This window comes from Terrapene carolina, unplaced genomic scaffold (assembly GCF_002925995.2).
Source record: "Terrapene carolina triunguis isolate 2854851 unplaced genomic scaffold, T_m_triunguis-2.0 Scaffold23, whole genome shotgun sequence".
Lineage (NCBI taxonomy): Eukaryota > Metazoa > Chordata > Testudines > Emydidae > Terrapene > Terrapene triunguis.
Genome location: NW_020664374.1, coordinates 5,928,581 through 6,000,669, shown reverse-complemented (window position 1 = coordinate 6,000,669; position 72,089 = coordinate 5,928,581). Strand labels below are relative to the sequence as shown.

The window sequence follows — 72,089 nt, the reverse complement described above, 5'->3', positions numbered from 1 at the left end:
TTTGCATTTCAAGTCAGGCAATATTTGTAACGACATGGCATGATTTTGAGATTAACATTACAATGACAGTCTTGAATAATCTATTTTCAAGTCTGCATATCTCAGCAGACCATGCAGTGTTCCTATAGCATGAAATGACATATGCAGATGGGGCACCAACACTGGGTTCTTTATTACCCAACCCAAGTGTTTTTTCATGCACAGGAAATACATTCTGTCCAATGAAGCAATGGGGAGTCAAAGACTGTTCCAAAGTTTGGTTTCTATGAAATAGGAGGAGATGTACAGTAGCTGTTGTAGACAACCCAGTGTGAGAATGAAGGTATTAGTTTAAAACAAAAGAGATTTCTCCATACTCCTGCTCCATTTGCCATCACAGAAAATATGAAACATTGTTTTCTTGGCCTTGAATATATTATCTATGACTTGTGCATGAAAGCTACAGACTACTAGCTCACTGTCTTCTGGGATTTTCAGACATGTTTTTACCAAATGAACATATGGCAATGGCATAAAAGAGAGAGTGTGAATTCTGGAGTTGCTGTAAAACCAATTGATGCACTTGGATAGTTTGGAAATGTACCAAATTAGATGGATTCCAAAACTACAACTTCTAATTTCATTAATTAGATCCTATTTTTTCCTCGCTATTCAAGTTCATTTCTCGATTTCCTTACCACAATCTGCTTTGACATTAATGAAGCAGATTCTGATCTCAGTTACACCAATGCAACTGATAGAAGAATCTGGCAAGCTACATCTAAACCACAGTGGCTTTGTTGTGATGGTAAAATATATTCATTGTTCATACACTGAAACATGAATTGTATTGGAAAACAGAGTTATTTTTTACAACTAAGCAAAACCCTATGTATAGAAATGTGTCACATAAAAGTTATTTTTAATTCCAAAGATTCTGGCAAATACTCTTTGGAATTTCTGGGCACATATGTAGAAAATTCTGCATAATTCAATTTGCGGAACCTGCCAATGTCACTCCTAGCCAGCCTGTTTCTAATATATTTTAAAATATATTGTTGTCAGTACTGTTGCTTGCAAACAGGAATGGATACAATAAGCAACTATTATTTGGCAGATAAGAATGGATGTGAAAGAGAGACATGATCATTTAGAGATACTGATGGATATGAAGCTCTTGAAGTGATCACATCTATTTAATAATCTGCCCTAAAAACCGAATCTCTGCCTAGCCAAGATATGCCCTCAATAAAACTGTGCCTATAAAGTTACTTTAAATACTATTTTTTTCTCTTTGCTTTTATTCCAGTCTACCTATGCCATCCCAGCTTCACTATAGCTAGAATGGTTAGATCTAAATGCCTGTTTCCTTGGTGATAAGGATACTGTACCAAAGAAAACATTTGGCTTGCTGCCCATCCTACTCTCCACCACCAAGTGAACATACACATCAGCAATTAATCATAATAATTAAATACAAGCACCACAAATGTTAGCTGATCTCTTCCTTGGAATTTAGGTGTGACTTCAATGAGGACATCTCACCATATATAAAGTGAAGCAAGTCTGTAACACCTTTTCAGGACTGGGATTTTTAGGGTCCAAACATGCAATCTTTAACTGACATCCGGGTCTGGAAATCAAACCCCTCAAGCCTTCACCAATCTCAGTGGTACTCCTGATCTGAATATGGACTGCTCTCCTGAGTAAGCATGTGCAGGGTGGGTCCCTTACATGTATTTAATCTAGACATAAAAGGCAAAATGTAGTATAGTTGTTGTCCCTCATAAATTAAAATGCTTGGAATTTCTGTCTCAGGTTTATAATTAAGACCTTATGGACAATTCAGCTACTTGGAAGATAATTAATATTAACTGGTGTTGCTGTTATTACCTACATGTCATCACAAGCCAAGAGTAAAGTATCAGGGGGTAGCCATGTTAGTCTGTATCTACAAAAACAACAAGGAGTCTGGTGGCATCTTAAAGACTAACCGATTTATTTGGGCATAAGCTTTCGTGGGTAAAAACCTCACTTCTTCAGATGCATAGGAAGCCAAGAGTAAATTACTGTGGAAGAAAGATGGCTGTTATGGAATAATATGGTTGATGTTTGAAAAATTTTACTGTGGGATTTGACTGCTAGGATTCTTTAATTTAATAACATATCTGAATAGTCCTCATTTGGAAAATAGTGACAAACTATGTACTATTGTAAATAGATAAAATAATTACAGCTATAGGAGCCTTAGCAAGGGATACTAAGGAGGTCTGAGTTATGATTGCCTCAACTGTCTTGGTTTATCTATATTTACTTTAAAAGCTGGGAAAACTGCCTGCCAGCCCCCAAACTGGAGGGAATTAATTTTCATTTGATGTGTTTGCTTGCTATTGTAATGTGTATGAATAATGGAAGACTGCACAATAATAGGAGTGGGTAAAATTTTGAAAAATGCCTAAGTCACTTAGGTGCCTAAGTCTCAATGGTGCTTAGACAGGTTTTCAAAATGGGAATTAGGTGCCTTAGTGACCGAGGTGCTTTTGAAAATTGTATTCAGTATCTTTACCTACTTCCTTATTATATCAGAAGCAGAGGCTAGGGTAAATTGCTTTGTTCTTGACTGTAGAAGGTATGTTTTAATTTTCCTAATAAATAGGTTCAATTCATCCCTGGTAGAAGCATGTGGAGATACAATTCAGTTAATCCCAACCAGTACAAGACCTGATGAAGAATTTGATTAAAAAGAGAGAAATCTGTTCAGTTATGTGCATTCTCTCTCCAAGATACGATTATGCCTTGAGTGTTTGGGATTTTATCTCCTGTGTCCATTCGTCATTGTCCAGTCCTGATTTGATGGCAGGTTGCAATGTAGCATGAGGCTCTCTCTCCCATGGCTGTCCTTTCTCCCAGGATTATTTACAATATGGTCTGCCGATACCAGGAAGAACTCAGCCCTGGCCTTTTTGTAAAAAATATTGTTTGGATTGCACATTTATATGAAAGTTTTATTGTGATCTGAGTATAGTGTGATGTTTTTGAAAATGAGTAGAGATGGAATGAGCCAGGGATGATTGCTTTTGCAAACCCTCAGCCATTATGTTTTGGTTTTGCAAATGTAAAACGACCCTTTGTTTCAGTTTCAGTTTTGAATTCGTGGTCTACAGTCAGAAAGTACTGAACGAGGAGAATGGTAATTTTAGATCTTCAGCCAATTTTTTTTGGATTAAACCCCATACCCTCAGTTGTGTAGGTCAGGAAAGGATTTGGCCTTTTGTGCTTATGTTAAAGGAACTCTCTTCTGGTAAAAAGCTATAGAGAAACACAGGAAAAGCATACTTGAATTTTGTACTTGGAAAAAAAGACCCCAGAAAAGCCTTAAAATGCAATTTAATAGTGAAATGAATTGGCAAAAGTGCTTCCATCTCCTGGACTGATAATAGTGCTGCAGAAGTGCTTGCTTGTTGATTGTTCACACAAACATGGAGGTGATTGTGCCTAAAATATAATATAGACATGCTTTTGTGCTGGTATAGGCAGACGCCAGGTTAAGGTACCTTTGAAAATTTGGCCTAAAATATTTGAGAACTGAGTTTGAAAAAATTGTGGGGTAAAAGTCATTTTTCTGTTGAAATTTGATTGCTGAAAATAGTAAAAGAAAACAGAATTCATAGTTAATCAACTGCCTCCCTTCTGGGTATCATAAATGAAAGTGTTGCCATCAGAAGAAGCAGATCAAAACTTGTTTCACAGCTTCACAGCTGGAGGTCATGAATATGAAGGAAAGAGTCATCACAGTTAATAATAATCTTGTGGATAAGAAACCTTTTGGTGAGAGTGACTAAGTTTGGAAGTTCATTATTTCAGAACTGAACTAGGTAAAAGGAGTGAGGAAAGTATGGAATACAATGGTGTTTTAGTATCCTCCTTTCTTTTAAAATATCTGCACATATTCATGCTTGGTGCAGGTGAAAAGGGTGAGAAGTTAAAGCCACTGTTTCATCTCCCCTAATCCTGAGGTGGCTAGAGGCCATAACAGCCCCAACACAAGTTAGAGCAGGAATAAATCCCTGGGGAATGTTCTCCTGGCTGACTCAGGACTGCCAGAGCACATCCAACACACTCTAACTCCACCCCCTCTCTCCTTGACATGTCTTCTTAATGCCTTTTTTCTAGCCTTGATGTTCAGTTTATGCTGGAGATGGGAAGAATGGGTGGCATAAGGCCATCTGAGGATTCCCTCATGCTAGGGCAATCCTTTTAAGGCTGGTTTAAGGTCACTGCTCCAGTGACACACAGGAATTGGGGGTGGGCAAGGATCTGACCCATAATTTTTAAAGAACTTCTTCCACATTTGTTTCAGTTTACTTACTGGTAAAGCTGTTGGTGACTCACCACTGTTCAGAATCCTCTCCAAAGCAAACAGATTAAATTATACTAGGTTTCTTCATTTCTCCCTCCTTCACTCAACTCATCTTTCTATAAGTAACCAGTTTAACTAAAATCTACCTACTAGGCTCAGCCTAGGTGCTGCTATCCTCTTTGAAGTGGGAGTAGATTAAAGCACACTAACTGTTAATGCACATCAGCAGGGTCCACATGGACAATGAGTGCACTGCAGGCTAGCATGAGGTGGCTACACTCCCCAGATTGCCGGGGCTACATTTCCAAAGGTATTTAGGTGCCTAAAGATGGAGGTAGACACTTAGCAGGATTTCAAAAGCAGCTAAGCCATGCTAGCATGAGCATATCTACTCATACTGGAAATCACGCCCCCAACTCCATGTGTAGAGGTACACTATGAGACTTAGGCTTCTAAGCACTGGAATAGGGTGGTAAAGCACTGGAATGGGTTACCTAGGGAGGTGGTGGAATCTCCGTCCTTAGAGGTTTTTAAGGTCAGGCTTGACAAAGCCCTGGCTGGGATGATTTAGTTGGGGATTGGTCCTGCTTTGAGCAGGGGGTTGGACTAGATGACCTCCTCAGGTCCCTTCTAACCCTGATATTCTATGATTCTAAGTGCAAAATCATTTTTGGGAAAATGCGATTTAGTCCCTGCCTGGAAGAGTTACAGGCTAGCTGAGAAGATGCAACAAGAGGTTGTGACAAACCATTTGAAGGAGCAGGGAAGAAAGGGTGAGGGAAACACAGGCAAAATACATACACATCTAGATGGTTTGAGGTTGGGTAACTAAAAAAATGATATACATAAACAAAAAATAAAATATATATTAGATGTCTGTATAGGCCAATTACCTAGCTGTTACCAGGTGGTAATTTCCTGTATGTGTCACATTAGAAGTTAATCTTGAAGAGGGATTTGGAGGGGGACAGAGTATAGTGGCTTTGTGAACTGGTTCAGAGAAGGTATTCCATACACGTGGGTGATTAAAAGAGCAAAGATGCTTGTGATAGTAGTGTAGGTAGAGAGTAAAGAATGCATTTTAAAGATATTATGTAAGAAAAAGTGGCAAGATTCAGACAGTCTGGATGTGCAGGTCTAGAGATGGGCAGAATCAATGACGAAGTTAAGGTTACAGGCCAGAGTGACTTAGAGTATGGTGTACTATGAACAGTGACAGTGAAAGAGGGGAATATGGAAAACAACAGTACAGTTTTGGCCATATTAAGTTTAAATCAATTAAAAGAGATTCATGAAGAGATGCTAAAGTGAAAGGCCAATATATAGGCTTGGATATAGGGAGTCTAGCCAGAAGTGGAAAAGAAGATTTGTGAGTCATAAGCTGAGAGATGTTATCTAAGGACACGTCCCTGTGAGACACCTATGAAAAGTGAGGGAGAAGAAAGGCAGGAGTGACTGAAAAGAGATGCTGAGGGCACAACCAGAGAGGCAGGAGGAGAGCTAGGAAAAGATGGAGTGATGGAAGTCAAGGAAGGACAAGATTTCAAGAGGGAGAATATAATCAACATTGCCAAAGGCAGCAGAAAGGTTAGGAAGGAGGAGGATGTAGAAAAGACCTTGAGAATAAGTCACTAGATACTTCAATGAGAGCAGTTTCAGTAGAGTGGAGAGGGAAGAAACCAGATTGGATGAGATCAAGGAAGGAGGTGGAGGAGAGGAACTTGAAGCAAAAGTTTTAGATGGCAAGTTCAATGAATTTAGCATTGAAGTAATGAAGGACCATGGCATTAGAGTTAGAAAGAGAAGTGAGCTCAGGACTTTCTTTTAAGGGTGGGAAGGATTAAATTATGAGGGGAAGGAACTTAATGAGAGTGTGAGATATAGGGGAGGGAAGAAGAGAGGAAGCTTAAGGGCAAGAGAGGTCATGAGGCAGAAATGGATTGCTGCAATAGATGGAAAGGTAAGAGGAGGAAAGCAGGACAGAAACCGCAGCATGACTGACAAGGAAGGTAGGAGAAAGAGATGATGGGGAAAAGGGGGAGAGTGGAGTGGTCACATCAGATCTTGTCACTTTATCTGAAAGATTCAGAAATAACCTTTGCAGAGAAGGAACAGAAGATAGGTAGAGGTGGTTTTAGAAAGAAGTCAAAGGCATTGAACAGGTGCCTAGGACTTCAGGTGTGGGATGCAGTGGGGGAGAGGGGCAGAGGCGGAGAAGAAGAGCTGCTTGGAAGGTGGCAGAACTGAACAATGAAAGAATGAATTTGTAGTGTAGGAATTCCATGTGGTTATGAGCTTTTCTCTAGAGGTAATCGGCAGCCCAGGAACAGGAGTAGAAGAAGCCAAGGTTGGGAGTTGGTGGGCCATGCACTGCAATGGAAAATAGGGGCAAAGAAGCCCAAGGTGGTGGCAAAGTGGAGCAAATGGAAAGAAGAGGCATAGAGGCATCTATGGCAAAGAGTGGCATAGAAGTCCTTGATATTGTCCTACCATTTTACCTCAACACTCTTCCAGAGGAATGACCTCTAAGGCAAGTTCATTCTCCCTTCTCATTCAATCCTCTGCTAAGTCTGGCAAGAAAGATATATGTTTAGTGCTGAGAATTTTGGGGGGGTATTTACAGCAGACAGTGCACTGAAACTACCACCTCCTTTCACATAAACCACTCAAAGTCATTTCCCTGGGCTGGCTATGTACTGTTAATCTAGAGACACTCTGTAGCCTATTACCAATCTTTTGAGGCATACCATCCCTCAAAGAATTAATGTATAATAAATCTCAGAAAGTCCCAAAAACAGTTTAAAAGAACTCTTGATTTTCATTATATTGTCCGTATCTTAAATACTGGTCACAAAAGTAAACCACTTGAGCTCATCCACACTCTGATTTATCTAACATTTGGTTACTGGAACAAGCTTTTCTTCTTCTCTTCATTTACAGGAAACCAAAAGTGGGATTCAAGCACTTACACTTACAGAAAATGACAACTTTGACTCAAAAATTAACTTTTAACAGTTCACAACCACAAATTCCGAGATGGTAAGCAGTTGGAAATGGGGCGGGGAGGGGGAGGACTTGCAAGGCATGGAAAAAATGCTTTTCCGGCTGATCTTAAAACAAATTATAGGAATTGGCTTGCTTTTGTTATACTTATTCCAAGTTGTGAAAACAATCCAATGAATGGCCGCTTGCCATGTTATAATAAATTTCAAACATACCTCATAATTCCATTTTCTTCCACCCACCTTCTTTTTATTTTAACCCACGAACTTATTTAAAATAAGAATTTTGATTATTACAAAATGACTGCTATTCTCAAAGGATTTTCCAGTTGTTAAGGCTTCACTTGGATGCTAAAAGCCTGCGCCCAATTGCACTCTTTTATATGAGACCAACTCCCACTGATGTAAATAGGAGTTGCGTCACACAACTGAAGGCTGAATTGGGCCATTTGACTCTGATTTTCAGAAGGGCTGAGCACCTATCAGGTTATGTGAAAAATCCACACCCCTGACAGATGTAGTAGCTATGCTGACCTAACTCCCAATGTAGGCAGTAGGTCGATGGGAAAAATTTTCCATTGACCTAGCAAGCATTTCTTGGGGAGGTGGATTAACTACAGCAAAGGGAGAACCCCTCCTGTTCCTGTAGTGAGTGTCTATACTGAAGCAATACAACAGTGCAGCAGCAGCTGTGCCGCTGTAGCGTTTTAAGAGTAGACATACCCTCAGTTTCTCTAAAAATCAAGACACCTTTGCTTAGGTGCTTATATATGGATTTAAATTTCCAATTTTAGGCACTCAAATTTGAAAAACAAAATGGCTAGTATATATTTACACATAATAGTGCAAATGTGTATCTCCTAACCATTCCTTTGTCTGAAAGTCAGTCTTGAAAATGCCAGTGTTCCAAGGCAAAATCTTAGAAACTGGTATGTATATTGCTCATCAGAGGTTATATATTTATTGTCACAATCAATTGACTTCAAATTATAACTCATATGTGTTGTATCTACATTAACAAATACTATAAAATAAAATAATCCTCTTGAAGTGGTAAAATGTACCTTATTAGGTCTAGTCATATAGTTTCCAATGTCCTTCTTGATAAGTTTAACTCTTCCCCCAGATCTCTTTTAATATTGCCCTTCTTGGTGTTTATTGACCTCTCTCTCTCTCTCTCTCTCTCTCTGTCTCTCTGTGTGTGTGTGTGGTGTGTGTGTGTGTGCTTGTGCCACAAATATTTGCTGGACAGATATTTGCTGTAGTGTTCACACAGCTTGTACTCCTTAGTTGATGGGCTGAAGAAAACTGATCATTAGAGGTGATTTATGGAGATTGTTCTTTAATTCAAGTGCTGTAGACCTATATTTTTGGAGCAGGAAGTCATGATTGCTATTTCTGCTACATTTATGCTATTAGCTGGTAATGTTAGATGGTGTCTACTTGGCCTATGGATCATTACATACAATGTGTTTAGCAAGAGCAGCAAAAATCAGATTAACAAGAGAGGTGAAAATACTGCACTGATTGCCATAGGACAAATAATCTAAGCATATATAAAACCTTTCAACCACATTTTTTTGTTGCTGTACTGCAATTTGCCCTCAAGAATAACAGATGTGGATTTTATTTGCAACACCCTTTGCTAAAGAGGTAAATTAAGTTACAAATAGTTGTTTCTTAAAATTTTGTGGCAATGCTAATGGTACCTTAATCATGACAAAGGCGAGACAATGTGGGTGAGGTATCATCAAACAACTATAACCCATATTTGATGGGGACCCTATCCTGAAATAAATCTTTCCTGACTCCCTCTTCTGGCCTTCAAACAACTTCCCCCCACCTCCATTCACCAAGTTAATCAGAAGCAAGCTCCCCACAGACCAGGATGCACCAACTCAAAGCAGCACCAGACTCTGCCAGAACCAGTACATACAAAACCTTCGGACATATCTCCATTGGTACAATGATTAACACCCCCCACAACACACCTTTCAAGATCCATAGATCCTACACATGCCTATCACGATATGTGGTGTAACTCATCCAGTGCACTAAATGCCCCAATAGCAACTATGCAGGTGAAACCAGACAGACAATCACTACACTCTCGAATGGACTCACACAGGAAGATGATAAAAGACAAAAACACCCTATCACCTGTGGGTGAACACTTTTCACAAAGTGATCACTCAGTTCTCATCCTCAAAGGAAACCTGTACAACACTTTCAAAAGACGAGCCTGGAAGCTTAAATTCATAACTTTGCTTGACACTAAAAAGCATGGTCTTAATAAAGACACTGGATTTATGGTTTATTGCAACAATCTGTAACCCCCTTTTTGTCCTATGATTATAGGGGTGTTAATGGGCCACTTAACCTTGAATGGTCCCTTATAATATGTGCTAACTACTTATGCTAAACTACCTGTTCAACTTTGAATTTAACTGTGACACTCTGAATACCTTTTCTAGACCTGAAGGAAAGCTTTGTGTAAGTTTGAAAGCTTGTCTCTCTCACCAACAGAAGTTGGTCCAATAAAAGATATTATCTCACCCATTTAGTCTCTCTAATATCCTCGATTGACATGACTACAACAACACTGCATACATCATAACAAAGGTGGGATTTTGCAATTGAAGAGGAAAAGTAATTGCAATAAATAAACACGCTGAAAGAAATCAAATGGATGAAGGGAGAGAGAAGGAGGATATGGATGCACAGTACTTCAGAACAAACAATACTGACACTTGGCATGTAAGGAGTCTTATTTGCTTTCTCTTTGGAATTGATTTGCAATGTTGCAAAACGCTATCAAACAATTGGATGCCACAAAGAATTTTTGCCCTTTACAATACCTAGAACACTGATTTGATTTTAATTTAGCAATGAATTCCCAAATAGAAATATTAGCTAATAACAAAGCCTCCTTTAAGCTATCCACACTGAGATTTTCCTAAAGCAAATTCAGTGGATTCATTTTCATTTGATAGACTTTGGCTGTTAGGCACCAACACACTTTTCTTAGTAGAGAAACTATTTGCTACCAAAAATGGCCCATTAAGAGTCAATGGAAGTGATTCCCCTTGTCCCTCATCCAGCACAATTATTGACTTCTCACAGTCTTGAAAGACTTCCCTAAGAAATTCCTTCCTTTCTGCAATACCATGAACTGCAACAGATTCCTTTTGAGCTCTAGTGATGTTTAGAACCGACTTTGGTATAAAAGACAAATTAACAAACTCCTTCTGATTTTCACTCAAATTCAGAACTACCTCCGGCCCTTCAGGAAGATTTTCATATAACTTCCTTTTAGGCAAACTGCTAGACTCCACAGTCAAAAGGTTAGAGGCATTCCCTTCCTCTTTGCAGCTCTTCTTGCTGACAACATGCAGGTTACCAGGCTCAACACACACAAGTTTACGGACTATTCCAGCGGGAAGCGGCGGCCAGCACATCCCTCGGCCTACGCCGCTTCCCGCAGCCCCCATTGGCCTGGAGCGGCGAACAGCAGCCAGTCGGAGCCGCGATCGGCCGAACCTGCAGACGCAGCAGGTAAACAAACCGGCCCGGCCCGCCAGGGGGCTTACCCTGGTGGGCCGCGTGCCAAACGTTGCCAATCCCTGTACTATTCCCTCCTTATTATAAGTTTCCACTCTCTCAGTGGGTAACACAGTCAAATCACCTTTATGCGTTCCTTGTGCCCTGGTCAAGATATAAATCTAACCAGACAAGGTTGTCATATCTTTACCCCACAACACACAAAATAGAAGCACCAGAATCTCCTGGTCCCTGGGAGCTAGTTATGACATCACCTGGATGCAACCTGATTACAATGTCATTCTCCCTAGCAGATACAAACTTAGGGACATTTCCTTCCTGGGCTTCAGTTGTGTTCAGAATCAACTCTGAGACAAGTGATAAATTTTTACCCATCTTAGGCTGACAGGCTTCTTCTGTCTGCTTCACAGACAAAGAACTAGAGAAACATTCTCCTTTAGCAAACACACTGCTATTCTCAACAGACAAACAATTTGAGATATCCTTTCTTTTGTCCCAGCACTTCTGGCTGTCTACAGACAAATACTTGAAAAGTGGGACAGCTTCCTTAACAGGCAAGTTGCCAGAGCCACTCCCAACAGACAAACTGTTGCTTTCCACAGACAGTGGTTCATCATACTGAACTACCTTAAGCAAATCACTTTTATATTGTCTAGGCTCACTTTCATAAGCTTCACTTGCCAACAATTCAGTATCCACACAAAATTTACCCTCTTCTTCCAAAGTTAGGGTATTAACCTGACCATCAACTTTAATTTGCTCCAGAGAAACATTTTCCTGAGCAATGAGTTCTTTCTGTGCCTTATCTAGCGCCAGATTCACTTCTGAGATATTAGACAGTCATTCAGAAATTTCTTCCACATATAAACTGTTTTTCTGGACAGTCAAATAGCTACTTTCCTCAGACAAACATTTGGAGAAACCCTCCATAGGCAAGTCATTGCCCCAATAGACACAGGCTTAGGATCATTTCTTTCCTATGACTGGTTCATGATATTAACTTGACTGAGCAAAGCTTTAAGATAATTCTCTAAAAAAAGTTCTGAAGGAATTGTATTTTTCGCTCCCACAATCAAGGTGCCATCAAATCCCTTCCACTTAAGGGCGATTTTAGCCAAAGGCATTCTTACAAAATATTCAGATAATGCTACAACAGTTACTTTCACCTGGCAAATAATCTTCCTCCCTGACAAGACTTGCTTCAACGAAAGTAATATCTGCTGCAGGGTCCCTCCATGCCATACACCTTATTCCATTAACTTCTGCACGGCTAATAAACTCTGTATCATTGTTCCCATATTTATAATTTATGATGTAGATAACCTTCTTAAAGAATATGTGTAGTATATATGTGCACATATTATATGTACAGTATATGTGTGTATATATAGGATGTATGCAGTATTAATAATCAATATCAACTTCTACAACATTTTCTGTTTGTAGGAAAATATTTTACAGTGAAGTCTAAATAGACATCTTCTCTCCGATGTTAATAAATGAGGCCCTGATCTATTTAGCTGTTCTGTATGCCTATGCAGAGACCTAATAGGTTATCAAATATTAAAATATTTCATAAAAATAAATGAGATAGAAGAACACATTGGATGGTTGTCTCCTGTGCTGTTCTTTGGAAGTGTAAGTATTTTGCAAACATCCATGCTACAATCAAGTTTATTTTGTATTCTGCATAATTTTTATCTACTGCTCATGCCTTAAATGTTTCTCTGAGCAAGAGGTTACTTCTGATTCAAGTCTATACTCCATTATTGGGGCTACACTTACAGTAATTGAACTTTTATATATTTGTATTTTTCATAAACCATAAAACATGTAGTTAATTTATTTCTTTAGAAGCATATTTGTATTGAGTACCTTAGAAAAGTATTCAACTGAAAAATATAATATAATTGACTCTCCTTGTGGCCCTGAACCTGACCCTCTGAAAAGAATAGGAGCTTCAATTTCAATAAGTGCATGATCAGAACCATATTTAATGTACATGTTTTATCACACAATCTATATGCTTAAAGTAAACTAGTTACTGTCCATAAATTTGTTTAAGGAAGCATTTTAGGATGATGTGTTGCTCTCTTTTTAAGTTTGTGCTAAAAGTTCTGATGTAAAATTGATCTTAATCATTTAAATGTAATGGAATAATAGTAATTTGCATCTAACAAAATCCAGATTGCATACTGCTCTGTTTTTCTTAGGAGTAGTCTTTCCTCACTACCAACTGAAAAAAACAAAGTGACCTAAAAGCCACACAGAAGTGATAACATATGGGGTAAATATATCTTGGAAAAAGCTGTATGTAATCTCACATTCCTCTGTATCCAACTTAGATATTTTAACTCTCCAGCTAATGTTCAAAGAATGACTTCATAAACCTCTCAGATGATTCTTTTCTTTGAAAGTAATTGATTTATGTTCTCTTCCCTCTTGATATTTCTGCAAAGAAATTCTCCTTCTGAAACCTGTCTTAAACAAGTACTCTTTCTGTTCTGTCAAATTTCCCTATTCCACTCACTGATATAAATGCCTCTGCTTTATTTAAATCTGCTACAGAAAGTTTTACTTAATTAACACCTAACCCCAGGAAATGCAGAGATTCAGCTCATTTGCTTAAATGCTTCTGAAACAGAGCATTCTGTTTTGATATTATTACCTTTAGCGCTGATCTTGCATATAGATGCACCAGTGTGGACTCTTAAACCATGTGGTATTTCACTGCAGCCAATGGTATTCCAAGTGGTGTAAAGGTCTGCCGTGTCACATTTGTTTGCAGGACTGGGAGCTATGGGAGGAAGAGTGCAAGATTTCAACTTCACATTGACTAAGGCAGGTGGAGGGCTCTTCATCAGCCACCTGAAAGCAGTCATGAAGCAGCTGGCTGGTATGTGTCAAAAACTGATTAAACCCCTTCACTGACCTGAACAAGAACAGGTTGGTAAATACTGACACTCTCAAATGCCACATGGATTCATGCTATGGTTTTCATAAAATTAACAGGAGTATGGATTATTCATCCCTTTTGAGATGTGACTGCGTTGACAAAAAGAACAAATTATTTATAACACAGGTCTACCATTAGTCATTTTTCTTTTCAAATAAATGTGCTATAAAGTAGTTTCCATGAAAAAACACCCAGAAAGCTTTCCTCCTGCCACCGCACCAGATTGCACATAATTTCTAGAGGCACTAATTCTGTCAAAGTACAAAAATTAGTTAAGGTGAAACTGGCTGGCTGGCCTGAATCCATCCAACCAAGACTTTTAGAAGGCTATGTCATAAACTGCTGAGTTTAATCAGTTGAGTACTGTAGTCTTAAATAACTGTAATCATACTGGAATAAATCCACAGTGAAAGTATCAGCAGGCAGATACATCACAAAACATGGATCTGTTGATAGACTTAAACTTATCTAGCATATCTGATCTGTGCTCCTTCTTGACAGAACAAGGTGACACAAAGCAGAATCCCAAAGCTACTCTGACTGCTAATCAAATTGTACTGGAAGTACAGAGACCACGGGTGAAATCATAGACTCACTGTAATCTATGGCAAAACTCCCTTTGATTTCAGTGGGGCCAGGATTCTATCCCAAATATTTAGAGCTCTGGACATTTTGCAACAAAATTGAATACATTCAAGTCTCATATCCTCTAAGCAATAACAGCAAGCAGTGATACTGGGTATGTCTGTCCCTTTAAAATGTTGTGCTTCTAGGGATTATCTGGTAAAGATTGTTTGGTCTTCAGTAGCCATATGAAGCACACCATCACAATGAAATTTGGTATTCCCCAGAAACATCTCTACCAGTGAGGGCCCAGATAGCACATAGTAACAGCAGTGGGCCCAGGTGCCACTATTAAATGATGAAAGGGTGGAGGTGGGGAAGATTTCAGTGAACTTTTCCAAATCACAAAAAGGTTCTGGTTTCACAGAAGGACAAAGGAAGGTTTAGGTTGTTTCTTGTTTTAATTAACTTAACTTAGTTGAACCACATCCCATAAATAGGAAGTTTTAGTCTTAAGTCATAACTAAGGCCCAGTAGTAGGGGACACAACACTCTTAGCCAATGACTTAAAGAAGTTCTACATAAAGTTACTAGCAGCTGCAAACAGCAGTTGCGAATGGTGGTGCCTGCCATTTGTGTAAAGTAAAATATTCCTATCCTAATGTTCTGATACAAAGGCTACATTGACATGCATACTACTGGGCTGTGTATATGCTTGGGCATGTACCCCAAATCCATGCCAAGTGTCAAAATATGCTGTGCTGGACACAAATGTACCCAAGTATACCTGCGTTCACACTGCCTTGTTCTTGTACACAAGTTAGTGCTAATATTTCAGGGGCGGTATCATGGGAGACGCTCTAGGATCTGCCTTGCTGTGTGTTGATGGTACTGTAAATACTTCACACATCTGTCAGTGGCAGCTCCTGCTCACCCCTCTCTTCTGCACAACGTGATGGAAGACATGGAACAAGTGACTGACAGTGTGGTTCTGCTCTTGCTCCTTGATGGAGGACAAATATATGTGTGTTGTGGTACTCAGCTGGTAAGAATCTTGGGTGAATGGGCTCAGACCTTTCTTATGAGACAAGGAAAGGTGACTGGGGTGGTGACTCATTACTGTTGCCCATGACACAGACACGCAGGAGACTGCCAGTGTTGTGACTGTATGTCCATGTGTAGACCATTGTTTCTGGGCCCAAAGAATCAGCACAGTGTGATGGGATCACAGCATCTTGGAAACCTGGGATGATGAGCTCTGGTTACCAAACTTCATAATGAGGAAGCAGAGGTTCCAGAAGCTCTAGAGGAGCTGGCCCCAATCCTCCTGTGGCAAAATCCTCAATTCCGGACACTTGTACAGGTGCAGAAGTGGTGGCTATTGCCCTCTGGAAGCTGGCAATGCCAGACTGCTACGGGTCAGTAGCAAATCACTTTGAGGTGGGGAAGCACACTGTCGGGGTCATGGTGGTGCAGGTTTGTGAAGCTATCAACACTTTTATCTTCCCACAAGTGGTCGCCATTACCAAAATTCCAGAAATGATAGCTGGGTTCCAGAGAATGGGGTTTCTGAACCATGCAGAGACCACTGATGGCATACTCATTTCCATACTTTGCCCACAGAAAGAAGCAAGTGAGTACGTTGATCAGAAAGTTTACTATTCACTCATTCTTCAATGCCTAGTGGACTACAAAGGCAGGTTCATGAACACTAACATTGGACACACAGGAAGGGTTCATGTTGCCAGGGTGCTGAGGAGATTAGAACTATACTTAAAGAGGGAGGAAGGGACATTATTCCCCAGAAATGACATCATTCTGTACAGTATCTCCATGCCAACAGTTATTCTGGGGAACCCCACCTACCTGATGCTACCTCCTCCAACCTCAACGACCCAGCAAAATGGGAATTTATCTTCAAACTAAGCAGCTGCAGGATGGATTTGAAAATTTTGGCCCAATTATTTAACTATGAATAGATATTTCACCATGAATGATTTATCATACGTCTGGCAATATTTGAGAAGAGTATGGTGTGTGTGTGTGTGTGTGTGTGTGAGTGTGAAAGAGAGAGAGAAAACCTTCACTGTATACTACCTGGATTTTGTGGAGTTAGTCATATTATGTTATTTCAACATAGTTTGGTGGGGGATGGGTGTGTTTCAATCTCTATTTTTCCCACCCATAAGAGTTAAAAATCAGTGTAGGTGTGTGATGGGGCAGATGGGCCCGACACTGGCAATAAGAGGGTAATATGAGCCTCTGGACCCAACTTACCTCGCCTCGCTACACCTGCTGCCAATGTCAGGCATAAAGAGGGGAGTTAAAAGGAGGAGACTGAGCTCAGTTTAGGGCTTCCAAAGAATGAGAGTAGAGCTCTACTGCATCTTATGTGAGTGAAGCCTGGTTGTGGTCTAGAGATTGAGGTTTACTGGCTGGACGAGCCTCATATTAAAAGGGATAACCAGATCCTGAGGGATCAACTGAAGTATGGATTGTGTGAAGAAAAGCCCTGAATAGAAGGGTGAAGCCCACTGAGGGTTCATCATATGACCTTGTTTTGAATATTTTTTCGGGGGGGAGGTTGTTCCTGATTTCTTTTGGATCATAGCACCCTGGAAGGGGTAGGATAGAAGATTCTGGCCAAGACACTGATACCTTGGACCTCACAGAGACAATGACCTACCAGCTGGGTGAGTTGTGACCTGATGGGCCACGAGGGGGTGGCACAGAGACAATCCGGTCACAATGTGGGATAGAAGAACTACTGCTCTAAAATATTTTTGAATCCCCAGAGGATAGTGATGGGAAATTGCAACTCTGCAACCAGACCACTCACCTGTGGAGCACCACAAGTTTCTCATCTCTCCCTGGTCCTATTCAATATTCTCCTGGACACATTCGAAAAAATGGTAAGAGTCAAAAATATGCAAATGATATAGAACTTTGTCATTCTTTCAATACTGCCTCTTATCCCAATGCCTAGCTGAAATCAGCACATGAGTGAGAAAAAGCTGGCCGAAGTTAAATCCTAACAAGTTGGGAAGCAGAAGAAAACACTTAGAAGAATTTACCACTACAGTGCTCACAAGTCATCAAAACTGGCAGCTGCTTAGGTGTTCTTCTGTACTCTTGGCTGCTGCTGCTGCTGGGTTCTCACACACCATATTACCATAGCTGGGTGGCTATGAGACTGCTGCTGCTGACCTAGCTATGATAATCCTTTGTCACCTGCTATACGGATTATGGCCACTGGACTTTTGCTGGGTTAAAAAACATCAGCCCTTAGAAAATTGTAGCTGATGCAAAGTGCAATGACATGCCTCCTCAGCAAAATGACTGCAAGGAAGCACATCAGACCTGTCCTCCACTTGCTATACTGGTTTCCTATAGCTCTTCTCCATAAGGCTAGATCTACACTGCAGATGGTTTGATAGTAGAGCTAAATGGTATAGCTATATAGTTTTGTCAATATACCTATCTACATGAGGGCTTTTGCTGATACAGAAATGTCACAAAAATCACGCCCCTGCCCAACACTGCTATACAAGGAAAAGTTTCTAGTGTAGGCGTGGCCTGGGTTTAAGGTCACAATCCTTATTTTTAAGGTGCTGAATGGTCTAGGCTCAGAATATATAAAAGATTGCCACAGGTTCCTTGACCTCAATCGATCTCAACCGCTCCACTTCTCAGGAAGAATATGAGTGTCTGTTGCAAGAGTGAAGCTCATATGACAGAGTTTTCTTGAGGGCTGGTCTAAGACTCTAGAACTAATTCCTGCAGGAACTGAGAAGAAGGGATCCTAGAAAAATACAGAATTTGCATTTTTACAGAGAATCTTTAGTTTTAACATTTTGTGAAAATATAAAAACATATACAGTAGAAACCCGTTTATCCAAGCCTCCATTATCTGGCTTGCCGTATCAAATGAATTGGGGTTTTCAGCTTGACTCATGGGCAGTGGGACTCGGACTGTCAGCCATGGGAGATAGGCCTCTGGTTGTCAGCCTGAGCCCTACCGCCTGGGCTGACGCTTTCCAGATTATCCAAAGAGCCCTGGTCCCAAATAGATCAGATAAACAGGGTTCCACTGTATAGCAATAAAACTTGGTTTTCAATTGACCCCTATCAGTTGAACACCATGTTTTATCGCTATACATTATATATATATACATATCTATTGTGGCTAGGGAAACTAAGTTCAGCGCTTCATTTTAATCATGTAAAATTGTGGGTTTTTATGTTTTTTTTATCAGAGAATTTTGTTTTTATTTTATCATGGAAAACTAGGATCCATGCTGAGAAGTACTTCAAACCTGAATGCTTTCCAATCCAAATGCGAAGTGTATTTCTTTGATTGGGCCTTCCCTAATGACTACACCGGACCCTCGCTAGAACGCACGTCTATATAGTGCGAATTCGCATATAATGCAGTTGCGGCCATTGATCCCAAATTTAATTACTTTAATTGCAATTCATTTTAACGTGGTCCCTGCATTAACGTGGTACCGCACATGGATCCCAAATCCCGCGTTCTAGCGAGGGTCCAGTGTACTTCCTAACACATTAGCTTACTCATACAAGAGAGACAAACACCCTCAAGTGCAGTTTTTGTCACTATAGAAAGACACAGCCCTGGTCTACACTATGAGTTTAGGTCAAATTTAGCAGCGTTAGATCAATTCAACCCTGCACCCGTCCACACGACGAAGTCATTTTTGTTGACTTAAAGGGCTCTTAAAATCGATTTCTGTACTCCTCCCCGACGAGGAGATTAGCGCTGAAATCGACATTGCCGGGTTGAATTTGGGGTAGTGTGGATGCAATTCGACAGTATTGGCCTCCGGGAGCTATCCCAGAGTGCTCCATTGTGACCACTCTGGACAGCACTTTCAACTCAGATGCACTCGCAGGTACACAGCAAAACCTCCGGGAACTTTTTAATTTCATTTCCTGTTTGGTCAGCGTGGCGAGCTCATCAGCACAGGTGACCATGCAGTCTCAGAATTGCAAAAGAGCTCCAGCATGGACCAAACGGGAAGTACTGGATCTGATCGCTCTTTGGGGAGACGAATCTGTGCTATCAGAACTCCGTTCCAAAAGACGAAATGCCAAAATATTTGAAAAAATCTCCAAGAGCATGAAGGACACAGAGGCTACAACAGGGACCCGCAGCAGTGCCGCATGAAAATTAAGGAACTCAGGCAAGCCTACTAAAAAACCAAAGAGGCAAACGGCCGCTCTGGGTCAGAGCCCCAGACATGCCACTTCTATGATGATCTGCATGCAATTCTGGGGGGTGGGGGGCTACTACTACCCCACCCCTGTCCATGGACACCTGCAAGGGAGGAGTCTAATGAAACAGGGATGAGGATTTTGGAGATGAGGAAGATGAGGAGGTGGAGGAGGAGGAGGATAGCGCACAGCACACAAGCAGAGAAACCATTCTCCCTGACAGCCAGGAACTGTTTATTACCCTGGAGCCAATACCCTCCCAACCCTCCCAAGGTGGGCTCACAGACCATGAAGCTGGAGAAGGCACCTCTGGTGAGTGTACCTTTGTAAATATAATGCATGGTTTAAAAGCAAGTGTGTTTAATGATTAATTTGCCCTGAAGACTTGGGATGCATTTTCAGCCAGTACAGCCCCTCCTTTTAAATGGCCAACCCAACGGGTGCTTGGTATGGGAAAGAAGGGCGCTGCTGTTTGAAACCATTCCTACATGTTCTGAAGGTTGAAGAAGCCAAAAGACTGTGGCTTACCATGGCTGCCTGCAAGCCGAATTCTGTTGCCCGGCCCTGCATATGTGATCTCTCATGCCAAACCGGCAGGCCCTCAATATAAGAGGCAAAATGCGACCTTGTACTGAAAGCACATGTGCTATGTAATGTTAACAGCTTGGTTCACCGTGAAAGAGTCTACCCATTGTTCTCTAAAATGTGTCTTTTTAAATACTACTCTCCCTTTTTTTCCTCCCGCAGCTGCAAATGTTTCAACGCTCCCCCTATCATCTCTGTCCCAGAGGGTAGCGCAGATAAGAAGGCGAAAAAAACACACTCGCGATGAAATGTTCTCTGAGCTCATGCAGTTCTCCTGCACTGAAAGAGCTCAGCAGAATGCGTGGAGGCAAATAACACGAGGACAGGAGGGACGAACGAGATGAGAGGTGGCGGGAACAAGATGAGAGGTGGCAGCAGCGTGATGAGAGGTGGCGGCAGCGTGATGAGAGGAGGCAGGATGCAATGCTGAGACTACTGGGGGATCAAACTGATATGCTCCAGCGTCTGATGGAGCTGCAGGAAAGGCAGCAGGAGCACAGACCGCCGCTGCTGCCCCTGTGTAACCACCCACCCTCCTCCCCAAGTTCCATAGCCTCCTCACCCAGACGCCCAAGAACGCGGAGGGGGGGGGAGGCAGGAGAGGGCTCCGGGCACCCAACCTCTCCACCTCAGAAGACTGTCCAAGCAACAGAAGGCTGGCATTCAATAAGTTTTGAAATGCAGTGTGGCCTTGTCCTTCCCTCCTCCACCACCCCACTCGGTGCTTCCATCCTCCCCCACCCCTCCTGGGCTACCTTGGCAGTTATCCCCCTATTTGTGTGATGAATTAATAAAGAATGCATGATTTTGAAACAATAATGACTTTATTGCCTCTGAAAGCGGTGATCGAAGCGGAGGGCGGTTGGCTTATAGGGAAATAGAGTAAACCAAGGGGGCGAGTTTTCGTCAAGGAGAAACAAACACAACTGTCACACTGTAACCTGGCCAGTCATGAAACTGATTTTCAAAGCTTCTCTGATGCGCAGCGTGCCCTGCTGTGCTCTTCTAATCGCCCTAGTGTCTGGCTGCACGTAATCAGCGGCCAGGGGATTTGCCTCAACCTCCCACCCTGCCATAAACGTCTCCCCCTTACTCTCACAGATATTGTGGAGCACACAGCAAGTGGCAATAACAATTGGAATATTGGTTTTGCTGAGGTCTAACCGAGTCAGTAAACTGCGCCAGCGCGCTTTTAAATGTCCAAATGTACATTCTACCACTATTCTGCCCTTGCTCAGCCTATAGTTGAACTGCTTCTTACTACTGTCCAGGGTGCCTGTGTATGGCTTCATGAGCCATGGCATTAAGGGGTAGGCTGGGTCCCCAAGGATAACTATAGGTATTTCAACATCCCCAACAGTTATTTTCTGGTCTGGGAAGTAAGTCCCTTCCTGCAACTGTTCAAACAGACCAGAGTTCCTGAAGATGCGAGCATCATGTACCTTTCCCGGCCATCCCACGTTGATGTCAGTGAAACGTCCCTTGTGATCCACCAGTGCTTGCAGCACCATTGAAAAGTACCCCTTGCGGTTTATGTACTGGCTGCCAAGGTGGTCCGGTCCCAAGATAGGGATACGTGTTCCGTCGATCACCCCAACACAGTTAGGGAATCCCATTGCAGCAAAGCCATCCACTATGACCTGCACATTTTCCAAAGTCACTACCCTTGATAGCAGCAGCTCAGTGATTGAATTGGCTACTTGGATCACAGCAGCCCCCACAGTAGATTTGCCCACTCCGAATTGATTCCCGACGGACCGGTAGCTGTCTGGCGTTGCAAGCTTCCAGAGGGCTATCGCCACTCACTTCTCAACTGTGAGGGCTGCTCTCATCTTGGTATTCTTACGCTTCAGGGCAGGGGAAAGCAAGTCACAAAGTTCCATGAAAGTGCCCTTACGCATGCGAAAGTTTTGCAGCCACTGGGAATCATGCCAGACCTGCAACACTATGCAGTCCCACCAGTCTGTGCTTGTTTCCTGGGCCCAGAATCGGCGTTCCATGACATGAACCTGCCCCATTACCACCATGATGTCCAAATTGCCAGGGCCCGTGCTTTGAGAGAAGTCTGTGTCCAGGTCCTCATCGCTATTGTCATCGCGCTGTCGTCGCCTCCTCGCCTGCTTTTGCAGGTTCTGGTTCTGCACATACTGCAGGATAATGTGCGAGGTGTTTACAATGCTCACAACAGCAGCGATGAGCTGAGCGGGCTCCATTCTTGCCGTGGTATGGTGTCTGCAGAAGAGCAGAGTTGCGGTGGATGACGACGGATGCCACGAGAATAGATATTTATACCGAACGACAAGAGGAATTGCGAAGTGGATTCATGGCACCAGGAGAGCAGAGTTGCAGTGGAAGTGGTGGTTGGATGATGACATTTAGCAGACCTACTGCACTGTCTGCTGAAAACAGTATGGCGTCTGCATGGAAAAAAGGCGCAAAACGATTGTCTGCCATTGCTTTCACGGAGGGAGGGGCGACTGACGACATGTACTCAAAAACACCCACGACAATGTTTTTACCCCATCAGGCATTGGGAGCTCAACCGAGAATTTCAATGGGCAGCGGCGTTTGCGGGAAATGTGGGATAGCTACCCACAGTGCAATGCTCCGAAAGTTGACGCTAGCCATGGTACTGTGGATGCACTCCGCCGACATAATGCGCTTAGTGGGGACACACACAATCGACTGTATAAAATTGCTTCCTAAAAATCGACTTCTATAAATTCGACTTAATTTCGTAGTGTAGACATACCCACAGAGAGTAAGCCACTCTTGAGAGAGCATGGTCTTCTTGGGTTTTATTTATTTATTATAATTTTGAAAGATGCTCAGATACCATGATGAGGAGTGCAGCATAAGAACCTGACTAGAACAGAGAGAAGAACTGGATCTCTTGTGGCCTTTGGTGGGTGTGGACAAGAGAGTTAATACCAGCACTTTTATTTGTCCCGTTTGAGCCCTGTGCAAATACCCCCAGTACTGTAAGGAATGCAGCTCTCTGCCATGTCTTTAATGTTGGCATTACCTCTTGCCAGAGAGACATGAGCCAGAACTCAGGTACTGAGAGGTAAAATACCTTTCAGATTACTTTTAAAATGCATAACTGGCTCTTATAAGGATTTATATAGGACTGTCTGCTGTTTGGGAGACAGTAGCTCCTTCCTGCTGTGTCTCACAGCTATGAAAGTAGAACAATGTCACTAACGGTCATTGTCCCGGGCAAGAATCTAACCTGCAGTGGTTCCCTGTCCTGCCAAAAATCTTGCCCCTTCAAATGATATTCGGTAAGGAGAAGCAGGCCTTCATAACCAACAGCTTGTATTAGAAGTCACTTTATAAACAGGTTCTACTTTCCCTTTGTAATTTACTTTCTCACCAGAGAGCCATAACAAATGGAGGCAAGGTGGCAGCCTCATTTTGCAACCAATACTTGCCAGGCCCCGTCTTGACAAGTGATGAAATGTACTAATAATGCCAGAAAACCTCCAATGAGCTTAAAAGGCAGAAGAAAATATTCCACCCCATAGTTTGGAATCGGGAGCCATGGATGGGCTGTATTATAACCCTGTAGTTTGGTCACATGTTTAGGAGGGGATTGTGTTACTCCTAAAATCTCTGTTTAGTTCTTTAAAGAAAACATGTTTACTTGGTCTTTATGCAGGGAAGGTTGGATTTCACCCTCAGAGCAAAGCAGATCTGGAGTAGCTATACTCCTACTTACTCAGAGAGGAGTGAAGCAATGGCTTAGATGTTTTAGGGCTTTGGGGTTAAACACTAAAGCTGTCAATCCACATCACAGCTTCTTCTCCACCAAATTTCCCTTTGTCAGATGACGACATTGTTAAGTTTTACATGCTAAAACCAGCAATAAAACACTTTGGGTACATGTATAACTTACAAGAGCAAAAATTATTTTCAGTGAAAATTCTAATGAAATAATAAGAAATGTTCCTAGACTGTGACCTGATATGCCAAGTTATATACTGGAGCCAATTTTAAATTCTGAACCCTGAAATAGGGGTTTATAGTGGAAACAATTACAGATGCAGAGTGAAATCCCTGCATCTGGATTCAATGGGAGCACCACCAGGACTTGTATGTTATACACATATGTCTGTACATAAAACATGTTGAAAACCTGAACAGTACATAGATACATTATGTAAAAGGAAAATCTATTGCATTCTATTTTTTTGGGGGGGGGGGTGTTCTTTTAAGGGGTGGGGTGGTTAGCTGGTAGGAAAAAACAGTTCTCCCAGAACTGTAAATATAATGAACATATTTTATTAAAATCAAAACACACTGTATGTTCAAGATATGTGATGGGTGTGTGCTATACGTATGTATTCTCTTTAAACAGAATAAGAGTTTTGATTTCTAATATGTTGGCACACTGCGCTTTTCATTGTTATCTGTGTTTTACAGTTTTGTATAAAATTGCTTTATCTCAATTATCTCAAATTTAACAAGATGCAACAGGACATAATCTAAAGTAACCTATCCGCCCCAACATGTTGAAAATATGGAAAATATCCACCCTTCTTTTTGTCCAATTTCTGCTTGTGTTTTGTATCGCAAACATACAAAATAATTGCAGGTGTTCTTCCTAAAAAAAATACACATAAGAATCTAATAAAAAGTTGTTTAACAGTACTGTAACCTCTGAAAATAAAAATAGTTTTTGTTTTCTACTCCTTCCTCAAGTATTAAGAGGTCAAGTGCCGACAGGAATCTCTGTACAGGCAGCACAATGTATTTCAGACCCATCAAGGAGCAGCTAATCATTGGGCTTGTTTTCACTACAGAGTTGCTGTGACGGGTTGGATCACAGAAACCCCCTTGGGAGCTGCCACCCGATGTGCAAAGACTACCCCTGCTTCTGTTTTCCCTGCCAGCTCAGGACTCCAGCACCCTGTCTTGCTGAGCCAGACACTCCCGTCTGGCTCCAGACACAGACCCAGGGTCTGAATCACTTGTCCCAAGGCTGCAAGTTTACCCGAAAACAGCTCACAGTAGTGTGCTTGTCTTTAGCACTCAGATGCCCAACTCCCAAATGGGGTCTAAACCCAAATAAATCCGTTTTACCCTGCATAAAGCTTATGCAGGGCAAACTCATAAATTGTTTGCCCTCTATAACACTGATAGAGAGATATGCACAGTTGTTTGCTCCCCCAGGTATTAATACATACTCTGAGTAAATTACTAAATAAAAAGTGATTTTATTAAATACAGACAGTAGGATTTAAGTGGTTCCAAGTAGTAACAGACAGAACAAAGTAAGTCACCAAGCAAAATAAAATAAAATGCGCAAACCTATGCTTAATCAAACTGAATACAGATAATCTCACCCTCAGAGATGCTTCAGTAAGTTTTTTCTCAGACTAGACACCATCCAGGCCTGGGCACAATTCTTTCCCCTGGTACAGCTCTTGTTCCAGATCAGGTGATAGCTAGGGGATTCTTCATGATGGCTCCTCCCTCTCTGTTCTCTTCCACCCCTTTATATATCTTTTGCATAAGGCAGGAACCCTTTGTCCCTCTGGGTTTCTACCCCCCCTCCCCCACTGGAAAAGCACCAGGTTAAAGATGGATTCCAGTTCAGGTGACATGATCACATGTCACTGCAAGACTTCATTGCCCACTTGCCAGCACACACATATACAGGAAGACTAACAGGTAAACACAGTCATCTGCAGACAATGGTCCTGGTTAATGGGAGTCATCAAGATTCCAAACCATCATTAATGGCCCACACTTTACGTAATTACAATAGGCCCTCAGAGTTACATTTTATATTTCTAGTTTTAGATACAAGAGTGGTACATTTATACAAATCAGATGATCATACTCAGTAGATTATAAGCTTTGTAATGATACCTTACAAGAGACCTTTTGCATGAAGCATATCCCAGTTACGTTATATTCACTTATTACCATATTTTCTCTAAAACTATCCCAGTTACATTATATTGACTTATTATCAAGTTTTTATAAAACCATATAGACTGCACAATGTCACAGTTGCATTAATTGTTTTGCACTAGATTTCAAACACACAATTCAGTGTCCCCCACATGCCATGCCATTGGGTGTTTAGTGCACCGTCAGTTTTGCCTCACTTCCACGCTGGAACTGCACTCAGTTGATTCAGCGGGAATGTCTTTTGAGTATCAATTTCAGAGTTCTCAGCATTGCTCCAAACAGCAGTGAATTCCAGATAGAGCTAAGTGGATTTTGAGGTTTTGAAAAATGTTAGCATCCCAAAGCAGGATGAAAGGTAAAAATCTCAGAAAATTTTGCAAACTAACAAACGGAAAAGAAATTCAGTTGAAGTCAATTGAAACATTTAGTTTTGATCATTTCAATCATAGATCCTCCAGTCTGGCATCCAACACCACCCAGCATCCACACACTAAGCCCAACAACCAAAATTAGACCAAAGTATTACAGCCCACATGAGACTAAACTATTATGCGCCACAGGGAGAGAATAGGAGGGACCAAGGTGCACCAGTGCCCGAGGCCCCTACAATAACAGGGAAATGATTAAGTGAGATATAACCAGCTAATACTGGCAAGTGACCCACACCCACATGCTGCCAAGGAAGGTGAAAATCCCCCAAGGTCACTGCCACTCTAACGTGGGGAAAGACTCCTTCCTGACCCCACATATTATGATCAGTTAAACTGTGAGTAAGAACCAGCCAGCCAAGCACCTGAGAGAGAGAGAGAGAGACAGAATGCTCAGTGCCACCTTGGAGTACTGGCCCACTCCATCCAATGTCCAGTCTTCATCAATGGCCATCCTTGATGCTTCAGAGGAAAGAGACATAACAAATAAGGAGGGGGAATATCCCTTCCTGACCCCTGCAGGTGGTTGGCTGAAACCCTGAAGCATGAACTTTTAGGAACTGTAACCAGGTGTGCTGAGTCAGGAGCTAACTCAGCACTCTGTTTCTCAAATCCCCTTCAGTTTATATTAACTGCACTCTGATTGAAAGACTGGAAGTTGCAGAGGATGCCAATTAACTGAGTGGAGATAGAACTGAGGACTAATTGAGTGGAAGTATCTCCAGCAGCTAGAAATATATAAGCAGACAGAAAGGAAGTGCTGGAGGAGAGTAGGGAGCCTGAAGGAAGGCAGAAGTAGGCAGGACTGGCTGCTGCTACTACTGCACCCTTCCCCAGGAGCAATTGGGGAAGCAGGCTACTGACCGTAAATATAATAAAGCATGCTAGTTAAGAAGACCTGGAGTGGTTGTGGAAAGTTACTGAGGTTGGAAAGGACTCTCAAGGGGCCACTCCAAGAATGGAACATAAAATATAAATGGGAGGTGAGTCCCAAAATGCTGCTGAGCCCTACCATCACAAGCAGCCCCATCATACAAAACACTCAAAACTTTGGCCAGCTTTCTCAAAATTAAATTGTTTGCCCCCCACCACCACTCCCACTGGGAGGCTGTTCCACAACCTCACTTCTCTGATGGTTAGAAACATTCTGATTTCCAGCCTGAATTTGGTCAAGGACAGTTTATGCCCATTTGTTCTCATGCCAACCTTGACCTTTACCTTAAATAGCTCCTCTGTTGCTTACCCCCAATGTATTTATAGAGAGCAATCATATCCCCTCTCAGCCTTCTTTTTTGCTAGACTAAACAAGCCAAGCTCTTCAATCTCCTCTCATAACATAGTCCCTCCATTACCTTGATCACCCTAGCAGCTCTTCTCTGCACCTGTTGCAGTTTGAATTAATCTTTCTTCAAGATGGGTGACCAGAATAGCACACATTATTCCAAATGAGGTCTTACCAGTGCCTTGTCCAATGGCATTAATATTTCTCTGTCTCTACTGGAAATGCCTCAACTGATACATCTGAGGATTGCATTTGCTTTTTTTGCAACTGCATCACATTGGTGGGTCTTAGTCAGCCTGTGATCAACCAACACATCCATGTCTCTCTCCTCCTCTGTAGCTTTCAACTAATGAGACCGCAACTTGCAGAAGAAATTCTTATTATTAGACCCTAAGGGCATGATCTTGCCCTTGGTACTATTCAAGTTCATCCCATTTATATCACTGCAGTCCTCCAGGTCATTCAGATTTTCCTGTGTAATATTCCAATCCTCCTCCATATTGATGATGCCTGCCAATTTGTATAATCAGCAAATGATCATCATTAGCATTCTCCCACTTTTTTGTGCCAAGGTCTTTAATAAAAGTATTGAATAATATTTGTCCCAAGACTGATCCTGGAAGAACTCCACTATTAACCTCCTTCCAGTCTGATAACTCACCTTTCAACACAACCCATTCTCTTCTCCCTTTTAGCCAGTTCCTTGTCCCTCTTACAGGTCTTGTACTGATCCCCATCTTCTCTAATTTAACTAATAATTTCCCATGTGGTACCATGTCAAATGATTTATTGAAGTCCAAATATATTAGATCTACTGCACTTCCCTTATCTAAAAATATCAGTTATTTTCTCAAAGAAGAAAATCAGGTTAGTCTGATTGGCATGATCTACTTTTAGTAAACCAATTCCTTTACATCCCCTTTATCATTTACCTCCATGAATTTAATTATTCTTTCCTTTACAATTTGTTCTAAAGGCTAGCATACTACTGAAGTCAGACTAACAGGTTGATCACTTTTTTCGTTTCCTAAATATGGGTACGACATTAGCTATTCACCAGCTATATGGTATTATCCCCAAATAGATAGATATATTATAAATCCTTGCTACTGGACTAGCAATCTCATAAAACAGTTGTTTCAATATTCTGGGATGGATATTATCCAGTCCCCCAATTTGAACGCATTAAGATCTTTAAAGATTTTATTGCATCTCAGATGTGGTCATTTCCATTTCTATACCCTCATTTTCATCAGCCACCCTGCTTTCATGCCCATGTTTTATACTATCATCCTTACTGAAAACTGAGGCAAAATAGCCACTTAGTTTTTGGGCCATACATAGATTATTTTTAACCTCCTTCCAATCTGCACTGCATAGCAGCCCAACCCCATCCTTCCTTAATCTCTTTATATTCATATAACTAAAAAAACTCATTATTATTTATTTTAATTTCCTTTGCAAGAGCTAATTTGTCTTTGCTTTTTGAGCAATTCTCACTTTATTCCTATATTTTCTAGCCTCCGAGATGTAGCTTTCTTTGCTGATCAGTCCTTTTTTCCATTCCCTATAAACTCTCTGATTATGCCTAACATCTTTTTGAGATGGTTATTCAACAAGCTGGGTCTTTCCCTGCAAGTTTTATCCCCTTGTTCGGGATGCAAATTTCAGATAGTTTTTATACAATTGATTTAAAGAAATTCCAAGCCTCCTCCACATTTAAGTCCTTGAGCTCTTCCGCCCAATTGACTTTTTAAAACTAAATTCTCTTAATTTCCCAGTGTCTGCCCTTTTGAAATTAAAAAAATATATATCTGATAGATTTTAACCTGTTGTTGTTGTTGTTGTTAATATAAATTGAACTAAATTTCTAAACAAAAGTGTTTCACACCAAAAAAAATGAATCTTTGTTTTGAAGAGGTCAATCTGGGATGTTTCAACAATTTCAAAACTTTTTTTTACAATTTTATTTCAAGTTGGCAAATTTGTTATAATGAATCCTTTGCTGAAAAGTTTTGGTTTCAACAAATTTGCACTTTTCCATGACAAAAAAACATTTTGTGGACAAATTCCCAACTAGCTCTAATTCTAGGTGATTTTGATCAGCTCTTGTAAAATCCATTTATTCTTAGGTTATCCCATTACTTTCTTTCCCAGCATAATGCAGTCCATAAAAAAAAGTCACCTCATGATTCTGGAGGTCAGCTTCCTGGTGGGGAAGAAATCACTAACACTGCGGGAAGCGGCAGCCAGCACATCCCTCGGCCCGCGCTGCTTCCCGCAGCCCCCATTGGCCTGAAACGGCGAACAGCGGCCAGTGGGAGCTGCGATTGGCTGAACCTGCAGACACTGCAGGTAAACAAACCATCCCGGCCCGCCAGAGGATTTCCCTGACGGGCCGCGTGCCAAAGGTTGCCTATCCCTGTGCTAGCCTGTCATTTCCCTGTTACTGTCACAGGAGAACTAATGAATTATTCCCAGTGAACTGATAGACTGAGGGAGTCAGTGTTCATTTATTCAGGAGTAGTCAATTATTTTTTGTCAAGGTCCAAATTTCTTGATCAAGGTATAGTTAAGGTCCAGAATCCAGAGAAAATTATATCTATATAATGCACAATGCACATGCTCAAATGAACAAACATAAGATATCGATATCTATATGTAACCCTTCTGCCCATCTAAGTTGGCAGCAACAAGGGCCGGGTTCTGTATCTAGGGGTTCCGTTTCAATAACACAATGCAAAACCGGCTCGAGCCCCCACCCAGTGACCTGGGACAATTACATACCACCCCCCTGGGTACCTCTAAGAGGCAATACTTCCCCTCTCGCAAGCACGGAGTCTGAGTGTAGCAGAAAATGTTTAATAACATGAGGTAAACGACATCAGCATAAAATTGGAAAAACACCACAAACAGGATTCATAACACAAACCATGAGCAAAACCCACCCCAGCAAATTGGGCTGTGTCCTTTCCCTTTGGTTCTTGAATCCAGCAACCCAAAAATCACCCAGAGTCCCCAAAGTCCAACATCCCCAAAGTCTCTGGGGTCCAGCAACCACCCAAAGTCCCAAAAGTCCAACAACCCCCAAAGTCTCTGCCCCTGGTCAGTGCAGCCCCAGAGTAAAGGGGGGGGGGGCACGCAGGGTGTTAAGGGGCACCTTACGTGATCCGAGGCTGGCCAGCCGTCTGTTTCTCCGTGGGGGTTCCGCCGCAGCCTTTACCACGAGCCAGTCCACTTTCCTGCCATCCCACGAACTGCTCCGCTCTACAAGCTGCTCCGCTCCACTCTGCTCCGCTCCGCTCACCGACCTGTGAGCCGTTCCAGCCGTCCCCGCAAACAGCTCTGCTCGCCGTTCCTTGGGCCACTCCAACCGGCCCCGCAAGGCTCCACGCCGCTCGCTGCTCCTCCAGTCGTCCCCACAAATTGCTCCGCCAGCTGCTGAGCAATATAGCTTCAGGCTCCCCCACTAGTTAACATAGCCTCAGTGATCTCAGCTCTTAATAACATCAGCTCTTTTGTGATTTCAGCTCTTAGTATAGTAGGGGAGCCCCAGTGCTGGTGCACCATTGGCCCAAAGTGAATTCAGCTCAGCAGCCTGTAACTAGACTCCTAAGGGAATCAAAGTTAGCTCTGACATTCAACAGTGGAGAGAGGAGGTGGTGCAATTGGTGTTTCGGACCCTCAGAGGGGGGCCCATACCATCAGGTACAAATACCTGTCCCCATCCTCTCTCAATTCACTGGGTTTTGTAACCCATGCCCCTTGTCAAGCAAGTGCTACTTAGGTAATGGTGAAGGACTCACTCAGTCCTTCTGTCATACAACAGTTCCACTGGCCTTGATTCACAGAATCAGGGTAACAAAACTTTATTCTTCCTGCCCCAATAATAGAGAAACTGGGGATCCCACACCAGCCAAAGTAACCACTTTCAGTTGCTGTGTTTCCTGCCAGGCGAGTGGGTGTGCCTATGCAAACAAGATCAGCCCCTGGAGTTCTTTTCCACACTTGCCATAATTCACCACCAGATGTCAGGGTAGAGCTCATCCTGACTCTGCTTACATCTATATAGAGATATATAAAAGGTAAATAAAAAGATTTCAGGCTCAATTTAAAAGTGTCTGGTGGTCCGGATTTGGCTTGCGGTCCGCCTATTGACTACCCCTCATCTAGATGCACAATATCTCACTGGGAAAAGAAACAGTGTGAAAGGAGGGAGATGAGGATGTGTGTATGAAATTTGAGGGACTATGATCTTTTGCTTTCTCAACCAGACTTTCAATCAGACCTACCATTCCCCACTGATTCACTTCACACTATGGTAGATCCCTCACTCAGTCATTGTCCTCACAGAAAATCCCTTAGATTTGCTCATTCACTCACTCATTCACATCCTCATCTTTCACATCATTTACTGACCTTTACTCAGTCTCTAACTTTCTTCCTTTCACTGTCCACATTTTTCACATCCCCCTCAGTGAGCCCCAGTCTATCATTGTTTTCCTTACTACATCCTTTGCCTTCATTTTGCATTGCTCCCTATCAATGCATCACTTGCTTGCAATTTGCCTGGTCAGGAACTACAATACAAACATGTGTAAAGTCAAAAGGAAATAAAGGAAACACTGCCAATGGCACCAGAGTCAGCACAACACCAATACACTGAGATGGAGGAGAATGGAGAACAGGTATGTGGGCATTATTTCAAGAGTGTAACCTGTTTTTCTGCTGCATATAGTCCAGCATTATCTGTCGCATTTTCTAAACTCCCCCATTCTTCTACTGGAAGCTAAGCTAGATTTGATTCACAAGCAGAAATTCACTTCTTAGATTCCACCAACCGGTCAAAGCAGGTGTTAGATCTCTTACCAACTCCAGGAGAATACATTTTGGAACCAGGGTCTGCTAAACAGCAGTTGTGGGGTATCAGTGTTGTTCTATCACTGCTTCATGCATGCATCACTCACTGGATTTCAATCTATTGCTAATGATCCAAATTCAGCAATTTGTTTCTAGTTTTAACCTTAAATATAATTTCTAGCAGCCTGGGGGGGGACATTTTCCACTAACCTTCAGGCAGGGCAACAACAATAACTTTCCTCTGAACTTTGAGCCTGTAGCAGAAAGGAAGGAAGAGGAGGCCAGTTCTGGCTTCATAAGCTCTGACATTTGCAGTGGGGCAGGGTCAACTGTCTCCCATCTGGAGGGCTGCTTAAAAACTGAGGAGAGCCTTGCATAGCACCTGAAAAGCAGAGAGAAACCAGACTCAATCAGCATGGGGAGCCAGAGAGAAAAGCCCAGTTTCTATGCTGCTGTCTGCACCTGCACTCTCCACAAGGTGAAGGGAGAAGAAGAAGGGAATCTTCCTCCCTACAGGCCTGGAACAGGTGGGAGGAGACAGAGCAGTGCTTAATTTGTGCCAGGGCTTGCCAGGGCTGTGCCCCAGCACCTCTAGGCTTGGCAGTTCATAGCCCCAGCACCTCTGGGCTCGCCACATCAGTTATGAAAGTAAAAAAAAATGGCTTGAGCCCCAGCACCTCTTTCATTACAAAGTAAGCACTGAGGCAGAGGATACCCACTAGCCACCCTTTGCATGGGCTGGAGGAAGGAACTGCTAGGACAAGGACATACAAACCCAGCTGGGGAAGACTGTGCCCAAGTGGAGAGGAGAGATTATCTAGGGAGGGATTATAGAAGAACAGAGTGTGCTGACTGTGGGAGGCATACTAGTGCTGGGACATCTCTCCTGAGAGGGGGCAGATCCCTGTTTAAATTCCTTATCAGGTAGAGGGGGGACTTGACCCAGGGATCTTCCACAGCCTGGATGCATACCCTAACCACAAGGTTATCAGTGAGCTGCCGCAGTTGCTTAGGTAGGGGGCATCTGAGCACACCTACCAGAGCAGGCCCCACATGACTTACACAGTCAAATATCTGTGTTCATGGATTGCTCTGGGACTTAGGTGGGAGAGAGGCACCTGGGTGACTAGAGTGAGGCCACAATGCACATGCTCAAATGAACAAACATAAGCATGTAGGGAACTTTTACTGTAAAAACTTAGGCACCAAATAAGGTTAGGCAACAGCAGTACAGGAGTGTTGTAGATCACAGTGGTGCCTAATAATGGGACTTAGGCATCTTTGTGGGTCCCATCCTCAGAAAAATCAAGATCCTGATCCAGTGGCATAAGACTGCTGCCAAAACCCTATCCAGCACCTAGCTTTTGCTCTATTTTGCCAATTTTTTCTCTGAACTCTATGATCATGCTGTCTAAATAGCTATTAAGTATAGATGTAGAAAAGTCTGGACCTAATTTTTTGTGTTTCCATAAATCCAGTTATGGTATCATGATCTATCTGGATTCAACCAAATCTTGCAAATTTGCAGTAAGTGAAGTGGGTGAAGTATAGTTGGAAGGGCTGTTCATTGTCAAATTGGATGTGATTTAGCTTCATGAATTGTTAATATATTTAATATGGATGTGCATGTTACTGGTGGTGAAAATTATTTTACTGAAATGTTGTTTATGACATATAAGATAGTAATAGTTGCTTCAGTAGCTTAAATACTGTGGATCTAAACTGTTGTTTTCATTAATTGTATCCCCTTCTGCTTCCTGACAATATAGTCCAATGACTTGTGCCAGGACTACAGCATATCTTTGAAAGAAATCTAATCCCAGGTTAGAAACCCCAAGTGATGGAGGATTTGCCACATCCCTTAGTAATCTGTTCCAATGGCTAATTAACTTCTCTGTTGAAATTCTGCATCTTATTTCCAGTTTGAATTTTGCTGATATCAACTTCCAGCCACTGTATCTTGTTATGGAATGTATTTTGTATTTAATGGTTTCCAAAGTAAATGTGACATTCTGCTTGCTTTAAGTGGGTATAAAAGGTGAAGTTAAACTTAACTTTTCTGCCTATCATTGGGATTTTTAGACAGCTTCTTTCATTTGTAGGACAACTGTTGTGACTTGATGGCAAGTATCTTAAAACATCTGAGATATGGACAGGAGATGCTAATAGTGCAAATAGTGATTTTGTACTTGCACTAGTGCCATCAAAAGCAGTGGAAAGTGTTAGAGGATTGTGGCATCTTATAGACTAACAGAAGTATTGGAGCATAAGCTTTCGTGGGTGAATACCCACTTCGTCAGACGCATGTATTCACCCACAAAAGCTTATGCTCCAATACTTCTGTTAGTCTAGAAGGTGCCACAGGACTCTTTGTCGCTTTTTACAGATCCAGACTAACACGGCTACCCCTCTGATGTTAGAGGACTGTTATTTGGGTACCACCAACAGGAACTAAGATTTTAGATACCATTTAATTTTAAATGGATTCCTCTGATGAATAATAATACCATTCTCAGTGTTAGTTTAAGGATCAGTAGCATAACCACTTGTAGGATGGTGCAAGTAAATGTAAAATTAAATGGCTACGCAATGTCACCTTTGAATGGACCAACATGTAACTTTCATTTTCAAAAGCATTCAGGTTCCCCAAACCCTCAACAAATGATTACGTTTCTGGGGAGGGGCATGTGACCCTTCTTGCCCCTCCCAGGCGTTGCCTTTTGCTGCTTATTGACCATTTTAAAATGGGAGGAGATGACAGGATCCATATGCCCTGAGATGGGTTTTTGGGTGCTGTTCCAGCTGTAAGTCAGAATCTGGATTTTTCTGGTGAAATAGAAGTGACTCCATTTTTCTATTACTGTAGTAGAATTTAGAGATACAAGGCCAAACACTGGCTCTACCATAGATGGAGCCAAGTGCCAGATCAGATTTTTTTTCTGAGCTCTTGCCCCAAAGTTTCCAGAGTTTTCTAGCTATGCTTGTGTATTTCTGTGGTTCTCGCACTAGTAGAATTCAAGGGTTCAAATCCCTAGACTGGTAGACAGGTTCCTGAGGCAATCTCATGTCAGGTTCTGAGCTGGGGTCTTTTGGGTTGTTTTTTTCCTGGTGTTGTGACAGGAGATCCACTTGTCTATATGGCAGAATTCAGGCCAAATATTGACTAGATCCATTAGGATCTACGTTTCAATGTACACCTTTGGCAATTTACTTGTTTTAGGATGAATTAGACACAGGATTTTAGTTTATATTTTAATGTGTGTGTCTACGTGTGTGTAATGGCAGCAGCTACATTGTTTGTCTATTTTGAGGGTATGATTTGGAGTCTCCAAAAATTGGCTGGATCAAGCAATCCCCAAGTGCTAGATATAGAGTTTTGCATTATTATTGCACAGCAGTAAATTAGATTTTTTGGTGTAATGGCCCAGTCTACCCTAGTTGAGTCTAGACAGTATAATTCAAGTATTCAGAGGCAAAACCTGTCTGAAACCCACAGGGCCGGCTCTGGCTTTTTTGCCGCCCCAGGCAAAAAAGCCTCCTGCCGCCCCCCTACCCCCACGGCGGGGAGCGCGGCAGGGGAGGGCGCCGAGCCCGGCCGCAGCCCCGCTCTCCCTGGCCGGCCGGAGCGCCAGGAGGAGGGCGGCGAGCCCGGCCGCAGGCCCGCTCTCCCCGGCGGCCGGAGCGCCGGGGGGAGGGCGGAGAGCCCGGCCAGAGCGCCGGGGGGAGGGCGGAGAGCCCGGCCGCGGCCCCATTGTCCCCGGCCGGCCGGAGCGCCGCGGGGAGGGCGGCAAGCCCAGTCGCAGCCCCGATCTCCGGCTGGAGCGCCGCCGGGTGCCCCAACAGCCCCAGTATGTTTAAAAAAAAAAACCAAAAAACCCAACCCTGAGCGCCGCCCCCCTCCAGGTGCTGCCCCAAGCACATGCTTGGTAGGCTGGTGCCTGGAGCCGGCCTTGGAAACCCAGGTGCCAGATACGGTTTTTTGTTGCTTTATTTTTCACAATGCTCTTTCCCTCCTCCACCGTGAGCTGTGGTCCTGGTTTTTCTGTCGGATTGCCAGTGGCTACCCAGCAAGAGCCAGCTTTCAATTTGCGTAAATTATACCTCAGTTAAGCTCTGCTGTCTCCAGCACCTTCGCTTAGCTCCCTCCCCATCAGCTCCCCTCTAAAGAGCCGCCCACCGAGAAAGAGGAGCTGAGCAGTTACTCCGTCCTCGCTCCAGACACACCGCCCGAGAAGTGCGTGCCGTGCCCCGAGCGCTGTGCGCGCTTCCTTTCCTGCCTGTCCCGGGGCTGGATTTGAGCCTAAGGCTGCGGCACTGGGGGCTGAGCCATCTGCTGCAGGAAACAAAAGCTGGTGAATTGCTTTGCACTCTCCCCCAAGTGCCTGGGAGGAAAGAGCGGTGGTGCTGGGAAATGCTACAAGCTGCCTGCATGGTCTGCTTGCTTCGAAACAAGTGATCTCGGGATTTGTTGTCTTTAATTAAAAAAATAACAAAAGGTGGATGGATTTCGAGGGCTAATTCTTTTTTTTTTTTTTTTTTTTTTTTGAGCCATGACTCCCCAACCTGGCTGGCGGGCAATGGGAAGGCGTAAGGAATGATAGCCCGGGGCTGAGCCAGGTTTGTTTGGGCTGGGATGAACTTTTGGAGCCCGGGGTGGCACCCAATGACAAACACGCAGCCGGAGCACGCAGGATCTGAAACAACCACGTTCCTGGGCATACCTTAGACGAGCTTCTAGCCCCTGGCAGCGACGGAGGAGGATGGGCGCTGCCGCCGCCGGAGTTTTGTGATACCGAACTGCAGGTAATGGCTGTTGCACCCAATGCATTTTCGCTGTCTGTCCCTCCCCGCATGGGGTCGCGTTGCTGCGTGCTGTTCATTGCATTTGAACTGGCAATGTGAGCCCTTGCAGAGGAGCCCCCCGGGGGGGGGGGCGGGGGGGAGAAGAGATGGAAAAGTGCCTGATTAACCCAAACAAACGCACGCTGGTGCAGCAGCCACTTTGGATGTGGTTCGTTAGGTTCCCTGGGCTGCTTGGAAGCCTCAGGCTGTAGAGGTGAAATGCTGCCCGAATGTAGCTCTGGGGGGAGGGGATGGTTGGGGGCGGGGGTTCACCTCCATGCAATCGGGGCTTGTTTTATTTCCCTCTGTTTGTTCGGTGCCCACTGTCCGGCTGTGCAGGGAATGAACTCCCTTCAAGTCGACCTCGGTGAATTAGGGGAATTCTTCCCTAATGGGAAGCATCTGCCCTGAAAAAAGCTAAGAAGGGAAGCCCCCGCCCCCCCGGCTTTCTGAGATTCCTCGTGCAGCAGCTCCAGCAAATCGTGCTGCTGAAATAATCAGCGTCTTCCCCCCTCCCCGTCACTGCCCCTTAGTGACGGAAACCTGAGGCCACATACTGGCTTTGGGCTTGCAGTCCTTCCTCAGGCAGAGCCCCCCGTGACGTCGCAGCGGTATCCGTGGGAAGCCACGCAAGGAGCTTTCAGCTCATTTTGTAAGAGTGAGTGTCCCCACTCCCCCCGCACCAGTGGTGGTCTCAGAGCTGCGCCCTCCCCTAGTCAGCCACTCAGCTCCCCAGTGATGCTGTCACTAATGCCTGGGCATTGTCAGTATCTCCTCCCTCCCCCCCGCCGCCAGGTGCAGTTTCGGGATGGGGGGCACCTCGTGCCACTGTTCAGGAGACTGAGGCCAGTTGGTTCTCACTCAGCTAGTAACAGTTGAAAACAGCCCATCACAAACATTCCTCTGGTTTGTGCCAATCAGAGGAATGATGGACCTGCTACCTCAGACCTGAGCCAAACTACTAATGCACGGGGCCAAGCTTGTGGGAAGTAGAGCCAGCCCTGGCAGGAGGTGGGGCCTTAAACTCTGCTAGTATAGGTCATTCTGGAAAGAATTCAAAGTAGAGCTGGCCAGGGGCTTTCCACATCTCTCCCCCGGCATCCCAAATTGCACCCTTTGCTCTCCAAGCTGCTTTTACCTTGCTCTGCTTATTGTGTGTGCGCTGGGGGGCGGGGGGTAAATGCTTTGTACCGTGGGCCCCTTCCCCTCCAGCGTGCCACTCATGATCGTGCAATGTTCCTGTGGCAACTGCATATTTAATTGTATTGACTGTGACAAATGTCTTGTCCTCTTTTTGGGGGTGTGGAGTGGGAATCACACTTTTTTTTTTGTTCATTTCCACTCCCCTCTCATGTGTTCTGTCTCTCTCTCCTCTGGCATATGCTTCTCTATTGGTGTTTGATTTTTCTCTCTGCATGTGCTTTCTCAACCCTTCTTCCAACTGCAACACTCCCATGCAGCCCCCTCCTGTGAATATGTGTGTTGCCCCCTGGTTCTCTTCTCCCCTGCACATGCTGTCCAGTTCCCTTCTGTCCTGCATACACTGTTCAGCTGCCTGGTTCCCAGCTCCCCTAAATATACTGCCCAGTAGCCTGTTCCTCTGCACACAATTCCTAGCTATTTGGTTGCCTCCTTCCCTACACATAATGGCAACGTGCCTGGTTCCTTGATCCACTTGACATGCTGGCAGACCTACCTGGTTCTATTCTCTCTGCTCCCATTCTCACTTTCCCATTGATGACTCCTAGTGGTGGCTGGCAACACCACACTCACTTGTGTTTCCAGTCCTTCTGTTTTCTCTCATGGTATGTGGCAGCAGCTCCTGGTGGAGAGAACAAAGGTAATTGCTCCTTGTTTGCACCTGCCTCTACAGGGGTTTGGACTCTTCCACAGTCTGAGAAACACTGGTCTAGTGATTACGGCTGGGGACTAGAAGTCAGAACTCTGGGGTTCCATTATTTACTGTCCCACCGACTTATTCTGTGATGTTGGAGAAGTCACCTAATCATCTGCAAAATGAGAAGAATGTTTGTCTGAATAACAAGAGTGCTTTAAGACTCAATGAATGTTTGAGGAATAACTGAAAAGTTAAATATCATTATTAGTTGCAGAAATTGTTGTTAATGATGAAAACATCAGAAATGAGTCATGAAATGGAGGTTTTAGTAAATGTAATTCCTCTTAAAGAAATGAATCCTAAATCAGTTTAAACTTCTTGCTTTTAGTAACTTAAAATTATTTAGACTCTTAATGGGAGTTAGGTGCCTAAATACCTCCTGGAGATCTGGGCCTTAGGTTCTCCTTTTTGTTGTTGGTGGTGGTTGTTTTGTCCTTTCTGTCCCAAATCTGCATCTTGACATATCAGGGCCTCCAAAGAGATCTTGCCAAAAGAGCAGTGCCTCTTGTAGGACATTTCCTTGAGTTCCCTAAACTTAACAAAATCATCCCTTTCTATTAATAAAATATATTATGAAGACTCTGAAGATGTATCATTTATCTCTTCCAAATGTTTCTGCATTATTGAACTAAATAATGTTTAGAATGCTTACAAGGAGAGGGATTTTGTATTGCACTGAAAGGGGAATACATTTTATTGCAAGTTGGTATGTATTAGGTGGATATTTTTTCAAAATGTAACAATTTCAATGTTATGAGTATTTTGCATTATTGTTATTCATTTTATTTTCTTAAATGGAGAAAAAAATATGAAATCTATAATTTCCCACTTAGAAGTTTAATTCTTGATCTTGCTTAGCAAGTCCTCATGTTGTTGTAACTTCTTCTTGACTCCTGCAAGAATTATAAAAGAAAATGGAGGTTTAGTACTCTTCAAAAGAAAATGAAATGTGTAAGGTATTTTAACATGACAACTTTCACTAAAGAGAACACCTGAATAAGTGCATAGTTCTTACACACTTTATGAAGTGTTTTTGTTGAGAATAGTAGCTGTCTTATTAACTTGACCACAGACATTTGAGAAACCTCTTCAGATTTATGAGTCTCTTCTTTGAATTATAATGGTTTGCATATGATGTTGGTAGAAAAATGACTGTTTGAAGATTTAAGAAATTTGACTTTTATACTAAGGGTAATATCTTGATGTAGGCAATACTGGATGAGGTTTTAATATGGCTGAAATCCACAAGCCACCATAGACTTGGATGAGTGTCCTTCATTGTTAGACTAGGCTATACAACAATAACAACAAAATTAATAATAAGTTGCCTTTATGTGGCACCTTTCATCTGAAGCACTCAAAGCTCTTCATAAAGGTCTAACAATTAGAACTAAAATGTTCAACTTGTTTGCCTGAAGCTAGTCTCTTCAAGCCACAATTAGGCACCCAAGTAAATTGTCTGATTTTCTAAAGTGCTAAGTCCTCAAAGTCAATGACAGCTGTAGGTTCTGAGCAGCTTTGTAAAAAGTGGATTGTTGCTGTGGTGCCTTAATATGAATTTAACATCTTAACTTCTGGAACCCAAGTTTTAAAATGTTGGCTTAAGTTTTATAGATGTTAAGGCCAAACTTTTCACACTTGGGAGCTTAAGCTTCCTCCTACATCCATGTTTAGGCTTCTAAATAAGTGGCTTGGTTTTAGAAGTCCTGATTATCCATAGCTCCCATTGAACGTTTTGGCTTAAATAACATTGCATACCAACATCAGACAACAAATGAGAGGTAAAGTATGACAGTCCCAGATATAACGACACCTAGTTCTCTGCCCTAGGCTACTAGAGAATGCCTTCTCCCATAAAAGTTATATGTGTAAACCAAAAGTATACAATATTTTACCATAGAGAAACAGAAAATTAGTATAATTATGGTGAAATAGAAACGAGGGGAAAAGTTAACTTTGAAATAGCAAATAGCTTGAAAGAAAAGCTCCTTTCAAACCATATTTCATAGACTTTTGCCTAAATTGCCTATCAGATTGCATAGAAATAGATTTGTACAAAGTTTTCTTTATTTACATTTTCTCTATTCTATAGCTCAGTCAGGAAGCCTTAGGAAAAGTAGCTCCTACAGAAGCCATCATTTAAGTGATCATGCTCTACAAGTGTGTTTATGAAGATAAAAACATTTTCTTTTACAAATAAAACAGGTACAGCGAAATGAAGACAACTGACAAGATGCAAAAGAGGGCAAATTTGGGGGCACTATCCGTGGTGCTGATTGTGTCTCTGGGGCTTCCACAAATCGCTTTTGCATGTCCACGCCCATGTGCCTGTTACGTTCCCACTGAAGTTCACTGCACATTTCGATCCTTGGCAGCAGTGCCAGCAAGAATCTCTGAACATGTGGAAAGAATCAATTTGGGGTTTGTATTGCAATTTTAGTGAAGAGTTTTACATTTTCTGTGTATAATCCTATATAGCTCAGCACACATGCTGCAAGGTGAAAGCATTATGTATCCTTGCTGAGCAGAATTGCAATTGTGGATGATTATCGATAACTGCTTGAGTTCAAAATGACATCAGAGTCACTGGTAACAAGGATGTTTTGGTCAAGCCTAATTTTTCAAGATTGGTTCCCATTTTTTTCAAACAAAAATTATTGTGATGGGAATTACTATTAAATGCTATACATACATTTGAATAGCATTTTATGAATATTGGTAAGACAAATTCAATGTTTTAAAGTCTATACAAATGAATATTTTACCTGAGATTATATTTTATTAGGAATATCTGGAATGAGACGTATCTTAGAGAAATATTGCACCCAATAGGAAATTGATAACTGCACTGGTAGTAAACTGTTTTGCAAAATAACTTTAGAACAATACTAGAAACCAGAAAAAGTCTATAATTTATGAGTGATAGTCTGGATCTTGATATAATTGCTCTACTGAAGTTGAAAGAAAGGATCTCTTCCCATCTTAGACTAATTCTGTACATCAAATAATATTCATTTTAGAAGAGGACCTATTTTTATACTACATCCCATTATAGTTTCCTAGCTCTTTTAGTCTTTCCACTGCCCATTCTGAAATCAATGGGACTGCTCACAGAATAATGTATAACTCCCACAATACAGAGGGGATGCCTAGTTAGGACAGCTTTATTACTCCTTTTCATTGCTCCAGTGGTGCAAAAGGCTATAGTGTTGGCCCAGATCTGTTCTGTGATTATGTCAGACCATCTGCTATTACTATAATTTTTAATGGGCCCCATTTAGAAAATAAATTGTGTGCACAAATAAATGGGAAATAAATCTTAATTACATTAAACAGATATGGTACCCCAGGGAGTCATTTGAATTGTTGTCTCAAAGCTGTAGCCAAACAAGCTGAAATGAAGAGAGGTCGAATTCTATCCTGCCATGTGTGCACTGCTCCAGTTGGCCCTAAAACCGTTGGTGAATCTTTGGTTGGAAAATGCAAAAATTATTGAACGTTCACAGGAGTCATTATTAAATAAAATTATATCCAAAAATCTATGCTAAAAGAATAATAAGGTTGCAAAGTCAAGCACTCAAAATTTAGGAAGTGCCAGAGTTAAGGTTGCCTGTAAAAAGTTAATTTTCCACCTTGTGCATATGCATTATGATACAATCTTTAATTACATGATTGCATTGACATTTTTTCCACTGAAAATTTACAAAATAATTCAGTCTGAGGCAAACACCTGACATGGAAAATTTGAGCCCAAACAATTAAAATCTGGCAAAATTATAAGCATGTGAACAGCATTTTAGATGGAAATTTTTAAGCAACCTTACTACAGACATCTCTACCAGTTCTACCTATAACAACTATGTGGAGATCTTACCCTAAAGATCTGCTCATGGAGGGCACCATCAATATTTGGGGTTCTCTTCTTGACATGGAAAAGGAATAGAGGATTGGACATCTCCATGGCCGCAGTCCCAGCTTTCTTTTCCTAGATAAACGGCCCATTCTGCACTAGGTGGGGGAAAATCTTACCTCCCAGTCAGAATGGTTTGGTAGGAGTTCAGGTTTAGGCCCCTCTTGCAGGTTTTACCACAGGGAGGAGAGAGATTCTCTATTATTTGGTTGGTTTACCCTTTTTGTGAATGAACTTAGTTCTCATGAGCCAGACATAGTAAAGACAAGCATTACTCAAGCTTTTATATACAGTTCTGTCTTAGTCCTTCTTTACAGTAATCTTCTTCTACTAATCTTTGGACTGTCTTAGTCATATATTTGAAATCATGATGCTGAGTGTATTGCTGCTGTTTTTAGAATTAGGTGAATGTTTTGGCGAAAACATTTTCAGTGAAAAATGCAGATTCAGCTACACCAATTCGTTTTGTGAATTTCTGTCAATTTTGCCAATTTATTTCGGTCAGAAAAAAATGTGAAACCATCAAAACATTTAGTTTTGATATTTCAGAACAAAATGTTTCAATTTTTCAGTTTGAAATGACTTTTCATTGAAAAGGTCCTTTAAGTTTATTTTAAACACATCCAATAAAAACATTTTAAAATGGTCAAAATTAAAATGACATGTGTTGATTTTGTTGAAACAAAACATTTAATTAAACTTGAAACTATTTTTTTTTTCAATTTTAAGAATTGCCAGTGAACTGCAAAATCTGTTATTTGGACAGCTCTAGTTATTAATTATGATTATTGGGTCAGATCCTCAGTTGACCTTCAGAAATTAACATAGCTGTGCTGAATTAGACCAGATGATTATCTGGACTACTGTTTTTCAGTGACAATGGTGTTCAGGATTTTTGTTGTGCCTAGATGGGAACTAGGATGAAAACACTAATGTTATGTCTACAGTGTCTGAAGCTTTTTGATGTGGGTCAGGTAACTCACAGTACACAAGTCTCATCAATAGCAGGCACACACAATGCCTGCTCCATTTTCATTTCACATCAGATGGACACACTGCAGTTTGCTGCCAACTGAGGCTGTAGCATTCTCCAAAGATATCTCATGGTCCTTCGCTTTGCTGCTGAGCAGCATGCATTCTGGGATTATATTTGCTGTGAATTATAAGATGTCAGATAGGTTCAGTTTTGTTTTGTTTTTCAAATCACATTTCCACTTGCTCAACCCCATGCTTCCTTTCTGGGCTGGTTTGCACCATTTTCAAATTCCCATTGGCCATACGGCCCCAACAATGCTCTGTGCTGCTATGGTGACGTGTGAATATGCGCAGGCTGCTTGGGCTGTATTAAAGCTCTCAGCTGGAGAAATTCGGTATTCAACTTTGCCTGTTGCACCAATGAGCTGCGGGACCAGGACAATATTCGATAGCAGTAGCAGCAGTTTCTCTGGCATCAGGAGGGAGGAGGAAGAACAGGAAGATGCCAAGCTGTTGGAACAGGAGGCCTGGTCCTGGATGACCTACACATCATTCAGTGCTGTCTCTGGGGTCAGGAAACCAGCGTGGATTGGTGGGAGAGGATCATTCTACAGAGCCAGGATGATCAGCAATGGGCAGAGAACTTCAAGATGGGGAGAGCTACCTTTTTTGAGATCTGTGGAGAACTGACTCCAGATATTCAGCAACAGCATATCAACATGTGAAGCCTCATACCTGTGGACAAATGGGTCACTATTGCCATCTGGAAGCTGACTATCCCAGAACGTTCTTGGTCTGTAGCCATCCAATTGGGCATAGGAAGATCAGCTGTTGGGGCCATTCTCCTAAAGGTCTCGTATGGCTTTGATAAGGTGCTGTCTAATTAGGTCATGAAACTGGGTAACGCTCAGGAAATTATTGATGGCTTTGCATGCATGGGGTTTCCAAAGTGTATCGGGGCAATTGATGGAACCCATATGCCTATCATTCCCCATGCCCCAGAGCACAGAATGTATAAACAGAAAGGGGTATTTCTTCATAGTGCTCCAAGGACTGGTGGACCACTGTGGCAGGTTTATAGACAAAATTGCAGAGTGGTCTGGGAGGGTCCATGATGCTAAGGTCTTTCAGAACTCAGTACTATTTAAACTATGGAGAAAGGACTGTTTGTCCCAGGAGCACGGTGGCCATTAATGGTGTGGAGGTTTGTCGGGTTATTCTGGGCTTATTCGCTGGTGCCCTGGCTACTGATGCAATTCACAGGTCACTTGGACAGAAGGAAGGAATATTTTTAACTATCGCCTGAGTAGCTGCAGAATGGTAGTTGAGTGTGCATCTGGCCGTTTGAAAGACAGATGGGACTGTTTATGGAATAGGTTGGAAACAGCAGGAAAAAAATGCTCCAATCATTCTAACAGCATGTTGTTTTTTGCACAATATTTATGAGAGCAAGAGAGGAAGCTTTACTGAAGGGTGGGAGGCTGAGGTGTGGAAACTTGCTTGGAGGTTTGAGCAGACCTCAAGGAGTTCCACAGAATTCCACAAAAATGCTGGGGGCACGCTGCTAGGGTTGCCTATTGTTCATTTATTGAGCCTCCTGCCTGAACATGTTAGCCCATGCAGGGTGTGGGAATGCTGATTGTGGGGGATTGTGTGTGGGTGGTTGAAGTTCCACATTCCTATGTGCTATTGTAAAATGCTATGAATTATTTCAGCTTTATTTAAAGGATATTCTGTATTAAATGCAATCATGACTCTTGGATTTATTGTAATCAGTTTTATTATGAAATAACAATAAAAATAGTTAAGTTTTAATGAAAACAATGGAATAATAATATCTTTGTATTTTGAAAAAACTTTTAACTAACCAATCTTCATAAATAACCAGTTATATACAAACCTTTAATTACTACAGCAGTATAAACAAAACTCAAAGTAGTACAGTTTTGTGGAGGGCAGGGAGTGCATAAAGTGAGACACATGTATACACTTCGTTTCTGGCTCTTCTTGTCCTCATGGGTTCTGGGTTGAGTGCCACAGCTCAAAATTCTCAGGGCTCAAAAGAGCTGGAGTTCGGGTGACGTGTGCTTGGTGCCCAAAGGCTGAATCTAAAAGGTTGATGGGAGCCGCTGGAAGTACTGCTGCTGGGATGCAAAGATTAGGAGTTGCTGCTGGTGGCCATAGCCAGCATTGTCCTGGGGCAGAAGGACATGGCTGAGTCCCAAATTATGGGATTGCAGGCCTAGCATGACCATGTTTTGCAGGAGGGCATTCTGCTCAGGACAGCGTCCATGAGATTCCTGTGCATCTCTCTGTCTTTTTCCATGCTTTTCTTCACCATGGTGATGCTGTCTTTGGCCACACCCACTCTTTCCCTGGCAACCATGACACTGTCCTTGGCTACTGCCATGATCTCCTAGGAAAGCTGCATTTATTTCTCCCACTGGGTTCTCGTGTACAGCCTCCACCTCTCAGCCAGCCGAGTTTTCCTTTCACTCTGCCGTGCATTCTCATTCAGAGTCTTCCTTCCCTCCCTTCTCCTCCCTTCAGGCTGGCCAGTCTGTCAGCAGTACAGGCCTTGCCCTTGGTGGTCTGGCTGTTGCAGGTACTGTGGCTATGGGAGCAGGAAGAAAAAAACAGTTGTTTGTTCATATTCCAGACAAGTTATGATTTTTTTTTTTTAGTATGTATATGTGACTTTACCTCCACTCTTTGGGGAACCTCAGAGAAGGTAGATTGCTGGGTGCATTTGGATTTCAGTCTAGTGTGTCTGCATTCATCTGCTGGTAGGAGTCAGGTTGGGTGGTTGGAGCTGTTACAGGTTTGTTTTTGCAGTTTTGTTGGTGCACTGGAGTGCTTCTGTGGCATCAGAGACATTGTAAAAAGAGGCATGCATGGGGGTGTGCTGGATACTAATCCCCTCTACATCCCCTTGAGGCTGTCCCGTCTGTCGCTGAGTATGCTGAGGCAGGCCACTAGGAGACAGAGAATGGTCTTACTCAGAAAGGCAAATGACACACCAGCAAGATCTGCTGTGAAGTTATTCACCAGGATTGTCCCCCCAGAAGCTCTGCAAGAGTGGAAGGGACTTGCAAGCTCTATCAGGGGGCATGGGTGTGTGGCTATTTCTTATAATGTGCTAAACAAAATGGAGCAATTTCTCAATCTTAAGTTCTGCTACATCTCCCCTGCAGAGAGGGGAAAGTGTAGAGAAAATTAAATAGGGTCCTGCAATGATTGCCAGCTAGAAAGCAGGGTACAAGGCATTTGTACCTCAGCACGGAGCAGTATTGCAACGTGCCCTCATACCTCATGTAAACTATGAAAACTAACCACATTTCTTTTCCTGTAAGCCCTGTCTCAATAAACAGTTGAATTTTTGCACAAATGAATGCTTTCGGTATTCAAATCTGCTGTGGGGTAGGGGCAGGTGGGGGATGGGGAACTGTTTGTGACTGTGCCATGCTGGCGGGCACCGTTTTGAAGCAGCAAAAGGAGGGGGTGGGAGGAAGAGGGGGGGCTCCTAGCTCACATTCACCACCAATAATCAATAATAAATTGTAAAGATAGGTACTTACATGCTGCAATTCCCTCTGGGAGATCTGACTCTGGTCCCAGCCTGGGTTTCTGGTGGGGTTTACTTCGCCCCACAAGTAAATGGAATGGTGGGGACTCAGGATCAGCTGATACAAGGCAGGAATCAGAGTCCCTTCTAGCAGGGCAGGACTTAGGCTGGCTGTCCTGCTGGCCATCCTCAGGTTCCTGACTCCCCCAAAGATCCTCCCACACAGAGAGCAGCTCCTCTGCTGTTCATCCCCTGATGGGCTGAGCCAGTCATCCTAGACTGAGAGAGTAGGGAGTGCAGGAAGCAGGCTCAAATAATTCTGGGATGGGTTGTACTATCATTCTATCATTGTGTAGAATCCTGTCCAGTTCATCAAAAAATGCACAGGTTACATGTCTCCTGCCAGATGTCTCCTTTTATCCCTCGTTTCAGTGTAGTTTCTCCTGAGTTGCTTGTTCTTTATCTGGCACTGGTCATGATCCCTCACAGAGATCTGCTTTGCAATGTCCACAAAAAGGTCCTTATTTCTGTGGCCACAAGAGCTTCCCAAACCGATGCTTCTCCCCAGATGGTGATGAGATCCAGGGGCTCAGCATGGCTCCAGGCTGTGTAATGCATATTGTGGGGCTTCTGGCGTGCTATTGTGGTTGTATCACATGGGATCCACGAGCAAATGGGCAAAAGCTGGCTCTGCACCACCTTTTAAAGGAGAGAAGGGAAGGATCATCCTGGAAACTTGATACCAGGGCTGGGAGAGCACACAAGTAAATGGAAAGAACAGTAATGATGGACCTACAAAGCATTGTGGAATAGCTGTTGGCAACATGCAAAAAGTGGTGCACAGCAATTGTGTGAACATAAACAAAAGACAGAACTAATTACATTCAAAGTCAACCACTTTGTAGAAGGACTCCAGAGTTCCCAATAAATGCAGAGTTAGTGTGCACTGATGGGTTGCATCATATGTAGGCAAGTGCTTTCAAAACAGATTAATTTGATTTGATCTGGTTTAAAATGCCTATGTAGACAAGCCCTACATTTGTGGTCTAATCCCAAAGCTCCAGGCCTACACCCTCACCTCATTTAAAACCCTCTTGATTTTTAGATGAGAAGAGAGAGAGGTAGGATGCATGGGTAAAATCCTGGCCCTTTTAAAATTAATGGCAAAACTCCCTTTGACTTCAGTGGGGTCAGGATTTCACACCATGTATTTTAAAGACATACAAGCCAGCACTATTTCTTGGTTTCCCAGTTCTTTTGTCTTCTCTCTGTTTTGGTCTTTTAGATGTAATACGTCTCTCCTCTCCTTCCCCGCCACCCACGCTTTTACTTGTATAGCCATGAGCACATCATTGGCCCTTAACAAATAGTAATTAAAACAAGACCCTATAGTCTATTCTGCGATTTAGAGCTGTGACTAAGGTGGGACTGAATGGAGTGTAAATCAGTTCTCCAGAATTGAGAACTGTGGCTGGTCTACCTATTCACTTTCTTTTAGAGCCCCATCCCCTTCTCTCAGTGAAGTTAGCAGTAGTAAGATCAGTTCCTTCATTTCTTACATCCATATCCTGCAGCCATTGTACAGGCACTGTTCTCATTTGTTTCATTAGAAGTTTTACCTATAGGATCAAGTATTTTGCTGCTGCATTTCCTCTCCTCTCCACTTCATTCCCTCAGACACCTAAAGTAACAATTAGAAATCACTGTAGTGCACTGCAGAATTTTATCTTAAAAATAGCTGATTACTTTAAGTAATGGCACAGACAGTATTTGAAACTACAGCTGTATTCTTTCAATTTGCATTCTTTTCTCTTGCATTGCTCTAATGCAGTAGAAGTAGGAGGAGGATTTCAGAATTTGTGTATATTTTATGACTCATAGAATGAAACTGTCTCTGATATGTTTCTTCTGCAGCAAATATTTGTTACTTAAGGTAAAGTAACTATAAGGCTTAACATAACTGTAAATATACCTAGGGTTCCAAGCGTCAGTGCTTGGCTGTCTTTTACTTCGCATTTCTATTAATCTGACCTGGAAGAAGGGCTAAACTATGCGTTAATTATATTTTCAGATACTATAAAATTGTGATTTGCTGCAAATGCTAGTGAGGACAGAAAATTGACACAGAGGCCTTGAACTTGATCCAGATCAACTGAAGTCAGTGGAAAGATTTTTCAGTCTCAGCTGAGCTGGTCAGAAAACAGAATTTCTATGCTGCCAGAAATTCTGACATTTCAAAATTTGTTTTCATCCTAAATTGGGATTAAAAGTCAAAATCTTGAAATATTTCAGGGAACAGAAATTCCAAAATATTTTGATTCAGAAAGATGGGTTAGAAATTTTTCATTCAAAAAGTTCATTGTGTTCCCACAAAACCTTTAGATTTCAACACAGTGGCATTTTCCAATGGAAAACTGTTCCATCAAAAATTTTTTGACCAGTTCTAGTCTTAATGGGAGTTGGATTTCCCCTATATAGGTTAGAAACAGGGGAACAAATAGTCATTGTGAGGTTAATAACTGGAATACAGTAGTGTAAATAAGATCTAAGAATCAAAGTGGGTAGCACATTGGATATAAGGATACTGTACAACATGATGGCAAAAACAGCCAATGTGCTTTTTGACTACATGCACAAAAGTGTCATAACATGGATCAGTCAGGCCCTCACCTTTTTCTACATGGCACAGGTGAGACCATGCTTGGAGTACTGTGTACATTTCTGAGTACATCAGAAAACTAAAACTTATTCAGAGAAGAGCAACAAAAATTATACGAGGCTAGAGAGACTGATTTAAATGAATGATGTAAAGTGCTAAAGATTATAAACCAGATGCTCAGCTAATATAATTTTGTGTAACTCTATTGTAGACAACAGAATTATACCAATTTTCACCAGCATCTTGACCAAGTGGCAATCAAGGTGGCAGATATTTGATAATGGTTGTGGATATACCATAGCTTTGGTAGCCATATCCAGTCAATGGATAACAACTTCTTATTTCCTACCCTTTGAGAGAAGTCAGTACAGCTGCCCTTTACCACCCGAGGGTTCCTATGCATAAAGAAAATCCTCCGGGAGACATTTAAGTCAGAGTTATGGCTGTTTGCGCTACTGAAGCAGCCCAAATTAGTCAGAGTACCAGAGAATCATGTTAATTGTTTCCTAAACTGCTTACTGAATTGTGAACGAGGTACACAAATCAGCTAAAGGGTTCTAATTTTTCTGAGGGCTGAATTATTCCCTGCAAACAGGATTCTTTAAGTATGTCTTTCCACCATGTATAGGAGCTCATACAATGGACCACATTCACGTACAGGGTTTGATTGTTTTGTGCTGCTCTGGTGAAGCAAAGTAATCATAAACCCAGCTGAACCTGATGATTTAGAGGGGTTTACTATGGTTTGGCATTGTCAGTTTGACACCCGTGAATCTGACTAAATATTTTTTTTAAATGAATTATGATCCTAATTCTGCACCTGTTATGTTGTGTTTATGACATTGTAACTCTGAATTACAATGGTGTAAAAATTACATAAGGGATTGGAGAATCAGGCCCAGTAACTCCATTTATACTGGTGTGCCTGTCTCCCTCCAAACAGAATACTTATTTTAGTTTCTGCTTGCTGTTCTTTCCATCTGATGGCTTGTATTCAGTTAGAATAGAAAAAGGTCAGCCACATATATTTCACCTCTCAATGATAGTATTCTCACACTAGCTACGGAGCAAAAAATATCTCATAATCTTACTCAGTTTCACTGCACTCAACAAGAATAATATAAATCAAGTCTAGTTGTGCAGACATAAAAGATTTCTTTTCTTGGGAGTTCTCAATGTCACTAATGGCAAGTTTCCTTGCTCGCAGTAAAGGCAAGGAGGATTTGGTAGAATTTCTGCAGTTACAGTCACAGCGACACTGAAGGTTGAAATGTTGCTGGGGACCCCTTAATGAACTTCCTAGCCTAAATGCCTTATATCGTCCATAATCTATAGTAACTTCCTTCTCTCCAGCCTTCCTGATTATTTCTCCCTCTTCAAACTGCCCAAATATCCTGCAAATAAACATTTTTCCCACCACTCTGACTACATCACCCCTATTTCTGCTGCTTCCCTCCACCGCCTCTCTCACTCACTCACTCACTCTCACACACACTTCTGCATCGACTCTGAACACCTAATCCTTATTTTCAAGGTGCCACACAAGTTTGACTCAACCTATATCTCACCTTTGTCTCTACCTACTCCCCACAATGTGATTTGTGCTCTGTCAACTCTTCTCACTTTAATACTTTTCCTTTTTTCACTCATGCCTTTCTGCCTTTTTCCTATGCCCAGAATGACCTTCCGATTTAACTGTCAGTGTGAGGTATTGTGGGATGGCTTCTGAAAGGCAGCAGCAATCAATGTAAACAACACAGTGTCTACACTGACACTGTGTCAACCTAACTACATCGACCCAAGCGCTACTCCTCTTGAGGAGGTGGAGTTATTCAATTGGTATGGTAGGTGAGTTACATCAGTGGGAGGTACATTTTAGTTTAGACTAATCTATAGTGTAGACCAGGCCTTATTCTCAAATGCAATTGTCTGGACTTTCAAGATGCATGCACAACATATGGTCCCAATCTCTGTATTTGTTCAATTCTCATCCCTTTCCTTCTCTTTACTTCTCAGTATTTCCTATGTTTGTCCACTTTAGATTTTAAGTTCTCCAGAGCAGGGATCATGTCTTTTTATTTCTATAAACTTCCATGTAAAACCCTGGTGCTAGACAAATGTTTAATAATAATAATATGATCCATCTGCTCATTGTAATGGCATTTTCTATTAAAAACTGTTAAAGGCACACTGAGCTAAATTTTTCATCATTGGCCTCGAAATTGAGCTTGCAGACAGTGCACCCATTAAAACAGTGAATTGCATATGCAGAGTCCATATGTACAAGCACAAAATAGTTAAGTACCCTTTTGCACATATACTTGAGTATACAAATATACATTTGTGTAAGCAATTATTTGTTTCATGCCCACCGAATGTGTTTCTCTTGCATTATTAGCTATTTGTGCACACACTTTTTGTGGGCAAAACTCAGACACTCCTGGCTGAAAATTTGGCCCTTTAGATCAAGAATACATTTTTCAAAAGCACTTATGTGACTTATGGGGCCCAAGATCCATTTTCAAAAGTGTTTTAGGTACTTGAGTCATATTTTTAATCTGGACATTGATTTCAGTGGCAGTTAGGCAACTCAATTTCTTTAGGTGCTTTTGAAAATCCCACATGGGCACCTATCTGCATCTTTAGGCACCTAAACACCTTTAAAAGTTGAGCCCTAATTCACTGTTGAAAATGGGACATTATAATCCATGTAGTCATTTTTGAAAACGTTAACCCAGCAGATGAGTTTTTCTTTTAAAAGTGACGTATTTAATGGTAGCATTACAATGGTCTTTGCTATGCTTTAAAGTTAGCTTTTCATTAGTGCAAATAATGTTTGTGCTAGGGAGTAAAGTTTATGCATGTTTGCTGTTGCATTTGTTTTCAGACTGGAAAGTTTTCTTCATAAGTATCATTAAAACAATAGATTTAGGAAGAAAATATTATTTTCCAAATGGAAATGGATGATTTTGAAATCAAGAAATAGAAGGTACAAAATATATAATTAATTTGCCCCCTATAAAAGGTCTAAAAATGTCTTTTAAAAAAGCATGAAATCTTTAGCAAATTCATCAAAACCATACATCTCAGTATCTAAATGTATCTCCTCCATGCTCCTGATATTCTGCTTTTCCTGAAAAATAATGCATTACAGCATTAGAAAGCATGAAAAATCCAATTTTAAAACTTGGGTGCCTAATTTAGAGTTCCTGGTCAGCACTGGATATTCCTGCATTTGGCATTTGTGTGCCCAAATGCAGAACTGGGCATCCTAATTTAAGGCACCCAAGTTGGCAAATGGAACCTTACGTGTCAGTTCAAAAAGCTGAAATGAGTTGTTTTCAAATAGCAAATTCTGTCTCCCTTACTTCTCAAAAGAAAGCTCAAATAATTTTGCAACTGGAAGATGAGTATCTGGATTTTATGTCAGTAGTTAAATATCCAGTAGCACGTGGTAACAGTAGGGCAAGCAGTTGAGCTAGTAACTGTGGTTTTTCGATTCAGGAACTGCTTGGCAAATGTTTATTTTCAAATAGTCCTCTTCACAAAGCTTCATTTGTTTATTGTTAGTTGCTTTGTTGGCAATCCTGCTATTGGCAATACTGCGGTAGTTTGCCAGTCTCCATACCGTCATAGGCTGGCAACATGCCATTAACTTATACCATTCCCATAATGAGAATTCCATGGAAAAATGTACTAACTGACTTCTCTTAGAATTTAAACTCCCATTTGCTTTTACTTTAAATTATGGCTAAACTAGCACAAATTGAGTTAAAAATACATAATGTAAATATGGGCTAAGTATACTTGGCCTTATAAAAATGTTTACTGAAACATTTGGTCCTTTAACTGCATATTTTAGGATGCATCCAATGTTTCCTAGAAAGTCAGGTTCTATTAATTTAGCCTTAGCAATCCATGAGAGTCTGTCATGCATAAATATAACTGAATATGTTGTGTTTTTTTCCCCAGGTTTAATAGCATACAGTCCATATCTGAAAACTCATTTTCAGGACTTACTAAACTGGAATTGCTCATGATTCATGGAAATGACATCCAAAATATACCCAATGGGGCTTTAAAAGATCTCATGTCTCTACAGGTAATACTAAGGTGTTTCTAAATATAATAAATTACAAGTTATACAATGATAAAAGACTGAAATAAGTAGGTTTCTTTAATGTTTTGTTTATTGTCCAATAGGTTATCCATTTTTGTTCCAAATATATTGAAAACTTTTTAATTACAATAATATCATGATTAATAATGTCCATTAATGGCTGATGTTATTCTGTTACTCTGCTCTCTGTTTCACTATTAGGTATTTCTTTTTTAGGTATTCAAAATTAGCTACAACAAGCTGAAAGTTCTAACAGGCCAAACTTTCCAAGGACTTTCAAGCTTAATGAGATTGCACATGGACCACAACAGAATTGAATTCATCCACCCAAATGCTTTTAATGGGTTAACTTCTCTGAGATTGCTCCATTTGGAAGGAAACTTACTCCAGCAGCTTCATCCCAACACATTTTCAACATTTACATTCCTGGATTATTTCAGACTGTCAACAGTAAAACACCTCTATCTGTCTGAAAATATCATTAGGACACTGCCTGCAGGGATGTTTCAAGGAATGCCACTCCTGGAGAATCTTTACCTTCATGGGAATCCCTGGTCCTGTGACTGCAGCTTGAAATGGCTCCTGGAATGGGATAAGAAGTCTGGAGGTGAGAAATGATCAATGATTATTCTATTCATTATAGTGACAACATTCCAGTAATATGCCCTTCTTCTGCTGGGCACATGAAACCATTGGTTATTCTCTTGGCTGTACTGCTTATATATTGTGAATTCCTAAGGACTGCTCTATTTTTTCCACTATCTCGCAAACAAGAAACATTCCAAAAAATAATGTGATGGAGAAATAATTATGAATCTCAGGCAAAAAATCTGTTTATACATGAGGGAATCATGGTCACAACTGAGTTAAAAAGCATGATTTCTGAAAATTGGAATTGGAATAAAAAGGTGGTAGAGCACACTATTAATAGAGAAATAAGATCTATCCATGGTGCAGGAGCCAAGGAGCTGGCTTTGTTGCAACGAATTCAGCTGCAGTTAACACAGAGGAAATTAAAGGCCATTTCCGAGAATGGATTGGGAGGACAGTCACACCCAGGCAAACCTCATCTCAGGGAAGAAGAAAAGAAGACCAGAAGTTGGAAGTCTTATGAGGAGGATCAAGAAGGTTGCAGCACTGGGAAGGGTCAGCTAGGTTAGGGACTCATATAAGTGTGGGATTGGGGTTATACCAACATGAAAAAGAACAGGTAGAGGACTCATAGGAGACTGTAAGAGTTGCTGTAGCTGACTGGGCATCAAGAAGGGACTGTTTTCCTCAGGAAGGTTGATGCAATGGAAGAGGTTTGGGCAGGGTTAGTGACAAGGTATGAGGGCTGCTTTCATTGAGGTGAATCAAAAGATTTATAGCACTTGGGAGCGGGTTGAGCAGATGTAATCAATCATAGCAGATTCTGGTGGCGTAGATTTCCTCATATAGTGTGTAGCTTATAGCACTTTGTTGGGGGTCACATTGTTACAGATCTTTGTGTTGTAGAACTTTATTATTTTGGACTTGTGAGGGAGGGATACCTAACAGGACTAAAATGATTTTAAGCATTTATCTTTAGTTTTGTATTTAGATAGTTTGCCTTCTAATAGTCTGATAAATTGTCCTTAACACACAGTAGATGTGTCAAATTATTTTAAATTGTCCTATTTTACCTGATAGATATTAGCTTTCCTCTGCACATGCACTAATTTAGGCTCAACCACTGCGTTAAGCACTCTTTTCTTACACAGTAATAGTTTGCCACAATTTTTATTCGATTAGTTTTGTTTTCTAAACCAGCATGCTAGTGTTGGGAACTACTTTTGGATGTAGTAAGAAAGTTATTCTTGTGATTGTCAAATAGATGTAACTTTTATGTTTAGTTATTTTTATACAAATCCTTCACTGACTTCATTAGAAGTTCTGTACATGCCAGGGTATGGGCATAAATATTGTTAAAATGGTCATTTGAGATTTGAGGGTGCTTCCTTTTTGTGGGGCAACAACTAACACTGGGCTGAATAAACTCTGAGGCTGAAGGGGCTTTATTAGTTTTTAAAATATCATAATTAATAGTTTAGTTTAATTTGAATGGGAAGTGGGGGAGAGCTTTACATAAAAGGGCTGTCAAAATGACAAACAATACATTGTTTAAATAAAAAAAAGTTTTAAAACTCTCTTGACCCTTCCTTCCTTCATCCTATTGTCATCCTTTATTTTCCTTCCTCATTTCACCCATTTCATTCACCCACCCCTGCTCCCTCACTAGAAGTCAGCATGACTCTTGTACCCAGAATAATTGCAATATATTCTGTTTACATTGAGTTTCCAAATGGAATTTGGAGGAAGCTGGGATTCTACTAACCAAAATAATGTGAATACAAGTATATGTCTGAGGACAAGGGTCTTGCTAGCCTGTATGGAGGGAAGGATCCTGGCAAGCAATAGGATTTCTCTTTCATAACTTCAACAGCCCCATTTTCTTTTCTGTTTGGTATTTTTTTCCCTTTTTCTTCATGTAAATTGTGAAGATTGTTAGCTTCCGGTGAAGGAAGGGAAAAGCTGATAAAGCCATTTTTGTTGCTGGCAAATAGCTTGAAAGGACACAAATCAGTCAGAGCAAAGGGGTTATGGCAGATAGAGTAGAAAGGTTTGCATAAATACAGTATTATTATTGAGGAATAAGCATAAAATGTTTTTGTAGAACACAAACCCCAAGCCCTCACAGTGTGGGGAACTGCATAAATTAAAAAAAGTGTTGTTTTCCCTCAATAATTATGTATACTATTTTACTCTGCATCCCTGACGATTCCATTTCAGCCTAATTATAAATAATCTGCTGGAACATTTGATGAATGAAGAATATGTGCTACATTTCTCAAGTAAACTCTACAAATATTTTTTTAAAAGTTTGTGACTAAAGACCTTTGCATGACTTGCAAAAAACATTTAAAACTTGTTTTAAATATGCCACTTGTAAACCTAATAAAGTTGCTGTAAACATGTAATAACCAAGTAACCATTCAACTATGTTAGATATTTTCCACAGTTTGGCCTTGACTGTTTGTAACAGTCACATAAATCACAATGATAATGTTGAAAGCTTAGTGTAAGCATGCTACAGATGTTCACCATATCCATTTGTATGCTCCCATTTTTGTCATCAATTTACAAGAGAAAAGAATCTTCATAATATTGGAGACATGAAACGCCAAACTTTACAAAATCTTGTTTTTCAAATTGTCGTTGTTCGATAGACTTAAGTAAATAAGTCCTTAGGCACAGCTTATCTGCTCTGCTTAAGCAAATGCCCATTTGCTTGTGTGAAAAAGTGTGCATGCTCTTTTTGTGGGCACAGCACAAACACAGACTTGAAAAATTGACTTGTGCTATATAGGTAACATTTTAAAAAGTGGCCTTAGATTCCTCGATAACTGGGTGTCCAACTCGAGAGATGGGAGTCTGATTTTCAGAGGGTTGGAGCATTCAAACTTCTCATTAAAATCAGTGAGAGCCATGGTTGCTCAGCTACTTTGAAAATCAGGCCCTTTGTTGCATCAAGTTGAAAATCTAGAAACTAAGGCACCCAGAATCAGTGGCCACTTTGGAAAATTTGGCTGAAGATATGTGTGTTATTACAACATTCATTTAGCTCTCTAAAAAATGCTAGAATTCTATGTCAGAATTCTGTATTGGTCTCTAGAATGTATCTTTTTTTTTTCTTCCAGGTGTATTAAAGTGCAAGAAGGATAAAGCTTATGAAGAAGGTCAACTCTGCCCTAAGTGCACCAGCCCCAAACAACTGCAGAAACAAGATATTCAACACTTGAAAGATCTTTCCTGTAAGAAACCTATTATACAATCCCAATTGAAACAGAACAACAGCATTGATGAGGAGGAAGATAGGGACAGTTATGAACTTCCTATGGAGGCGTTTCAGCTATCTCCATGGAACATTACTCTTAATATGACTGATGAGCATGGGAACATAGTGAACTTAAACTGTGAAATCAAGAAACCAACAGACTCTGACAAAATTCAATGGAACCAAATCAATCCTCAGGAAATTGATATCAATGCTACAGTTTCACTCGATTTTGAATGCCCAATGAAACGAGAAAACTATGAAAAATTATGGAAACTTATAGCTTATTACAGCGAAGTGCCTGTTAAATTACAAAGAGAACTTATGCTCAGCAAAGAGTCTAAAATAAGTTATGAGTACCGGCAAGATTCAGATGATGATGCCCTTTATTACACGGGTGTCAAAGCTCAAATACTTGCAGAACCTGCCTGGGTTATGCAACCACTGATAAACATTCAATTAAATAGACACCAGAGTACAGGGAAAAAAGTGGTGCTGTCTTTTTTTACCCAGTTTTCTCAAACAATTCAGATGAAAGACATAAGGCAGCACAGACGAAGCTGGGTGATGATAGAGCAACCTCAGAACTCAAAGACAGCCCAGAGTGTTATTGAAGGCTCAGACTGTCAGCTGAGATGCAATGTGAGAGCATCAGAGAGTCCTCTCATCCAGTGGGTGTTGCCAGATGGGAGTAAGCTGATAGCTCCATTTAATCAGAAAGACAGTAGGTTTTCCATCCTCAGCAGCGGCCAGTTAATGATCAAAAAAGTGGGTTACACTGATTCTGGTTTGTACCACTGTGTTGCCCAGGTGAGAGATGATGCAGACAGAATGGCCTACAGAGTTTTAGTGCAGCCTCCAGTCATTCAGCCCACTGACTCTGATGTAATGAGGGTTGAAAAAAATGTAGGGGACCCAATAGTTTTGCCCTGCAGTGCAATTGCCATACCAGATGCACAGCTGAGCTGGATCCTTCCAAACAGCCATCTGCTTAATGATTTGTCAAACTCATCCAAAGGGTACGTGTCTCACAACGGCACGTTGTTAATTCCAAAGAGTCATGTCAGTGACAGCGGGTATTACAGGTGTGTGGCTGTCAATCAGCAGGGATCAGATCAGTTTGCTGTTAGGGTATCAGTAAATAAGATGGTATCTGACAGATCATCCAAAAGGATAAAAATGAGGAAGCGTCCAGGTTTGAAAACCTCCGGAAAAAGAAGAGGGGGGGTGATAGAAGATGAAGGGGGATCAGGAGTGGAAGTCCCAGCTGAGTCCCAGCACAAAAAGAACCATATGAAGGACCGTGAAGCATCCATTAAACAAAAGAATGACCTCATGCCTGAGGTTCAGGTTAAAAAAAACAAGAAAGGCAGGAGAAAAATGAAGTTATGGAAAGGTACAGATAGAACGCAGGACAGCAATGTTGCTGAAGGCCGTAGGGTATTTGAATCTCGAAGAAGAATAAATATGTCAAACAAAAAGATTAATCCACAACACTGGGCTGACATTTTGGCAAAGGTCCGTGGGAAAAATCTTCCTAAAACAACAGCAGCAGCAGGCCCTTCGTTAATGACTACATTGCCGTCACTCATGCAGAAAGCCACTACAGCTCCTTCTCCTATGGCCAGTCCCCCCCAGAAGCCTTCTCTAGAGAATGCAGCCAATGGGGAAGAGTCTTCTGCAGATGTATCACACTTGGGTGAGGACAAGATCTTCTCAGTCACTGTTTCCCCCACCGTTATAGCACAAGATTTTAGCCCAGATCAAACAACTTCTGCTCAACCCACATTAATGAGCACAGAAACTGAGCCCTCCATAGAACGCCAGTCTTTAGGAACACCTGGAAGTATATACACTGTAGAACCATCCTTTGTGTGGTCTATGTACCTTACTCCAGTCTCTCCAACTTTACACTCACATCACTCATATGATCAGCAGCATGCTGATGTAAAGACTGATTATTCACCAGTAGCAGAAGAAAGCATTAACACTGTCACTGAAGATCCACTAGATGAACAAACAAACACCTTGCCCAATATTCAAAGCAGTTTTCACACAGTGGAAAATGCAGCTACAACAACACTGTATAGCACAGAGGAATCTTCCGCTTCTGCTGAGCTACCAGGGCATGCTACTGTCCTTGCAGAACCTCAGACTGTTGTAAATCTCCCTACCACCTTGGAGACAGATGTACAGCACAATGAAGTAGATGCGGATTCCATAAATTCCTCACCTTCTCAGGGTGATAAGATCAGCTATATAGATTTAATAGCCACTACTACTATTTCTTCTTCTGCTTCTCCATTTAAGGATTTTGTTACTAGAGAGAGCAATGTCGTAAAGCATCAGCACAGGGAGGTACCTACAGATCAGACTAAAATTACAGACATTGATTTAAGCACAATGTTTCAAGTTTTCACATCAGTTAATGAGACCAACAAGGATATAGAGACTCAGATAAGAGTGTCTAGTAGCATCTATGGGAGCTCTGAAGGAGCTGCACATGAAGATATGCCTGTTCCAAAATCAGACTCCACATTCACTCTGGCAAGTACCATTGCTCCTCTTAAAAAAACAGAATCAATAACAACTGCTGTTTCATTTGGCAACCTGACCACTATGGCCGAGGTTACAACTCCCTCTAGAAAGACTACTACCTCTAACACACTGCTTACCCAGCATCCCAGAAGAAGACCTTATGGGAGAAGGAGATTAAGACCAAACAGATTTCGACAAAGACCAAAACCTATTCCTTCTCCTGCTTTTACCACAGAGGAGATGCTTGTTATTCAAAAAACACCTAAAATAGAAGGTGCTACTAGAAGTTCTCCTGGATCTGTTGTTGATGGTGATTGTAAAACTGATGCTAAAATACAAATTAAGAAATATAATCATTTAGAGATGATTTCTTCATTGGTTACAGAGGCAAATGTATTAGAGAGGTTGACCAAAGTCAGAGACACAGAGGCAGCTTTTTCACTTAGGCCTACTGCTTCTTTACGTGAAACAAAACATTCAACGCTTTCTAATGCTGGTGAAACCCAGGTACTTCCTGTGACTACAGTTATCACAACTGCATCATCATATGGTGGACTTAACACAGCCTCTGTTACAGAGTTACATTTGTCCCAAGAACCAGATCAGAGGACAACCGCAACGTACCATACACTAGTTAATGTGTCTGAAGAAAATGTCATTAAAACAAGTTATGAAGTTACAGATGGTAAGGCACAAAAAACAAGCAGTTCAGTCTCCACTGAGTACATTAATAGCCTGCTTAGCCCTGGTTATTCAGTGACTCCAGAATTTCGAGAAGATTCCATTCCAAAAGTTGGAGAGAATGGAATCAGCCCAAGAGTATCTCAGCCAATACCTTCCACTGTGCTGCACTCAAGTGCTCTTGTTGGCACAGTGGAAAGTTTTAAGGACCTGTCAATTTCAGATGAACTTCAGAAGCCTTCAAAATCTTTAAAAACAGCTACAGTAACCACACCACCTCAGCAAACAGAAATTGTGACTGTATCCTTTCCCTTCAGCACAACAAGATCTCAACCTTTCACACCTACAGAAACCAAGAAACCAATTATTGTTCCTGTACAAACTTGGACAAAAACAGTATCATCTTCCTGGGACAAGAAGGAAACCAACTCTCATGCATTTGATCATGATCAAATTGCTATATACACAACTGAAAAACCTGAATCTCCAGTTGCAACCATTGACTTTGTTCCATTTACAAAACCTGGTGCTCCTCCCCCATCAGTTTCAAGCACTTTACATTTGTCTATTCATTCTTCTACCAAGCAAAATACCACATTCAATCAAGTAAGATTTCCAGAGTCCAAAGGAGATGAAATTGATGGTACAACAATCACACACAGCACAAGACAAAACGTATTTTCCACATCTTATTCAAACCAAAACAGGATTAAAGCACAACACAAACAAGAGCAATTTAAAGAGACATTTGGTCTTATTAGGTCTAACAATAGTTTATTGTTAAATCCAAACTTTTCCCATCAGTCAGCTGGAATGGTACCGATCTTTAACCAGCAACCGGCTGTAGCACCTCCAAAGTATATTCCAGTGAGGGGGACAAAGAGGCCACCATATCTCATAATACAAGGATCGTTTCATCATTTTATAACTCACCAGCCCCTCCACTATACCAACAAACCAGAGATAACAGCATATGCTGCACACACAACACAGGACAGAAAAACCTATGCTCCTCAAACAGAGCCAACCACCACAACGACAGCCACTCCATTATACAGACCTATCCCACTTGCTCCAGGTAGATTTGGCAATCAGGGACAAAACAGATACAATGTTCACTCCAGAGTTTTTGGCAATAACTATATTCCCGATAACAGAGGCACAGCTGGGAGACTATCGAGTCAAGGAATCCCATATTACCCTAACCCTGGAATCTCCTTTGTCTTTAATAGAACCAGAACATTTTCACACTTAGGAGTGAATCCTAAACCAATGATGCCTAGTCCACTTCCTCCAGTAAATACAAATGAGAAGAAAGCCATCCAAGTCTCATCTGCTGGGATTACAATGCAAGGCACTGTTCTAAAGGCCACAGTTGTTCCAGTAGCTCCATTGTTCCACAACTCAAGTACCACACCACCAGCCACAACTACTTTGAAGAGCACTCTTCCATCATTCATCTCTCAAAGCATCAGACCTCAAATATCCTCTAACACTCAGTCCTTCAGAAGTGTACTTTATAATAATCAAAAAGTCCCATCTGTGCCTAAACTGGGAGGAATTATGCCAAATAATTCTGGTGTAATTCAACCTTCAACTAACTTCAGGGCACATGGTGAAAGACCTAAAATTACCACGAAAGGTCCTCAGAGCTTATCCATCCTTGCTGAAACAGATGCTGTTATCCCATGTGATGTAGTAGGAGAACCCAAGCCCTTTGTAACTTGGACAAAAGTCTCCACAGGTAAGTTAGTTAAACATTTGATCTGCCATATAGCTGTAAAAGGGGACACATACAGTAACTTCCATATTAAAACAAATATAGTAGTATTGTACAGTAATGATCCAAAACACTATATAACACTTTTATCCATGTTAATAGTTTGGACCACTAGGATATTTTAGTCTTTTTTAAGGCTACCCATTTCTGCACATGGATATGAGAAAAACCTCCACTTTCTGCTACTCTGAAATAAAAATGACTTTTAGGTCCTTTGCTAAAAGGTACTCTAAGGGCCTGATCCAAAATCAATGCTTCATTGCCCTTTGGATCAGTCTGTGAATGCACTATAATTTTTAACATTAAAAGTTACCCCCACTAAAAAATGTAAAACGCAGGAGGAGGAGGGAAATGTATCAAAAGAAAACACTTTGTCTTTAAGAGATCCAGGCATCCAAGTGTGCATGTTCTCCTAGACTGGAATTTATGCTAGAGGAGCCTAGGGGAACTGATTAGTTAGGAGAGTGCTTCAGAGTTCTTTATGTTATATGTCTAGGTATATCAGTAAAATGTTCCTGGAAATCATGTAAGAGGTTAATTGACCCCCCCAAAGCATTAAGAGTATATTGTACTCTGAGAAACTTTTCCCACTGTTTTTAAGTCTTGGACTTTTTGGATGATTAGTTTGGACAACAAAAACTCCAGGGCCAAATTCTTAAACTAAAGCCACAGGAGTATATCAGAAGGCATATATCAGATTTTGCCCATATAGATCATTCTTAACTGGGGAGTCTGTTCTCCCCATTCATCTTCACTCCTAGATTCTACTTCATTATTGTTAATATGCAGTAAATAGAGACGTTTCTATAAATGTCTTTCAGTGCAATGTTGTCTGTCTTAAGAACAAACTCTCCAATTTTCTTTCTTTCGTCCTATCCTCCCAGGAGCTCTGATGACAGCAAACACAAGGATACAACGGTTTGAAGTCTTGAAAAATGGCACATTCATTATCCGAAATGTTCAACTCCAGGACCGTGGGCAGTACTTGTGCACTGCTCAGAACCTGCATGGTGTCGATAAAATGATTGTCCTGTTGACAGTGACAGCCCAGCAGCCCAAAATGCTAGTTTCCCGCTACAGAGATGCCACTATTTATTTTGGAGACACGGTAGCAATGGAGTGCCAGGCCAATGGGATCCCAAGCCCACATATTTCATGGATTTTACCTGACAGGAAGATATTGCAGACAGTAACCACCACTGAGAGCAGGATAATGCTCCATGAAAATAGAACTTTGTCTATCAAGGAGGTGACGTTTTCAGACCGAGGAGTGTACAAGTGCATAGCTAGCAACACTGCAGGAGCGGACAGCATAGCCGTGAGGCTTCACATTGCGGCGTTACCCCCAATGATCCATCAGGAAAAACAGGAGAATATTTCCTTGCCCTTTGGTCACAACATTCACATTCACTGTACTGCCAAAGCAGCACCCCTCCCTAGCATCCGCTGGGTGCTCTTTGATGGCACCCAGATCCGACCCTCCCAATTTGTCAATGGGAATTTATTTGTCTTCCCCAATGGAACCCTTTACATACGGAACGTCTCCCCCAAGGACAGTGGGAGCTATGAGTGCATCGCGGCTAACATGGTGGGGGCAGCCAGGAGAACAGTTCTGCTCTATGTGACGAAGCAGTCGTCAAATGCCAAGATCACTTGGAGCTCTCCGCAGAGAACAGATGTAACCTACGGCAGCACCCTGCATCTGGACTGCAGTGCTTCTGGGGATCCCTGGCCCCGGATATTATGGAGGCTGCCTTCAAAAAGGATGATTGATTCTCTGCACAGGTAGATTGCTATTCACTGTGGCCTGCTTAAATTATTCTTCCAATGAGGCTGATACAAAGCCCATTGAAATAAAGAGGAGTATTGTTATTGACTTGATTTGATAGGAGAAGAGTCCAAAGCAAAAGCTATTTTAAAATAATGACACTAATAAAATCTGGAAAAAAATCCAATTTAAATCTATTATGGTCACACTGCCAGGGTAGTAAAGAATCAGGCAGTAAAAGATTTATGATTAGGGCCCTATCAAATTCATGGCCATGCAAAACACATCATGGACCGTGAAATCTGGTCTCCCCCCATGAAATTTGGTCTTTTGTTTGCTTTTACCTTTTACCAGGGATTGGCAATCTTTGGCATGTGGCCCCCCAGGGAAATCTGCTGGCGGGCCGGGACGGTTTGTTTATCTGCAGCGTCCGCAGGTTTGGCTGATCGCAGCTCCCACTGACCACGTTTCACCGTTCCAGGCCAATGGGGGCTTTGGGAAGCAACAGCCAGCACATCCCTCGGCCCACGCTGCTTCCCCACAGCCTCCATTGGCCTATTACAGGTTCAGGAAAAAATAAGTAGGACATTAAATCTAGGTACATCTTTACAAAACTGGTAATTTTTCCTGGTATTGAAAATACTATATATGGTGCAATGATAGGGTTAAAAATCACTGAAAATGTCTAGTTTGGTACACATGAAGATGTATAGGCCTAGCTGAGCACCCATAACTTCGGTCAAGCTCAAAAGGAGCCGTGGATGCTCAGAACTTCTGTAAATCAGTTCATTTATATCATTACACTAATTCTTATGCTTGCACCAATACCTAGGTCTAGCTGGAAAAGAAGTATGTCATTTAAAATTTGGGGGGGTTGGAAGTTATTTTCATTTTGCTATGGAACAAAAATGAGACCTTTTTGATTTTTTTTTTGCAAAAAAAAATAGAAGAGAAATCCACCCCAGAATAGCCAGTACCCAGTGTTTGGAGCACTAAGTTGGGAAGGGGGAGATTCCGGTTTGAGTCCCTGCTCCAAATCAGGTAGTATAGGAACATCCCAGGCAAGTGTCCTAACCACCAGCCTATAGAGTCTGTCTCTCTTACTCTCCTTTCCCCCTGTTGGAGCCTTTCCACTTTGTATGAATAAATAACTATTCATTGAACCAGAGAGAGAGAATGACTCTATGCAGGACACTCACATGGCAGACCCATTTCAAGCCCTGGGTGTGAATCAGGGAGAAGAGATTACATGGAGTTAGGTGTATACACTTACTTCATTTACTTCATTTTCCTGTTATGCTCTGTCTCCCCTTCCCCCCCCCCCCCCGCAGCCCCAATCAGATGAGACCCATTTTACTGTGAGCCATTATATTTTGTTTATTTGACCCATTAGACAGAAATGACCTTAGCACAATTTCAGTGCTGAAGAAATAATACTTCCTACAATTATTTATTTAAATAAGTACAGTCATTCTAGCATTAATAATGGCTTGTAACTAGACCTGTGCAAATTCAACTCTACTTAGGTTCTTATAAGAGAAATCTCTCTCTAATGCTCATGAAATCAAATCACACTACCACTATAATAATCAGTCTCACAATTTGCAATACCACTGATATGTTTTCCCCAAAACATAAATTTCCCACACAGATATGTAAAATGCCACTCAATCATTCATTGAGGTCCACAGACAGAGTGATAAGAGATATTTTGCTATTAACATGCTTTCTGCCTGACAATGCCAGATTATTTGCCAACAGCATTCCTGATTAATGAACAAGTTCATCATGGTTTATTTCATGATGACATATTTAATATTTGGGCAGGCTGTGAGTATTATCCACAATACATTTTTATACCTTTTAGCTATAGCAACAAAATGGCATTTTGTATAGTTTGTGTAACAATAATTCTCTCCTTACCTTAGCCATCATGAGATCCATTATAAGGTGATTAATTTTGTGTACAAATATATAACTGATAAAAATTTACTCCTTGAAATTGTTCTGAAAGTTTAAAAAGGTTGTATGGGAATCCGGAGGAAGTAACACATTTTGGTTCATAATTGACTTGAGTATAGCGTTCCATTCTCCCCATAGTTAGGGTATGTAGATGCATGTATATATAAATTAATGCTCAGTTTTACCATGTCTGAATATTACAGAGTATGGTAGATGCACTCTACATTAAAAGAGTAATAGAATAAATCAAAAATCCTTAACTCAGTAGATGGGTAAATTTAAGTTCAGAGAAGAATTGTTTAGTTGCAACTGAACAGAATGATTTTTGTATTTTCTTTCTGGTGAAAAAATGGTTAAAATTTCTAGTACATTCTAATTACCTAGCTGTAGCAACACTGCAATTTTTAATGGGGTTTTCTGTGAGTTACAGTAAATAATAAAATAATGAAAACTGATTTTGAAGCTCATATTGCATTCTTTTTTCTTTCCCCAAATTAGCTTGGAGACCAGAATCAAGGTGTTTGGCAACGGGACTTTGGTTGTCCATGCAGTCACGGATAAGGATGCAGGAGACTATCTGTGTATGGCCCGCAATAAGATCGGAGATGACTATGTAGTTCTCAAAGTGAACGTGATGATGAGACCTGCCAAAATAGAACACAAGAATGAGAATAACCACAAGGTTATGTATGGTGGGGACTTGAAAGTCGACTGTGTAGCCACTGGTCTGCCAAACCCCGAGATCTCCTGGGGCCTCCCTGATGGCAGCATGATAAACACCTTCATGCAGTCAGACGACAGTGGAAACCGAGCAAAGAGATACGTGGTCTTTAACAATGGGACACTGTATTTCAATGATGTGGGGCTGAGAGAGGAAGGGGACTACACCTGTTATGCTGAGAACCAAATTGGGAAGGATGAGATGAGAATACGGGTCAAAGTGGTGGCTGAGCCTGCAACTATCAGAAACAAAACCTACTCTGTTATTAATGTACCCTATGGAGACGTGGTCACTGTGGCTTGTGAAGCCAAAGGCGAGCCCACCCCCAGAGTGATATGGCTCTCTCCAACCAACAGGCCCATTCCTCTCCTGTCTGACAAATATCAAGTGTATGGGGATGGCACCCTCCTCATCCAAAAGGCCCAAAGATCTGACAGCGGCAATTATACTTGTGTGGTGCGGAACAGTGCTGGGGAAGACAGGAAAATAGTCTGGATCCAAGTCAATGTTCAGCCTCCCAGAATCAATGGGCATCCCAACCCAATCACATCTGTGAGAGAGACAGCCATGAGGGAGAGCCGGAAACTTATTGACTGTAAAGCTGAAGGCATCCCAGCTCCACGGATCTTATGGGCTTTCCCAGAAGGAGTGATCCTGCCTTCTCCCTACTATGGGAACAGAATTACTGTGCACCGCAATGGCACCCTGGACATCAGGGGGGTGAGGCAGACAGACTCAGTGCAGCTAGTGTGCATCGGGCGGAACGAAGGGGGAGAGGCTAGGCTGATTGTGCAGCTCCTGGTCACAGATCATTTGGAGAAACCCACCTTCCGGGACCCGGTCAATGAAAGGATCACTGCCACGGCTGGGCACAGTATCAATCTGAACTGCTCAGTGCACGGGAACCCTGAGCCCAGCACATCTTGGATCCTTCCCAATGGCACTGAGCTGCAGAGCGGCAGCCACTTGCAGAGATTCTACCACAAGAGGGATGGGAAATTGCACATCAGTGGCCTCTCTGCAGTGGATGCTGGGACTTATCGCTGCACGGCCAGGAACCCAGGTGGCTATGCGGAGAGGGTGGTCTTCCTGAAGGTGGGTCTCAAGCCAGAAATCAGCAACCAGTATAACAACCTGGTGAGCATCATCAATGGAGAGACTTTGCAGCTCCACTGCGTCACCCAGCCAAACCCTCGGGCACACATTTCCTGGACACTGCCCAATGGGATGGTACTAGATGGCCCTCAAGCCATAGGTCGCTTCTCTCTCCTAGAGAATGGCTCGCTCACTGTGCGCAATGCTTCTGTATTTGACAGGGGCACCTACCTGTGCAAGGCAGTGACAGAGTATGGCACCTCTCTTATGAATGTCCCAGTCATAGTGATAGCCTATCCACCCCGGATCACCAGTGAGCCAGCACCAGTCATCTACGCCAGGCCTGGCAATGCAGTTAAGCTGAACTGCATGGCCATTGGGATTCCAAAAGCAGAAATAACATGGGAGCTCCCAGACAAATCACATCTGACAACAGGAGCTCAGTCCCGTCTGTATGGAAACAAATTCCTTCACCCTCAGGGGTCGTTAATCATCCAGCAATCTACACAAAGGGATGCAGGCTTCTACAAATGCACTGCTAAAAATATACTGGGCAGCGATTCAAAAACAACTTATATTCACATATTCTAAAGTTCAAACAAACTCCTTTGACTAGACACAAATGCCCAGTCACTGCCAAGCAAGTGCAGCAGGAAAGTATTGTTTGTAAGCAAAGCCAGAGGGCACAAAAGTGGGATTTTAATTCTCATTTTCATGAGCAGTACATCACTGCTTTCATAATGACCATGATCCTGCAGCAGAAAGAGGCAACAAAAATACTTAAATGAGGGGGCTAACACAATTGTTTACATGATGTAATGTAATTTCTCATGGCATTCCATAGCACCTGAGACCTAATGTACTGTACACATACCTGTTGATATTCCAAAGCTATGCCTTGGCTTAACAAGCACTTTAAAAATACCAAAGAAGTATTAACTGTAATAAGTTAATTAATAATGAGCTACAGTGATAAAAGTGCTTTATTATTTTGTAGGAAAGACATCCGTTTTTTTATCCCCTGCAGTGCATTTCATAACCTAGCCTTATAGAATATGATTACTAACCTTTCTATTAATTCTTCTATCTGCTCTTCCAGATCAAAGATTAATTTAGCAAATAAGAGTGATCTATTTCTAATCAAGGACATTCAGACATTAGTTACTGTAATGAATGAACCTTTTCCAGCCATTAAGGATGCTCCAGTTGAATTCAATTATTATATATTTTATGTATATTTTTAAACCAGACTATGAGACTAGAAAGAACAACAATGATTTGTCTCATTTTATAAATTATTGGTCTTTACAAGACTCTGATATGTTACTGTATTTTATAATGGTAAGGTCAGTATACTGTACATTTTATAATAAAAAGTATTTTCCAACCAACTTTTTTTCATGTTTTCATGGTAATTCAGACAAATGCTAGCTGAAGACAACATAATTAATGAAGTAAAATGAGTAAATATAACAGATTGTTAGACATAATCTTCATCCTACCTAATATCATTTCTGAAACCTGGCCAGCAACCTCCCATGCGCCCCATCATGGCCGAGGGTCAAGCTATAGGCAGCCTGCCTCACTTTCCCCTCCTGGACTGTTCAAATAAAACTTCCCTTTAAGCTTTTTCTTGGTCAAAACTACCCCTCCTTGGGGACTAGGTTTATTAATGTAAAATAAAACTGCAGATAAAACTCAATCTCTAAAGTCCATTTCTAAAACCACGCAGCACAAGGTTTCTCTTCCTCCGCCCAGGCCTTCCTGCCTGAGGCCTTTGCATTCTCTCCTCTGCTTGGACAGGATCTCTTTCAGGCCCCCCTGCCTGAGGCAACTCCCCTGGTCTTAGGGTCTTCCCTGCAGGAGCCTTTCATCGCTCTCTGCAGGCTCTGCCACAGCTTCCTGAGCCAACCCCTTCACTGCAGCCACCTGCTGCCCTTTATAGGGAATTACCTGATTTAACCCCGGTGTCCTTCATTCTGTAATCAGGATTGGCTAGCATCAGACCTACACCCATTAAAGGGTGAGCCGTCCTGCTACAGTTTTCTAACAGATAACATGGAATTCCTGCTCCATATCTTTTAGATATGTTTTCATGTTCAAAGTCTTTTGCTCAGAATCAAATATGGGATTATTTAATAGTGTGATGTCCCCATTTGATTTGCCCAGATTTTGAATACCACAACCACGATTAGACTAGCAAGTAAAACGTTGACTCTGAGTTAGGAATGGAAGGATAATCCATACCGGGTCATCAGCTATGATTTTTGATTTCCTAAGGGCAGATTTGGGGAAATTCAGTGAATTTAGTTACAGAAATCAACTGAATTGAAGAGCTCAAGAGTTTAAATATGGAGGAGGCTTGGAATTTCTTCAAATCAATTATACAAAAACAATCTGAAATTTGCATCCCAAACAAGGGAATAAAATTGTAAGGAAAGGTCCCAGACCCAACTGGATGAATAATTACCTCCAAAAGATTATTAGGAGTTAACAGAGACCCTATAGGGAATGGAAAAAGGGGTTGATTAACAAAGAAAGTAACATCGTGGAGGTTAGACAATGTAGGAATAAAGTGAGAATTGCTAAAAGTCAAGATGAATTAGCTCTTGCCAAGCAATTTAAATAAATAATGAGGATTTTTAGTTATATAAATAAAAAAAGAATGAGGAAGGATGAAGTTGGGTCGCCATGCAGTGTGGATTGGAAGGACATTAAAGGTAAGCTAGGTATGGCCCAGAAATGGAATGAATCCTTTTCACTGGTTTTCAGTAAGGATGATAATATGAAACATGGGCATGAAGGCAGTACGGTTGTTAGAAATGAGTGACGGATATGGACATTGCCACATTTGAGGTGGAAGACAAATGTAAAGAGCTAAATGTACTCAAATTGGGGGAGTGGAAGGAGATTTCCATCCCAGATTACTGAAAGAACTGGGAAATGAGATTGCTAGTCCTTTAGCAAGGAATTTTAATAACTCTGT

General features: G+C 41.7%; 1 protein-coding gene across 2 annotated transcripts; it reads left to right on the top strand.

Annotated features, from left to right (window-relative positions):
* Positions 1–36,987: 36,987 nt before the first annotated feature.
* LOC112113626 (matrix-remodeling-associated protein 5) lies at positions 36,988–69,780 on the top strand. 2 transcript variants are annotated; one of them, XM_024209979.3, is made up of 8 exons: positions 36,988–37,086; positions 37,283–37,537; positions 41,679–41,894; positions 54,555–54,684; positions 54,919–55,309; positions 58,422–63,521; positions 64,442–65,342; positions 67,786–69,780. In XM_024209979.3, the coding sequence occupies exons 3-8, from the start codon at positions 41,689–41,691 to the stop codon at positions 69,692–69,694; spliced, it is 8,637 nt and encodes a 2,878-aa protein (XP_024065747.1). In that variant the 5' UTR covers positions 36,988–37,086; positions 37,283–37,537; positions 41,679–41,688; the 3' UTR covers positions 69,695–69,780. The 2 variants fall into 2 exon arrangements, with proteins under 2 accessions (XP_024065747.1, XP_024065746.2); XM_024209978.3 differs by lacking the exons at positions 36,988–37,086; positions 37,283–37,537 and adding an exon at positions 39,356–39,416.
* Positions 69,781–72,089: the final 2,309 nt, after the last annotated feature.

Excerpts from the sequence above, each read along its gene's own strand:
- LOC112113626 (XM_024209978.3), top strand. The coding sequence starts at position 39,379 with ATGGTATGTGGCAGCAGCTCCTGGTGGAGAGAACAAAG. Across the intron at positions 55,310-58,421 it reads ATGGGATAAGAAGTCTGGAG|GTGTATTAAAGTGCAAGAAG; the intron begins GTGAGAAATGAT and ends TTTTTCTTCCAG. Across the intron at positions 63,522-64,441 it reads TTGGACAAAAGTCTCCACAG|GAGCTCTGATGACAGCAAAC; the intron begins GTAAGTTAGTTA and ends CTATCCTCCCAG.